This window comes from Pangasianodon hypophthalmus, chromosome 27 (assembly GCF_027358585.1).
Source record: "Pangasianodon hypophthalmus isolate fPanHyp1 chromosome 27, fPanHyp1.pri, whole genome shotgun sequence".
In the NCBI taxonomy this organism is placed as follows: Eukaryota; Metazoa; Chordata; class Actinopteri; order Siluriformes; family Pangasiidae; genus Pangasianodon; species Pangasianodon hypophthalmus.
The window spans coordinates 4682304-4748096 of NC_069736.1; the positions used below are offsets into that span (position 1 = coordinate 4682304).

The 65793-nt window shown below is 38.8% G+C and overlaps 1 protein-coding gene across 4 annotated transcripts; it reads right to left on the bottom strand.

Annotated features, from left to right (window-relative positions):
- Nucleotides 1–15107: 15107 nt before the first annotated feature.
- pik3r1 (phosphoinositide-3-kinase, regulatory subunit 1 (alpha)) lies at nt 15108–39745 on the bottom strand. Of its 4 annotated transcripts, none has more exons than XM_026922473.3 (15): nt 39436–39745; nt 37121–37748; nt 26077–26172; nt 25668–25742; nt 25448–25579; nt 23788–23989; nt 23348–23430; nt 19218–19320; nt 19007–19105; nt 18720–18900; nt 18332–18600; nt 18063–18239; nt 17897–17971; nt 17631–17801; nt 15108–17081 (listed from the first exon to the last, which is right to left on the bottom strand). In XM_026922473.3, exons 2-15 carry the CDS (start codon nt 37452–37454, stop codon nt 16892–16894), a joined length of 2187 nt encoding a protein of 728 aa, XP_026778274.1. In that variant the 5' UTR covers nt 37455–37748; nt 39436–39745; the 3' UTR covers nt 15108–16891. The 4 variants fall into 4 exon arrangements, with proteins under 4 accessions (XP_026778274.1, XP_026778275.1, XP_026778276.2 ...); XM_026922474.3 differs by lacking the exon at nt 39436–39745 and adding an exon at nt 37876–39373; XM_026922475.3 differs by lacking the exons at nt 23348–23430; nt 23788–23989; nt 25448–25579; ... (2 more) ...; nt 37121–37748; nt 39436–39745 and adding an exon at nt 21580–22209.
- Between the last annotated feature and the right edge of the window lie 26048 nt (nt 39746–65793).

Genomic DNA, 65793 nt, shown 5'->3' on the forward strand with positions numbered 1-65793 from the left:
CCTCAGCTACATCACTCCACAGTCATCACATACATCACTCCTAATGTTCTCAAATAGAGATGAGACTGTTTTGTTTTGTTTTTTTAAATCCTGCTTGCACAGTTATTTTTGCTTGCACAGTTATTTTTGCTTCTACCGGCCTGCAATATTTTTTCCCCCAATTTGGCCACCCGCCAATTCCCACCCCTCAGCCAGCGCTCTTCTATTGTATGACAGCTACCAGCCGGGGAGGGTGAAAGCTAACATGCTTTCTCCAAAGACAACATGTGAAGCCAACCAACTGCATCATATTGCATCAGTGGGCAGCGCAACACACTCAGAGGAAAGTGCCCTCTACCCTCTTCCGCATACATGAGCTCAGAGATGCCCACAATTGGCTTGCCTCGCTGTGATTGACAGGGAAGAGAGGGTATGCCATAGATACAATGGATAGCTGCTACATGGTTGGGATTTGACTCGACGATAGGTCAGGTTATTCTGTTCCTAAAATATAAATAATATACATGAACAAATAGAAACAAACTAATAGCCTAATTTAAACTAGGAATAAATGAATGAAGACCTTACATCCCACAGGATCACAAAATGAATAGTACACCTCCTACTCATAGCACTATTTCTATCTGTTTAGTGCATATTATCTGTTCATCCCTACTCTTGAATAAAGGTACCAAACTCTTTTCTTTTGTTGCAAAAATTAGTTTAGGCCCAAGCTAAACTTTGCTGCCTCAGAGCTCTGCATCATTCTTCATCACTCCATTTCACTCTACTTGTGCTGATAACCTCCACTCCTCCCTGCATTTCCTTTTTTTAATTTCTCTTTTTTATTTATCTAGAGTTGTAGGTCAGCACTTATGTTTTATTCTTTCCTCACACTGACTTCTGCATTTAATTTACTTTGCATCCAACAGCCAGCATGTCTACAAGAGGGACTAACAAACTGCACTGCTGCTCCTCTCGTCTGTCTCTACAGTAACCTAGCGTCTATCTCTCTAAAAACCTACCATCTATCTCTCCACTCCTCTCTCATTTTCCTGCAAATCTGTTCCATCAGCCCTGATTATTATCGATTTCCTCACCAACAACTTCCTTTTATGCAACTTTATTATTTAACAATCTAGTTAATATTTGTCTTTTTCTTACATTTGTGGAAGGTTGTAAAACTTCAGCAGAACTCTAACCAACTTAATCAATCATCTCCAAAACTGAAAAAAGAGAGAGAGAACAGGTTGCACCAGCAAGGTCTGATTACACCTTCTCTGCAGTAATCAGACCGGTTTGCTTACAGCAGATGCAGTTTGATAAGATGAATATCTTCCTTACACTACTGCATGCACAAATGAACAACCTGAACAACGCTGTAGTGGTATCACTTTACCTTGGGACATTATTTAATGCATTAGTTAACATGAACAAACTATGAACTTCAGCATTAGTACACTATGAGTAATATTAACAAAGAATAACACTTGTATTAATTGACTTTAAAAAAATAATAAAACAAATAAGCTGAATAATCAGTACCTGCATTAACCAGTGATTATCCCATCAATAACTAAAATTAAATCCACAAAGAACATAAAACTTAATGAACAAACTTCAGAACTGATACTGAAAGGAATGTTACAATATTTACACCTTCAGGAAGTTCAACATTTAGCAACATGCTAAATTAATTTTTGCTAATATTTATGAACTTATTTTTAGGCATGGATTTAGTAAGGAACAAAACACTTTGGCGTGTGCTGTTCTAGGAAAATAATCAATGATGCAGTAGTGTGATGCAGCCAGACAGGAAGGATAGTTACTTTTACTACCCTGAAGTTGAATATTTTCCTATCACAGCATGTGTTTTATTCCTCTTATACCACAGGCATTGCCAATGATAACAATGTTTTATTCATTAATAAACAGCACATCGTACATTTCAGCCATTTATAGTTACTGTGCTGTTGTAGAACAGCTGCGAAACAAATTATTTCCTGTTATCGCTTGTGTTATAACAGCTATAAACAGTCATTCCCTCTCCTTTTTTCCTTTCTCTTGAAGTTAACAATACCAATAATAGTTATTTTACTGAAAAAAATGAGCAGATTGGAGAATTCTGCAGTGCTGTGGTATAAATAAACGTTAGTATATTACTAATAAACATCTCTAACTTATGTATTACATTATTAATGCTAAGGTTCATAGTTTGTTCATGTTCACTAATACAGTAAATTATGCTCGTTAAATAGAACCTTAATGTGCTAACCTTTAAATTGATAACATTAAAGTGTTATTAATTTATTCAGGTAATGTGGGTTTGTGGGTACAATTTGCATGTTTAAAAAAAGGTTAACACAAGACTATGGTTTCCACAAGCTGTTTGTAGATAAAGAGTTAATGATATGAATCACAGAGGAGGCGAGCCCCTCGAGGGCTCTATTTGTAGTGAGGAACTTTCCATATCTGAGACTGTTAGTGAAAAAGGAAGATACAGTGAGATTACAATATACAGCTAGAATTCTAATATAGTTTCCATTATTCGGTGAGCGACACCTTTCACATCTGCTTCGTGTTATGAATCACTAAAGGCCAAGTGATAAATTTGCTAATTGGCGATGATGCATTAATACAAATGTGGGATCAAAGAGAAGTCATTTGGTGTGAGACAGCTCCTAATACACTTAAGACGATGTTCACTTTTAGGGAAAGTTTCTTTTTTTTTTTCAGCGCACAATGTCGCTTCACAATATTTGGTCGGTGTTTATTTCCTCAGAGAGTGTGTCCAGTCTTAACAATGTATAATACTGAACTTTTAGGATATATGAGGGGTAAAAAAAGCCTCTTACCTTTAACAAAGCCAAACTAACAGTTAACATGATGCATTGCTTGTTCTAGGGCGATAGAGATACACTTGAGTGCAAAAGTTTGCACGCCCCATGGTGTTTCAATGGAAACAAAGGCACATTAAAATATGCCTGTATTTTACAATTTATCTGGAAATATAAAAAGATCTAACGTTATAAAAGCAAAAATAATAAATAAAGTAAGACAACAATCTAAAACTGTTTCAAAATATTCTAAAATTACGTGCTGTTACATTTTACAGAATATTACATCTAAGAATTCGTTTTCAGAAAGTGTGAAAAAGGTTGTAGGCATTTATAAAGGCAACATTATTAGAGAAAGATGGTTTTGAACTGATATCATTTGTTTTTTGTTTTTTTCCACTATGTACCTCTGTTTTATGATTTACCTAAAAAAATGCAACATACAAAATGGTTTAAAAAAAAAAGACACCAACCCATTATCTTGGAACAATGATATCATGGACACAAAAGGTTGGAGGAAGTTCTAAAGGCAAAGCGTGGGTATGCAAGTTATTAAAGGATATTTATAATTCATCCATAAAGAGAGTCATTAAGCAATCTCTTTTCACTATGTCTAGTTTAACATACTCTCTATGACCATTTTTGTTACCTTTAATGAAGCAACATCTGTGAGATGACACAATAACACACTAACAAACCTTATTATAAATTACATTTATTTATCTTTTTTCCTCTGTTTCACCCTTAAAGGTGTGCAAACATTTGCAATCGAGTATAAAGCATATAACCTGTAGGTCAAATCATATTTCATGAGAGCAGATAGTCACATAATAGGCAATACTGGTTTGATTTATTAATGTTAGGCTCAGATTTAAGTAGAAAGACTAAACTGCTTCACATCCTGTCCCCTCAACAAAAGTTGGTAACCCTGATGACCTGTTTATTAACCTGGATTTGAACGAATCAAGGTTTTTGAGGTAAAACCCGCCTCTGAGTTTGCTGTAAGGACCATGTGATGTTTGACTTGGCTGTCCTTTCAGGATCCCTCACACACACAGACATGCTGTCAGTTGCATAAAGTATGGCAGGTGACTATTAACACTGGTTTGCAATATGATTCTGCTGTTAGAAGTTGGCACATTTTGATTAATTTCTGCTGCTGGTGGGTAGCTATGTTTAGCAGAGAGAGAAGTTTGCGTGGTGAATGATTCTGGTTAATGAAACAGTGCAGGGAAGAGATAGGCAAGAGCCTGTCATAGCTGTTGGTACTGATTTTATCTTAGTGTTCTGGCATTTTGAGTCAGAGCTGCCATGCATATTTGCACAGGACCATTTTTGATTTATGGTTATGCACAGATGCATTTAACTTCTCTAAAGGGCAAAGCTGGCATGTAGGTCAAAAGTTAAAACCAGGGTATCTTTATTTTAATCAGTTGCCCAGGGTCAGCAGGCTTATACTGACAGACAAGACTCATGAACACTGTTCCATTGTTCTGATGATGCTGCCATGCAGGAAGAAATAAAATCTTAAAAAAAAAAAAAAAAAAAAAAAAAGTCCATAATAATCTGCTTTAAGGCATTTGCTAACAGTCTGTTGTGGATGCCAACAATGAAACCTTATACTGGTGTCTTTTTATCTCTGAAAGTCAGTGAGTGCGTATAAAGTTGAGTTTCAGTGATGTTTGTTATCTGTGAGCTCTTACATTCATGCATGGTCTTAAGCCATTATTAGCCAGACACTTTAGACAGACAATTTACCTTTCAAATAGCTCATGGATTCAGTTGAGAATTATGTCTCTGCTCATTTAGTTAATTGGACAGTGTTGGTAAAATTTATGGATCAGACCTTTAATGCATCACAAAAGCAAGCAGTTAAAGCACTTGATGCCTACAAAAAGCAAGAACGCTGAGTGATGTTTAAATCACTATGACATTATGAAGGCACACATGTATATAGAAGGTCTTTTGTTCCCTTTGTTCTCACAGTAATTTGATTTTCTTCCACCAAGCCTTCTATGCAAATGAGGTTGGCAGGCATGTGGTGTCATGTAACTGTGCCTCATTCTGTCTCATATTCTATATAGTATATCATTTTTATAATAAGTTTAAAGCACCTGTTCACTAATATGATATACATTATGGCATGCTATTACAACAATGCAACTGGGAAACATATATAGTCAAGTCCAAAATGATGGGCTATTTAGCATTCTTAACAGAAAAAAATTACAAAAGAACTTGTGTTCTTTCAAAAACATATGTGGCAACTCCTCTCAGTGCCCACAAATTATATTGCTGCCTTTAAGCAATTATGAGGCACACATAAAATATCTTCATCCATTAACCAAACAGACAGATAGTTGTTGACCTACGCAAGTCATGTAATGTATATAGCAAACATTTAAAATATTATTAAGCACTATCAGTGTCATAGAAAGATCAAAAGTATGAAATTTTAATAATACACTTTAGTGGACTCTTGAGAAGATTTCAAAATCAAATTTCAAAATCAACTAGATGAAGTAAGCGTTGCATAATAGAAGCCTTTCAAAAGAGTAGCCCACAAAATACATCTTATGCGTCATTGGCACTACAATCAAACTTGCAATCGTACGCTGTGATCAGATGAGACCTGGTTGGCCATGACATGTTTCAGTTCTATATACAAGATTAAAAAAAAACAAACACAATGTAAATATGGTGTTCAATTGATGTCGATGATGATTTGGGGCGGTTTTGTGGCTGGTGTTGGTGCTGTCCAGGGCTCTTGTGAAGATTAATGGCTTCATGAATTCTGCTGGTCAGGACAGAAGTGTCAGGACATTTCAGCCCAAAATATGGTTACCTTTGCCTGGAGATTAGGGCAGGAGTGTAAGATGTAGCTGGAGAAGGATACATTAAAATCAACATAGAAATGGTTGGGGAATTAGGCCTCCAAGTGGTGCAAAGGAGAAGCATTCATCCAGTCATTGGAAGATCACGAGTTTGAATCCATATGATGCCACAGCCATCAGTGGTTGTGTTGTCTGGGTGAGAGGGATGGCATACTCTCTTTCCCCTGTCAATCACAGAAACAGCCAATCATGGATGTCTGTGAGCTCATGTATGTGGAAGAGGGCTGATAGTGCTTTTCTCTGAATGTTTTCAGTATTGAATTCAGTACCACCTACAGTCTTGGAGGAAGTATGTTTAGCCTTCACCCTTTCCGGCCAATAGCTGTTGAGAGCTAGCTGGTGGGAATTGGCAAATGATCAAATTGGGGAGAAAATGGAGAAAATTGTTGTTGTTGTTGTATTTTTGCAATGACCATCTCAGTCTCTGAATTTGAATCCTATTAAAAACATGTGGTCTGAATTGAAGAGGCATTCATATGTACACAGAGAATACAGTATTTCTGTGATATTATAGAGAAGGATTCTATCTAAGACTTCATTCAAGGAAAAAACACTTTCAAACAAGTATCAGAGTGTATCTTTAAATGTTTCCACGTGTCTTTGGAGCTCTAGGGGCTGCGTGCTCTTCCGGTGTTCTGGGATCTCAGTTTGGATGATGTAACAGCTCAGCAGCGTGGGCCACTCAGAGAGATTAAAGCTCATTCAGAACAACAGGGTTTATTTTAGATCTGAAAGGGATTAATGGGAAAACAAATCCCTCACTGTATATTCCTGCCTTGCATCCAGTGTTCCCAGCTTCCACGTGGGCCCACGAGGTACAGAGGATTAATGAATGAATGAATGAATGATCAGAGAGTCCATAAACAATATCATATGCTGAATGTCACACTCTACATCATAGACTGTGTGACTGTCTCTGTAACTGTATCATTTATGAAGCTCAATGATCTTGTTGCAAATATCCATCCTGCCATATGGAGTCATTTCCCTGGTTAAATGAATTAAAAGCACTAAAAGCTCATCTTCTGGGATATGAAGCTCTTAATCTCTAGATAGCATGAGATTAGATTTACATCTTTTTTTTTGTCTTAGCTTTGCAAAAGCATGCTAGCTCATGTATCATAGTTTCCTGTAATAACCACGGATTGATCTTGGATTAAACATAAGAAAGATTTGACCTAGGTAGCAACACGTTTGCACCACATTATCATGATACTATATGGCGTTGGAGATATATACAGATCTAATCACCTCGGTGCTACAAAATCAAGTACTTCTCTTTACTGCGTTAAATAACTTGACAAGACGAATTGATTCTGAATATTTTTAGCGTCCCCGTGCTGTAATGGACAGAGCTTGTACAAAAATATAACGGTATGAGCGCAGTTTCAGAATTGGTGAGAAACCATAGGCTATTCAAGAGAGTGAGCTTACATTACATCTTCACATATGTGAAATAGGCTAAGACAGAAGCAAGCGTCCACCCCCACGCACACACATTTAGTAACTCACTGTGTGATAAGATTGTGCAGAGAAAGTCCCTAGCACTCCTTGCCTTGGCTCTAAGCACTGGGGAGTTGCTCTGCGTTTGCATCAGCCTCTGAATTCAAATTAGGGAGTGCCTAAACCTGCAGGTTAGCAGATTAGCTTAGTTCCTCCAGAGGAATGCAGGGACAGATGGGACAAATCTGTTTTCCTACAAGATGACCAGTACAAGAGATCATTATCTGTGAGGGCATGAAAGGAGGATTACGTGGTAGAAGAAATATGACAGAGCGCTGATAAGAAGGCTAAGCGGCCATTAGCAAAGCGCTACCTTGCAGATGCTAGGTGTCTTTACCAAAAAAAAGGGTGGAATTATTGTGAATGGGTAATTTTTTTTTTTTTTTTGTAAGTAACTAACAAACATGTGCCAAGTATAGGAATTACTGTGTATTGGATACCACAAAAAGTACTGTTTACCCAAAAAGTCAAACAGTTACAAGCATGTTGTGTGTTTGATTCTTGACTTTTTTATTATTATTTTGTCTCACTGACAAAAATGATTCCATGAGAGATTAGTCCAGAATAAAAACTGTCCAAGGATCAACCTCTCCAAGAGATAATTGCAAATGATTGGCTCAAATGATTCGTCAAACTCATTCTATAGCGCGTGTTCCGACATTTCTACAGTTCCCCGATCACTACTTTAGTTCCTACTTTTAGCTCCCATTTACTGTTTAATACACAAAAATGGAAAAAGAAAAACCTTATAACCATGGTTTCATCTTATCCTGTCATGTAATACTTCTCATTAAATTTGTACAGAAACATTATGAAGAGAAATAAAGCTTGGAAGGTACGTCGCAAGTACATTTAAAGTGTTGTGCGTATGTAGAGTACACTTAGCTTGCTTTGCTAATCTGCCAGTGAAGCTAGTATGAAGGAATGCATTTAACAAACAACCAGTTCTCACACTGATTAGTGCCTTATTTAATTTGTGTTTAACTAATTAGCTTCAGAAGCTATATATACAGTAGCGACTACTCTTTCTCGTTGGAAAAAAAAAAACACTGGACAGTTCATGACTACAAGTGACAAATACATCAGTCGCTACACAAACACTTGCTAGCGTGAGCCTGTGGTAAGATTTCTACAAGTATGCCTGTTTTAGCAGTTGGACTTGGATTCAGTTCAGATGTCTCTCCTCTCATTCAGGGTTCTTTATCAGTTCTGCTAAATGGTGGGGAATCCATGCTGGGTGTCCACTGTGGCTGATTCACACGGTGACATTGTGCCAGTGTCTGGAGGTGTGAATTGGCTTGGAGTTTGACACAGATGCTATATATAAGCTTCATTTCCTGGCAGAGCTTTTCCTGATCAGGTTTGCAGTGGTTCCTGGTCTTACTTAGCTAACGTTAATGATTAGCTAAGCAGTTACGGTAACGTTATCTATTATTAGTTTTAGCTGCAGAACATTAATGTTGAAAATATGACAATACAAATCGAGATGATGGCACTGAAAGAGAAATGAACTAGCTGGCTAACTATTAGGAGGAGGATATGGGGATGTTTTCAAATTGCATATTCGGGTGAATTCAATTTTCTGATCCTGGCATTTTTAGTTCAGTTAACAGATTTTCATAGAGGTGATTTTGAGTTTTTCTTGGACACTGTGCAAGAATTGGCAAGTCTGATTGGTTAGAAGGTGTTGATTACTTTTTATATAGCAGTAGCTCTTAATGCGGTCGATCAAATATGTTATCGTTTCTATAGTAACAGCTCATTCACAGAGATTTGTATGATGGACGCTATACACAATTTAAGACTAATACAGATTAAAAAACAGATTAAAAAACATGTTTAACTAATAAAAACGTTTAATCATTGGCATGCTGAAGTTTCCTGGGAGGAGATGTTTATTTAGCATTTATGGAAGGAGTCTCCAGTGCTAGTGCTTTAAATTTAACTTTAAATTGTAACTATACATTTTGTCATATCTCAGTTTCTCAGTAAACATGTCCAGCTGCATTTTTTTTATTATTAACGTCAAGAAAGTAAATCTAACTATAAAGGGACAAAAATGACCATGGCTAGCACTGGCAGATTCCTGAGGTATATGAGGAGTAAAACACTTATAAAACACAACGTGCTGTTATAGTAACAGTAACTCCATTTCATTACACCACTTCACTGTTGATTATTTTCCTTTAACAGCATGCCCCATCATATATTATTCCTTACTTGTTAGTCTATGTATATAGGTTTTAATGGTTTAAACGACTTGTTTAGGGGTAATTCAAGGAAAATTATTACTAAGAACACCCTCCTGGACTGATGTCTCTATTTCAAAGCCTAGATTTCCTAGAGTCTTGTGTGTGTCACTGGATCGGTCCACGTGGCAAAGGCTATTGATAGACCACACTGATATACTGAGAACCCTGTATATGGTTCACAGCCTATTCACCAATAGCCTATATTTCTTAACATAAATGAGGTCCACAATGACTTGGCATTTTCCCATAACGTAAGAGCTGATGGAAACTGCTAGCATCATGGCCTGCAATAAAATGATTTTGTCATTTGACATGGAAGCATTGAGTTTGCTTTCAGTATCAGAGAGAAGTCGAAATCTTCTAGTCAGGTTCTAGGAGTTGTGCTGCAATCTGATAGACGTGATCTGGTAAACCATTAACAGACCATTGTGTAATCACTCACTAACCGTCTGCACTGTATCAGGTGTGCGCTTTGAACTTTTATCTTATCTGGTACACTCATTGCATGTGCCAGAACGCCCCGGTGCTTCAACACACTAGATATTGACTGTGTTCAATGATCACTGGTCATAGTTATTATCACTTCTCATGTTCTCAAGTTATTCAAAATTAATTTTATGAGAATCGTAGTAGTACCATAGTACTGTATGTCAACTAGATCAGACTAGATTATACTTAAATAAACAGGTTGCACAAAATAGATTCACAAAATATTTCTATTAAAAAAAATTATCCTGCAAGAAATGAGTAAGTCAGTAAGTTAGTCAGTTCTTCAATTTCTTCTATTATTAACACCATTTATATATTTGCATGAAGTCCTTTAAGCACTGCACATTTTACACATGTGGCATGATGTACGTAACCAGAACTGTAACCTCCCCCTCATTTCAAGGACGATGGCCCTCATTACCACAACTACATGTGAAAGATTAGCTATCAAGACAGGATAATGAATTGCTAGTAAAAATCCTTTAAAAAATAAAGAATAATATACAGTGAAGTCCAAAAGTCTGAGCCCACACTGAAAATCTGTTTTTTTTCCCATTTAATATTGGGAAAAAAAACAGGTTTTAGAATTTTTAAATGTTTCAAACAAAGAAAGTAAAAAGATCAATATTTAATGCACTATTTCCAGGTCTCTATTTGAATGTAAGCAAATGTGTGATATTGACCATGTTAAGTGCTTTGTACAAAAGGTCGGATTTTTCTCAGGCCTAATCTCTTCTACTGAAGCATGTGTTCAGACAACACTCTGATGGATTTGATCTAAAATGCACAAAAAGGTTTTGCACAAACTTGTGGAGTCCGTGCTCGAGTGCACACTGTCACTAAAGCAAAAAGTGGCACGTACCAGATAATAAGAAATTCATGTACATTTTTCAAAGATTCTACTTTTCTCTCAAGTTGTTGTCAGTAATCTAATTTGTAATGAAAAGTGTTGTATTAAATTAGAAAAGAATGCAACATTTTCACTAGTGCTCTCAGACATTTGGATCCCACTGTATGCGCAAAGACAATGCTCTGCTTGCAGATTTTGGTAATGCTTTACTTAAGGGTAGGGTTCATGAAGCTACGTAACATTTACATAAGTACACCCTAAATGACAGCTGCAATAAATCTACAGAAACCTGCAAGTTGCAACAGATATCAACTGAGATAAGGAGTACTTTTGTCAATTTTTGTCAAGTTTACACAACACCTAAGTGGCAGATGTTACAAAAGCATAAGGCAGGGTTATTACATTTTCTCGCTCCGCTTGCATGACAAATTTTGTCTTGTGGTCAGTATGTCAGAGTCACATGATGATGTCAGATGTCACTGCAGTATCATGGCAATGTTATAGGATTTCATAAGAATCTTATATTAAATTGAACGGAATTTATGTAAGGGCCAGGAAAAAAAATACAATCATTAAAGGGTCATGGCAGTGCCATATGTGTTCCTAAAAATCTCATAAGAAAAGATATTACAGTGACATTGTTGTAACCTTCACTATGTCAGTGATATAATGCAGGTATTCATGTCAAGGTTTCCAGATGACACTGCAAAGCGTCTTTTGAAAGTTTCACCTTTGTTCGTATTTCTTAACCTCACTTGTCAGGCTGTCACATGACCATTTTGTGACTCCAGTGTGATATACCAGAAGTGCTCTGAGGTCCAAAGTCATTTGTCATATCAGTGTAAAATATGTTGGATCTCAAAATGTTATAACAGCCTTATGCCAATTACTTTGTCCCACTGTATGACATCTCAGTAAATCTTGCCCAAATTCTATAAGAGACTGCGATAACGTGTTCTCCTTTTCAAATTATATGATGAAAATCCTCTAACGATAGACCTGTGATTTATTTATTTTTTTTAAATAACAACGCTCTGTGCACGTCACCAGTCAGCGCAATCCGGGTTCGTGCACCAAATGTGCTCACGTATACACAAACATTTTTAAAAGTGAGCTTTCAGTACTAAGGATTTTTTTCCTGCTTATTAGCATGTTTTGTTTTTGTTTCGCCATTGCTGCTACAGTATTTGTAGCTATCTGTGAGTTTCTCATAATCTTACGTTGTCCTCCTATTGGTGGCTTTTAGATGAGCGTCGTACCAGCACTGAACTTTTTATTAAAACATTTAGGTTGCCATTGTCTGTCTTGTCTATGGTCGCAATAGCACTAAATTGGTCGGCAGGAAGCATGTCTTATTATGCGCCACAAGACCATCGATCTCAACTCACCACCAAAGAACTACAAGGTGAGAAAACTGTACAGTGTACAGTGTTAACTGGCTTAGCTGTATAAGTCGTTATAAATGTTTATGTAGGTTTACTGGTTAGCTGACATGTAGCAGTTATGTAGCCATATGAACACTACATTTAAGTCGTGTGTTAGCAGGTTTTAAATACACAAGCTCATTTTGTATATAAAGTAGATCTTCCATTGGCATCCTCACCAGAGGACACGGAGACAAACTGATTTATTTGTGGACAACTGTTTAGTTTGTGCACATATAATAATGTCTTGACATAAATACAGGTCATATTTCGGGTTCAAATCCTTAAAAAAAAAATAATGCGAGAAGCTAGCTGCATTACTTAAGTGCCTAATGAGACTAGCAAAATGACAGCAAGTGTGACAATTAAAAACAGAGAGTCAATACCTCATCAACAGCAGGGGTAATGACTTCATTTTCCTGCGCAAACTTGCCATCCAGATGGAGAGGCCAAAGTGTGTGTAAGAAAATTGTGGTTCAATTATAATCACTGATGTAATTATGAGCTCAGTTTGATTTATCACATCACTGCATAATTATATTATTACACTAAATGACTAGGAGTGGATGTACTTGTAAACTATTAATGTGATCATTTGTATTCTAATAACAAATGATTAAAAAAAAACATACTATATAAGGCACAAGTGACTGTTAGGTGTGTAAGTCAATGGCACTATCTTTCATTATATCTGTATCTGGTTAGTGCTCCTAATATTTGTGTGCATCTGTATTTGGATTTAAACCCAAAGTGGATGTGGCCTAAACTAGAAGTTTTCTTTTCTTCTTTTGGAATAGAGATGTGCATGGGATTTAAAAAAAAAAAATTTCTTGCCTTATTTATTTGGTTCTCTTTCCCCAAAATATAAACAAACTAGTAGCCTAATTTAATCCATGTGACTCAGACCAGGCAGATACTAAGGATGAATGAATGCTGTAAATGTTTGTTCATGTTAACGAACATTGTCCTTTGTTGACCCATGAGCTTTATATCTGACCGCTTGCCCACATGGAAGTAAACTCTTCCTGCTTGCTTGACTTTTTTGTTGCAACCAGATGCCCTGTGTACCGTTGTCACGCTTTCTAAAACAACAAAAACCCAAACAAAAACCTGAATAGTCCCCATTTATTCATATCTGTATTAGAACATATCTCTTAACTCTGATTAATGTATTTCTATTCATCCCTAGTGTCTGTGGTGCAACAAGTAGCTTTCTTTTTTTTGTGTATCGTCATTATTTTATATTTGCATCTGAGCCGATGTACGGTCAACATTGCGAGTATCAGTATCAGTACAATCAGTTACTCTCTAAATAGCTTTGGTACATGCCATTCCTGACATTCACACCATGTTACACAGACCATAGCCGAGACGCATAACGGTGCGTAAACGCCGAGTGTGTGCATGTAGAATGAAGATTTGGATCTTCTGTGTTCTTGAGAAAAAGCAGAAGTGCACAAGTGAGTGTCTGTGGCTTACCATTTCCGTACCTCGCTGTCATACTAAAGTACACAGTGGCTAAGCCTTCTAGAGGAACTGCACGTTCAACCAAAACCATCAAACATAATGGAAAAAATGAAGCCACTAATTTAATGTGTACTTGTTACAGTTCTGGGCCAATGTTTGGACACGCGGCAATGTGGCAACTTCAGACGTCATAAATCATCTCTCTAGCGTTTGCCCTGAGAGGTTGAAAAGAGGAAAAACTTGTTTTTTTTTTGTTTTTTTTTCCCACCGATCTAACATTAAGTGAATGAAGTTAAATAGTGAGTGTTAAAGTTTCCTACAAATCATTTGTTTTTTTATTCGTACTCATTTTCATTGAGTCACCCTGCTGGACTTGATGCAAATCCATGTGCAAAAGCTTATCTTAAAATAACATTAAGTTTTAAAAAAAAGCCTCACATCTAGCGACGTGCCAAAATGGAGAAGGACTGCACTCAAGCTAGAGAACAAAAAGTACTCTAACCTTGTGTCCCTGATGGGGACTAGTGACATCAATGGCGTGCCATCATACCACACCGCTCAATTTGCATAACCTCAGACTTTTCTCCATCAGTACAGAGTTCAGCAGGCTGCCAAGTAAAACGCAGCAGCACAGCAACAAACGTTTTTCTTTTTTTTAAAGCAAAGCCATTACAAACTCAAGGGTTAACCTTAATGCTGGTACTGTAGCTGCACATGGCTATAAAATGTCAAAATATTTCAAAGAGGAAATGTCAAAGAAGATTCTTAACACTGTTACGGAAGCTGCAGATCTGCAGGGTTTGAACAGAATTTTCCTGAATATTTTTTGAGAAAATGAAATGCTTTAATGTTGAATCAGGGGACAATTTTCAAAAATTACGGGGAGTTCAAGATGAAGGTTGTGAACATGGAGTTCCCCTAAAAATACCAGAGCAAAAAGAGGACTGCTGGACGATCTAACAAGTCTCATTTAGAACTTCCTGTGTAATGCTAAAGCAGCACAATGCTTTAAGGCACATGTCTCTCAGTAGTATTTATCCTGAACTTCAGGGTGTTTTTTTTTTTCTTCTTTTTTTTAAGATGCAAAGAGTTGACTTTTTGAATGAGTTTTTGAATTAATGAGGTTTTTCCTCAAATATATGCAGTGATATATCCACATTTATTTATAAAATACCTGTTTTGACTATGAAAATGAGTGTATGAGTGCACCAAACCTGCAAAAGGCAAAAAGCATTTTATTGCACTTTACTTTTAAGAAATGTTATATGCAGGAAGTGATTGAGTCACCTAGATAACATGAGGAATTAAAAGCATTTATAAGGTGAGATAATGAGATAAACTGAAGTGTCTCTGAAATGTAACCTTGTGGGGTAAACTGAAAACTTATGCTCATTAACGAGTTTTCAAGCTGATTATTGGTTCACAATGTTTTATTTATGCAAAATATCATCGGATGCATAACTGCAATATAGACACGAGTCGAGCTGGAGGCAAACCTCTATGCCGAAGACTTCACCAGTCATAAAGCTTAGAATACTGTAATCTCTGATGAGGAATTATAAGACAGCAAATGACAAAATGTAGCCATTCAGCTGGCAGTTATAAAGAAAAAAAAAAAAGATGCCGAGTTGATTTTTCTGTAAATGGAAGAACTACCGTTTATCAGCTTTAACTGAAAAGCAGATTAGTATACAAGGGGTGTGAGTCAAAAAACAAAAAAAAGAAAAGATTCTGACTCAGTCATGTAAACACCAGTGAGTTTTTCTGATACAGAAAAACGATATGAAGAAGGAATACAGAGCTGTTCTTCATTCATTGAAAATAAATGGGAATTCAATTTGCCTCACTCTAGATTGGCTGGAAATTCATCTCAAAATAAACAAAAACTATGAGCTTTAGATTTCACGACATGAACTCATTTTCACGATTGAAAAGCTTCAAAATATCTAGAAGTCTGCGCAGTGAGAAAATGAAAATGATCCAATTTATGATTTATGGTACTATTGACTAGAAGCAGCACTATAGTCCTCCAGGCTCTGCCTAGGAAAAAAAAAATTAAGCTCAAAGTGAAAAAGACTAATAAAATACTCATCTGTTTAATCTAATCAGCTGCTGATAAAGAAATTTGTAATAAAGTACTTTTTAATTTATCTGTTGTAAAACTGAAGCCATCTCTCTTGGCGGTTTTGACACTTAAAATATTCTCTTATATACTACCATTAAAAAACGACTTCAAGCTGTAAAAACAAAAAGAAGGAAAATTATATTATGGGTAGCAACATGTAAAATAAAAATCACAACTCTGCGGAGAAGAAAGGGAGAAACAGAATTTGCATAGCACATTTGAATACAACTGAGAAGGAACTGAGCGCTGTATTTGGTACAACATGGTTTCAATCACGTTTTTTTTCATTTTCTTAAAGTCCATATGTACAAAATGAAACTATTTTAGGTTCTTTTGCATGCCTTGTTAGTCCTTAAAAGGCAGAAGCAGTCACTGTAATGCTCGCAGAGTAAAATGCCACACATCCTGTCTCAGTCCTCTGTTTTCGCTCATTTAAAATGAGATGTTCAAATCTTTCGCTTGTTCACAGTCCTTTATGTGGAAAAAAAACAAAAACAAAAAAAAAAACACAAAATATACTGTTTTGAAAGTGCCATCTTGCTACATTGATCAGCTGATTCCATGGTCTGTTCACATCGTCACCTTGAACACGCCAATGACGAATAGCTTTTAGATACTGTGAGTTTTGGTCACATCACGTCCACACACACGCACACACGCATCCACACATGTCCATACACACAGACAGGTATAACTCTCTGAAGGAACTGGCATTTAAAAATAAAAGTTGCACTCCAGAGGTCATCGTCATAAGCGTTCCACATTCCAGCAGTGGGTAAAGCTTTGAAATGAACAAGCACCATTTTGAGAAAGGCCTCCATCGTCCTCCATTTTGGGAGATAGAGAGATCAAAGTTCAGCAGTTTCCGCTTGACCGCGAGGAAAACGATATGACTCCTCAAGGTCTTGGCTGAAATGTCTGCTTTTGCGGTTTAGCAGCGCAAACCAGCCCTCCGTCCTGAATCCAAAGTGGAGGCATCGCTGCAGGAGCTGAGGCCTTTTTTTCTTGTCCTCCTCCTTCTAAGCTCCAATCGTGCATCACAAAGTCCAGACAAAGTGTGTGTTCGAGTCCTCATCGCCGCGGGTGTGCGTAAACCGGGTATGCTAATGTGACATTCAGAGAGTCATTGTGCTGAACGAGAGACGTGTGCTGGTAGTGCAAGACCAGTTCCTTCAGCGAGCCGTACAGGTTGTAAGGTTCGGCGAAACCGAAGCCTGTGGGAGTTTTGTTGATGACGCAGTGCTTGACCTCGCCGTCCACACTGCAAGAAAAACAGATACTATTAATCTACTGAGAAACTTTGACAATTTGCTTACTAAAAATGGCTCAGGAGCATCTCTTCTCCTTTTTCCCCTCATTATAAATAGCAGAATATATGAATATTCATAAAAATGCAAATTGGAAACATCCATGTCTTCATTCTCCTTAATACATAGCTGGCTTGTTAATCTCTAGCAAACTAGCTTATGTTATAATAGTCATATCGTTCAGTAGAGAAACCTGCGAAAATCCAATGTTACCATAACAACCACAATCTGGTCTTCAGTAACATAAGCTAAGTCGATAAACTAGCTAATAGTGTGCAGGTTCAGTGGCTGAAATCTTAACACCTCAAATCATATTTGTACAGAATATCTGAGAAAGCTTTTGTTTAGAATGAAAATGTAACTTTTGGGCTGTCTAAAAATGTTCCACTCAAACACCAATCCACGTAATCATAAGTCATCAAAGAGGAGTAAACTTTTTCACTATTTAGGATACTACAAAGATAGCGATGTTTTTTTTTTTAAAGCGGTTAAAATCTACGTACACAACACTGCAGGCGTAGCAGCCCGGTTTGCTGCTGTCTCGGACCAGGAATGTTCCGTCTCTCTTGCCACGTAGCAGAGCTTCCGCTTGGAGGCGGTTAATGTTACCGAGCTTCCAGGAACGCTCGTCATGGTGCGGCAGGTCCTCGTCGTCGTCCACCATTGAGTATTGACTGGTGTAACGAGACCATCAGGAGGCATTAGAGACAGGCTTTCATACAGAATCTGAATACGTCATCATATCATACATGCTTTAATGGATACTCACTCTTCCTGGTTCTCGTTTTTGATTCCCAGCCACTCGTTGAGCTTCTTTTGCCTGACGCCCTTCTGTGTCAACCACCTGAGGTTCAGAATAAGGCAACGTGTGAAATCTACATCGCAAACATTTGAAACAACTCTACAGAGGCTATGAGAGGGGATGAGGCACTTACATGAGGTACTGATCCCTGGTCTTCCTGAGCTGGATGAGATCAGGCTTGATGCTGTTCATCCTCTTGTCGATCTCCCTGTAGTCGGCTGCCTGCTTCTTCAGGTCTTCCTCCAAACGACGCTTGCTGTCCACTATCTCACTGATGCGAGACTTCAGCTTCTCATAGTTCACCATTATCCTGGAAAAAGCACATATATATAATTAGAACTGCATGAAGACTGCTAATTCACTTCATTTCATCTAATCAGGGTTTCGACGTTTAAGCCTCACCTCTGGATCTCCTTCTCGTTGCCTTCTCTCTTAAACTTCTCGATGTACTCTTTGCTGTAGCGCTCTTGCGTCTGGCACTGCTCCTCAAAGATCTTGATGGTCTCATTGAAAGCTTCAATAGCAGTTCTTTTCATTTGGATCTCCTGTGACGTTCTGGTGTACTCCTCATACAGTCGGTCGTACTCCCTGTTTTTCTCTTGGTACTGCAGGTGGTATTCATGCAACTTCTTGCCTACAGCTTCAATGTTGTCCTCTTTTACCACTTGATCCTGTATTAAAAATAATAATAATAAAAAAGGACAGTTGGTTGGAGCATGATTTAAAATAAACACCACAAACCGAGTTCCTTTCCATGTGTCTTTACGTTCATGTAAGTGACAACAATTACCTGTTGGTGCTTAGACACAGGATACAGAAGTTTCACATCTAGTTTGGGGTTGTATTGGGCGAGGGATTCGTGCCGATAGTGATTGATCAGCTCAACCACAGAGTTGAAAGTCAGAGGATCTGAGAAACCATACTTCCCATCGCGATGGAAAATTTTGATCAGCTTGTTGTTACCTCCTTTCCTGTAAACCAAATTAACAACAAATTATAGTGATGCACATTTATATAATAAGATATGGGTTAAATAAAGCTGGCATGCAGAGAAAACAAATGGTGTGTAAAAATTACCTCAGAGTGAGGGTGTAGTCTCCGTGCATTTTGGTGGAGGCGTCACGAACCAAAAATGTTCCATCAGCTGTGTCTCTCAGCTTCTCGTTGACCTCCTCCCTATAAGAAAAAAAAACCTCCAAGTTTAAGATGCAGAAAGGAAATGTATCATTATTTTCACTTCCTGTGCACAGAATGTAAAAGTAGGACAAATAACTGAAAAAGCGCTTGCCTTGAAATGTCCCCCCAGTACCATTCGGCGTCCTGTAGAGCCATGTTGTTGTTCATACCGTTGTTAGTGACAGGGGATGGTTTGGGTGGTTTCGGAGGTAGTGCTGTGGAGAGAAGAGAAGTGAAGGTTTATATAGGCGGCATTGATTTACATGCAAATGACCGAGCTCCATTCAAGGTCATTTACATACGAAATGCACTCGGACAAGTCTCAGCCTACAAGCCTGGACATGTCCAGGACAAAGTGAATAGATCTTGGATCCTATAACGTCAGAGAGAAAACGGTTTACTGCCTCCATACATAAACAGAGGATGAAAGCCTTCGAGCACAGTACAAGGAGGCTTGTCATGACCGAGGGTGAGTAAGGGGGAATATGAAATAAAGAACGCAGCAATAAATCAGAGCAAAAGCAGATATGCAGCTTATCAGCTACCTGATTAAACCTTACTTTTTAATGCAAGGCGACGATTTCTACTCCATACAAAGAAACATGCCGCTGACATCACAGTCATCAGCAAAAACGATACAAATATGCTGCATATAGAGACTGCAGCGTGCATGGTCTGCTGAGACGCTGCTCTCTTTCACCAGCCATTGAGAACATGTTACATCATTGGTAACAGGAAAAGGCTGCAGCTGATTGGCTGCTGGGCTGAGTGTGTGAGAGCTGTGGGGGCTGTGTGGTCTCTGTGGAGCATGAGGCAGAGCTCCTGCGAAGGGCTATTTTTATCCCCCCCATCATCTACCCACTCTCTCCTTTGTTCACTTGAGCTTTAAGTTGCCCAGCCAGCGCTAGACTTGACACATCAGGAGCACCTACACAGCAAAAAATTGTGTTTACAAGATCTCAAAACCCCTACAAAGTATATAAGCGCCAGAGATTCTTCTCGCCGAAACAGAAAATTAACTGGCCCTCAACTATATTTAAGAAGCAGAAGTACAGTATTAGCTGTCAGTGACAAGGGTACATGTTCCAACATGTACCATCAAGTACCCAGTGGAACTATTTTTATGTATAATGCCAATATCCTGTCCAACAGTATGGATATGACCTTAACACACACACAATGCCACATTAACATCCATGTGGACACAATTTCGACACTGTCAAAGTCAGAATTATTTCCTCACAGCTATATTTTTTCCAATAGCCTGTATGAGCGGGCTCAATCTAAGCCATTACATCACTTACCCTAGCCAATGGCGATGCAAGACTGTTGATAGCCACTCCTGCATCATCGTCTGCAATGATACTGCTAATTCCCTTAACAAAATGATGCCTTTGAGGATGTGCACTTTGTTTCCATTATGAAGAAAAAAAAGATCCTCGTTGTGTCAGTAATATCCACTTAGATATAGTCCGGTAGGCTAGTTTCTCCACGCTGCTGATATTGAACCAGGTAAACAGCATTCAGAAGTGAAGTGCACAGTAGCGCAGCATCGCTCGAATGAAAAGAGGATGTGATACATCGTTCTCTTCATTTACTCCCCTCCCTCCCTCCCTCTGCCTGTTACAGGTCTCCTTAGCTCCTCCTCTCAGCGAATGGGGTGGCTGAGACCAGCTCCTGTGGTGGCAGGCAGACAAAGGCTGTGCGCTTCGGATTGCTGCTGCAGAAGCACGTAGGCAGCTGCTACGTCAAGCACATGGCCAGGTCACAGGCAGGCAAGAGCTCGCAAATGCCGCTCGTAATCCCCAGACACGTACTGCACAGTGGGGAAAATCCAGCTGGCTGGAGTGTGGGGAGGCACCTCAAATAGCCACACTTCTTAGAAGGGCTAAAAGAAGCCACAGGAACGTGGCCTATTGTCCACATTACGCTCTCTAATGGGTCAAGGGAAGCCGTGAACACCCGAGAGCTCAAATAAGAACGTTTCGGTGGAATTTTGTATATTTACTCTTCAATCTATAAGATTTAAACACTTCTACGAATTAATCAGCATGCAACTCAATATTGGTTATTAATGTTGAAAAGAAACTGCTGAGTTGGTGAATAAAGTGTCATGTTCTCCACATACGCTCAAGACGTGTCAAGGCAAGGCCAGGACAAATCAAACTGGTTAACCCACTTTTTTTTTTTTTTTTTTTTTTTACACATACTCTGAACTTTGTGCCCTGTACTTATCAAATATCTGTGAAAAAGACACTTAAAGGCACAAAATGGTGATTTATTCTCTGCTGGATGAGGAATGGGGCGTCCGAAAAAAGAACCTGCTCTGGCTGCCATGCCAAAACCAGTATAACTCCTTTGACACCAAGCTGTAATTTACACCTTTTTGTCAAGCCAGCAATTTACGCCTTTACTGCCATGACCAAACACTTTACATTAAACATGTCATCAAAGTCTTTAAATGAAACACTTACTTTGTAAATTGTGCATGTTCCTGAGATGTTCACAAAAATACACGTGTCCTGATTGATCAGCAGAGTTCAAGTGCTGTAAATCCAAACCCAAACCCAAACCCAAAGTACTTGTATCAAGTCTCATTCCCTGGATTTACCAACCGGAATACTTCACGTAGCACTTTAACGAGGCGACTGCGGCGGTTCAAGAAAAAATCCAGGCAAATCCTGAGAGGCAAGGTGCAACAGTGCTCGAGCTCTAGTGCTAACGACAGCGCAAAAAAAGAGAAGGCTGATTAATGAAGGCTGGCCTGAGGTGGATGGTTAATGATTGCTAGAACGACCGGCCCTGGCCCTCTCAGAAAGCCTTCTCTCACCACTGTGCTGGCTTGCAGGCTCCAGTCTTATGATTAACTCGCTCAGGATCAAATATTTGCTGAGCTGGGCACTTTGTGTTTTGGAAGGGCCGTTCAGCTCAGGAAGGAGGGGTGTCGGAGGGTGGACTGAAGCCCTAGAAAGCATGTGTATTTCTGAGACAGTATGTACGTGTAGGAAAAGAGTCACTCCTTGAAAGTTAAGGAGTGTATCACAGAGCAGACAGTGCTTTCAGCCAACCAAATCTAAGTGGGACTGTGGCCACCAGCTTAAAATAGCCTGCCTGTAACTGGGAGCAGACAGACACGCACTCAAGCACACAGGACCAGACGAACACGCATACAAAAACGCGTGCACCCTCATGCCCGCTAACATACATAACTATAGTCACCACAACTGCTTGTGCAGAAAACAAGTACAGGCAAGTAAATGGAGACAACGAAAACATGAGGCCCAGACAGACACACAGGAAAGAACTTGGCTGAAGAAACAGGAGTCAAAGAAGTGTTAGCCCTTTTCCATTAAGGCATCAGTACAGGTTCCTGCTCAGGACACTCACTCAGAGTTGCAAAATTTAATAAAAATTTTCCCACAAGAATATACAAAATGTCCTACAATGTTCATACCGATTTTAAAAGTTATTTTCATTACCTCTATTGTCATAGTGATAAAATTACACTGATTCTTGGTTCCAAATCAGAAGCATTTCGTTAGATGAGACCAGGATCTTTGTGGAAAATTGCAGAACGGTTCCAGATTCCGACTGGCAGCGTTCTAAAAGTTCTAACTGGAGTGGCTCAGTCCAGGATCCAGCATGTGCAAATTACCCACAGCTGAGAAGTGGAGAATGTATAAATAGACCCTAACAGGTAGTAAAACCGTTAAACATTCAGGGCACAAAGTAGTACACACACCCCTCGGAGGCCTCTCTATGGACTCTACTGTTTCATACGCAGGGTGAAAAGAAAAAAAAAAAAAAAGAAAAAAGTTTGCTTGCAGTAGCAGAATCACAAGCTAGACCCTTTATAATGTGGCTAAAGGAGGCGTGAAAATAAAGATGACACATCAGGATGTGGACTTGCTCTGAGCGCAGGAGATGCTCATGAATCATCAGTCTGTAAGAGCAAGAGAACTAAAGGAAGTCTGTATGTCAAAGCTGTGTGTGTTGTGCTGCGGAGGCTCCTGCTGCTATATGGCCTTTACATTCAACCCAGCAGACATGCTAATAATAGCAATCTGTAGCCTCTGGTCTTTTGCTCCCATCCACAGTCTCCATACTGCTCCGTTAATGACAGGCTGCTCCCTCGCTCTCTTCCACTCACGCCTTCATTTAACGTGGTATTTAACCCACTGCAGTCAGCAGCCATTACATTTAATATGGTTTCTATACATCCAGACAGAAAAAACACTTTACCTGGAGCTGCCTGGCTGCTGCTCCATTCACTGGTCACCAGGACTTCAATGATCCTAATGTGTGACTCAGGACTGGGTTCACAGCTGAGGAGAGAGACGAGAGAAGGTTAGTGAAAGTCCACATCACATTTACCCTGGAGTGACAACCTATAGTACAACTGCTTTGGCTTCACTGATCTGATCTGATTCACTGATCTGATCTGAACACTCACTCATGCTGAATATCCAAAATGGAGGGAGCAGAAATTTTACCAGCATGCAGGCACAAAATTTTATACATGGTGGCATGACGTGGAGTCAGTAGTGAAGCTGGAGGTGGTACCCAATTTGTGTGTGTACAACACACAAAGGACTTTTTTTTCAGCCCTATTTTTCACACGTAAGACCATGTAAACTCCAGATTTATGGTGTGACTGCAGGTGTGTGTGTGTGTGTGTGTACCTGGATGCCTGCTGCCGGAATAGTGCAGGGCTGAAGATCTCAGAAAGGGCGCGGGCGTTCAGCAGGTTGGCGGCCGAGGCCTGGCACACGCGGGCAAAGTGTCTCAGCAGGCACTGCAGCGTTAGCCAGTACTGAGGTGGCAAAACAGAGGAACCAGCAACCCTCCGCAAGTGCTCTGCGCATTCCTCCATGCCCTGAACCTCTGCAAAGTTAAACACGAGTTAAACTTTCAGGTGACTTCCAAAAGCTCTTTAGTCCTTGCTTCAGCTACATGGAACTAGGGATGAAAAAAATAAACAGGGACTTAATAACCAAATTGGTTTTCTCTGATACTAAGCTCAATTGTAAATTTTTTTTCAGAGAGGAGTGTTCCATACAGTAAGACCAAATCCAAATCCTAAACTGTCTGGTACAGCAGAATGGTGCTGTAGACCCTAAGTAGCCAAAGAAAAGGAGTGACAAGTTAAATATGACTGACACTTTTTATATAGTTAAATGGAAAATTAAAATAAAAAAAAATGTAGAAAATGATTTTATTCAATGTCAGAATTATTCAGCCAAAAAGTAAGACTTACACTGTGTAAGTTGAAAAGCAGAAGATGGGATTTAAATGGGATTTTCTTCACCTTTCTATATGTAAATATTATGAAAACTCACATTGCACTTGTAGAGTGAAATTCACTGACAACCTTAATGGAAATTACAACTAGTTCTTTTCATGTTGGATGAAAAATAGTTGAAAAGCAAGAAATAAAAAATGGGCTTCTAACAGAAATCCAAAGCTGAGGTGCACAAAAAGCTGCATCACTGTAACTGAATTGTAATCAAATTATGAAAAATTCTCACACTGAAATGTGAGCTATGCGTACAAAAATAGAAAACTGAGGGGATGATATTAAAGAGGGAAAAGAAAAAAAGAAAAAAAACTTTCATCAGTCAGGTGGAAAGTTTTGCTCAGGCAGCTACAAAACCACACAGTGATAATGTGTGACAATGACAGAGCAGAGAAATGTACAGGGCCTGCTGATTGGCTGTTGAGACTGATGCTGCAGATAAGCTGCCAGCCTTCTTTTAGGCCTGATTAACCACAGATATCCTGTTCTGTGCAAAGTGTCTGCATAATAACTGGCTGTAATCAGCGAGCGGAGCACAAGGAGTAAAAAAGGTGGCGCACGCTGCTTTCCTTTATAGCAAACACTCGTCTGCTTAGCTTCACTAGCTTCCCAAAGTGACTTGCTGTTTAATAATAGAGAAGAAGCAGATACGAGCACAGCCATTTTTGGTCAATTTTAAACCAGAAAAAAAGTGTTTAAATCAGATATTTACATAGATACTGAGCACTTGTAAGCATAACAGGATACATGGCATGTCTTTTGGCTTGGAGAGGGCTGTGCTACGGGGCTGTGTAAAAACACTCCTCACAGGGCTGTGCAAAAACACTCCTCACAGCAAAAGCAGCGTTGGCGCAACAAGACAACAATTGTGGTCACAATAAGATGGATTCAGAACAATAGCACCACCGTGTGGTACCATCATTACATCATCAGTGGTGTGGCAGACCATTTCATTCAAAAGATGAATTCCCTTTTGGTTATACAGCAAGCAAAACACTGGTGGTGATCTGTTATACATTCATTCATTTTAACATTCTCATTCTCACCTTGAGCAATGTGTACCATCTCAGTGTAGACTGCAGAGTGAATCACCGGCTGGGGCAAATCCAGCAGGTATCGTCTCAGACCATCACACAGCATCTGCAGGTCGAGCTGCTCCAAGTCCACGGACGGGCCGTCTAATCCAAACACACAAAAACACAATCATGGATTTGCTACAGAAGCAAGACACAGAGTGCGACAACAACAGAGCAAAAGGTAACTCACCAGCGTCGAAACACTGCCGTACATCCAGGCCACCTCCAGCAGTGAAGTTCCTGTACAGGGTAGGGTTGTCCAGGCCTGCCAAGAGAAGAGCTTTCAGTTACGGGAATGAGATCCATGTAGTTACATGCTACAGCAAAATTATTTAATTTAGGATGGCTCTAATAAATGGAATCTCAAACAGCATTCCCTGATATTTTGTGTTATGTAAAATATATAACCGCATAATAGTACACCTTATGCAGTAAATGAAGTGTGGTCAAGTTCCTGTTGCAAAAATAATTTAAAAGCCAAAAAGTTTTTTCAAGCATATATACTTATATATACACAAGGATATACTGTACATGCCTGTACCTATATCACACACACTTTCTACTGAGTAATTATTTACGTTTTTTAACAAACTGCTCACCTTTCCTCTCTATGGCCTCCAGCAGTTTGAGCAGCATGGGCGGGGCCATGTCTGGAAGTGCAAACTGCTCGGTCAGATCTGGCAATGTGCTGGGACCTGTAGAAAAAGAGCACAGGATTAAACACTATTAAAAACAGACCAGTATGTTTATTAAAAAAAAAAAAAAAAAGCCAACGTGGTCTTTTCACTACCAACTTTTTATTAAATACCAAAGTCAGCTCAGAAACATTTTGTACCAACCACCTTTATGGGGTTTAAAAAAATAGCGGGGTGCAGATTTTTTTTGTATAGCACACGTGAGCATGACTGTGACGTGGCTACAAAAGCGTCTGATGTGAAAGTGAGCGAGCGGAAGGGTGTGATTAAGTGAAGAGTGGAGGTGGCTGGGGAGGCTAAACAAACCTGCTAACAGGCAGACTGGTGGAGGGACGAGAGCCTCAGATCCTGCAGCACAGGTGCACACTTAAAAGGGCTGTGGGGCCAGTGGGCTGCTTTATTTGGCTTTGCAGGCCACTGTTTCAGAAGGCCAGCATTTCTAAAAGGCTCGACTGTTTGCTGTGTTAAAGGCGGTGTAGTAAAATGCAGGTGCTTATGAATGGACCCCCTTTACAGTTCATTCCATATTTGGACCTTTTTTTCTTTTTCAGGGAGTGGGCAGTAACTCATCCTTCTTGTGTAACCACCTATTACTAAAACACGACTTGGAATCTGCACATTGGACATATGCCTGAGTTTTTGTGTTAAATTTTTATGTTAAAATGAGTGCTGCACTTCTGCTTGTCTAACTCTTAGGGCTCCTACTGAGCACGAAACACAGCAGGTTTGTTGTTCTGCAGTAATCACACCCAAACACACCCGTGGGTGCCAATACTTTAATCATAGTGATACAGAAAGAGCACTGAATGTAAGCTTCGTCAGACTGATTTAAGATGTGTGCTACACAGGCTTTACAAAGCCTGCAGGTTGTACCTTATGTACCTTACCTTAACATATATAATTTATATGTTATATAATATATACAACTTATACATAGTTTATTGCATCACTGATATTTTCTTAAGAAAGCAAAAGTTCCATGGGTTATCAGATATGAATGCATAGTGCAGCACTAACGTTAATGTTCACCCTGTCTGTCTCTAAACGCTGTATGTGCGTGTGGATTTATTTTATTATTATACTGCTTGCAGTAGGATACACTTCATTTGGTTACACAATTCATTAACCCAACATCCTATTTTTTTCCAGTTGGCCTAAAAACCAACAAAAAAAACTGTCTCATCAAATTTGTGCTGTTAAGAAAAACAAATATTACGCCACTCCATCCCTCTCCGAGCCACTGGTTCAGATCAATTCCAGCTCAACACCGGGAGTACAGGTTGTTCGTTTTCTAAGAAGTGCAGCAGTGATGTTTCTGCACTCCATCTGAGGTGTAACCTTTAGTCCAGGTGACACTTTATCCACCGTTACAGAGCAGCCAGCTGGTTCTCAGAAGTCGGATTCACACAAACCCAGGCTAATTTTACCCCTCTGCTCAGCTGAAAATGCCCCATCTGTGTGTTAATCTTTACAAAACCACACTTTTCACTACCATGGAGTGCCTTGGGAAAAAAAAATGGACACAAAGTCCAAACACAAGTGTGCCTTATGTACTGTTTATAAGCCAATGTTTATACTGGAGATATATTTCAGTTATACTATACACCGAAACATGGCCTGTGTGAGGCGTGGCTTTAAAAGACCAAGCGAAGGATGGGAGTTGGATTGTGTTGCTTCCTAGAAACTAGAGGTGACCCGATAGCGCAGTCCCTCATGCCGCTCAGATTAAATGACACCTATAAAAATCGGTGAAATGTTTCTCCGAAGTGCTACTTCCTAGACCAGCGATCATCACGACTAAGATGATGGATCAAAGTGAAAGATATGACTGGAACCGCTACAGATTCACATGTACAATCCTCGCCTGCTACATATGTGGCTTTCTAGATCTAATTACTTTATTCCCTCTTGCCTTCGGGCGAGCCGATGTGAGCATACGTTGGTGTCTTAATAATTCTGTGGAGCTGCCTTCAAAGCTCAAATCATTTTACAGGAACCTTATGCAGCCTTCTAACACACTGCTTTGTCATTTTTGTTTTTCCCCCCTAATGGTCCGTTCAAAGACCACAACTCTACCAACCAGTCACATGCAATCATCCATAAACAGGGTCGACCATGCCTTTGTCTGAGCAGAACAATTCTCATAATTCCTTAGTACAACTTCCTGTCAGCAGTTTTGTAAACAGGATTTAACAAGACCAACTTTTAATGCCACTCCTAACGATAACGTATATTTTCTGCCACCTGGTTTTAAAAATTCTCCCTGCAGGAAAAAAAAAAAAAGAGTGCTTGTCTTCTTAAAGAAAAAAAAAAGTGCTCAGGCAACCAACACGTGAGCTCCGTTTCACCCCACCAATAAGAGTAGCTGCTCCGATTTTGGTTACCAGGGTAACAGGGAGGCGGAATAAGTGGGCCTCAAGAGCGAGTTGACACAAGCCTGAGGCAGCTCTCTCGTTTCAGTCCCACAAGGCTCAAGGAGAGGAGGGCTGCGTTTTGGGAAGTCGCGGCTTTAAACTGCCACAGCGTGTCGTCTGTATCAGACCGTCTGGCTGGACTAAAGATAGACGGCTGAGAAGTAAAATTAGGGGCTCTAATCATGTTACAGGCTTTGCCATAAAGACAAATATAAATGAGTTATAAAGCTTGGTGTTACTGTAACAGTTTTATCACCTTATGAAAAAAGCTCACACACTGCTTGAGCTGAGTCATGCTTGAATCAAACGTAGAGGACGATAAGATGTGATAAATGAGTCAATTCTGAGTAATCTAAATTCAGCTGCATTAAAAGCCACTGGAGCCATTTACAAATGACACTGTGTTTTATGGAATGTGACAGATTTCAAATACACAGAGGAGGAACAGGAGGCACACTATTTATTTACTTTTTTTTTGAAGAAGAAGAAAGCTTGCCCGAAAGGGTCACAGGGCATCTGGTTTAGACTAAAGGTGTGCATCAGGACAGGGATTCTGTAGAACCTAACAAGAAGACACTAACAAGATTTTTATTTTCCTGCCCATGTGAGTGAGTGCTCAGATATGGAGCTTATGAGACCAAGATGACGCTGCATGATGCATTTATTTATGAGATGATGACAGTGCTGGAATTTCTACCTCTGGGGTTTTTTTTTCTCCAGAGTTTCTGAGGCCGGAGTGTCATGCGTCATAGTTCATTTAAAAAAAATTTTTAAAAAGAAAAGGTTTAGGCCACACCCACTTTGGGTTTAAATCTGAACACAGATAAGAATATTTGGAACAATAAACATATAGAGATAGTGCCATTGTGTTACACCCCTATTTTATATATATATATACACATACATACACACACACACACGTACAAGCTTGCACATATACTGAAGGCTTTTACACTGCATCAAACTCCTTGCCAAGTGGGGAAAACTTTGCTAGCTTTGTGCAGTTCTTCTTTTACCTGTGTCTCTCTCTATCTCTTCCCTCTTTGCAATGTGTTGCTAATCTGTCCATCAGACATGCTCAGCCTCAGTAAGAAGATTTGCCAATTCAGCCCTGCATCTCTGGAGGCGGTTGGTAATGAAAGGCACATGTGTGCGCTCTCACGCACATGACCACTTAAACACAAGCGTTTTACTGCAGCTCCCAAAACCACGGCTGTTACGAAATAAAAAAAAATAATAAAAATAAAAAAAAAAAAACCCTGAAAACCTGCCATCACACTCTTTTTGTTTTACTGCTGTTTGTTACTGAATTAGTTAGAGCTGAAAAATGATGAAGTGTTACAGAGTGATACTGAATTCAATCAGTAGAAATTGTTGGCATGTTTGAAAAAAACATGCAGAATTTTTTTTTTTTTTTTGCTAAACTTCGACAAATAAATAAATAAATAATATGACCCAATGCTACATGAAACTTCAAACTTATCTTAGACGGAAAGAGGTTTTGTAGCCTAGAACAGACAGCTCAATTTCTTCATCATCACACAAGTGCAACTGTACTAGTTAGCACAATGCTAAATCTGTCTCCCGGGGCACAAGCTGTGTAGTCTCGCCAACATCATTACCACCACAACTGCTGCTCCAACCACCAGCGCTTATAACAGGGAGAGGGCCGTCTTCTTGGACAGCCTGAGCATGTGTCAGGTTTTTTTTTTTTCTTCTCTTCAGGGTGGAGGCTGTATTGAATGTTGTTAAATGTGTAGATCTATTTTGCCATGCTCTGGGAAAGCGGGAGGAACGTAGAACCCCCAGCTGCTCACTCCTGGGCTCAGGGGAAAGTGCACATTCTTTGTGAAGCCCAGTAACAATTCTCCCTCAGTGAGCGGTTACACACAGCAGATGTTCAGCCCAGTGCTAAAGAGGCCCCTGAAAAGGAGAGCGCTACATTATCTCAAACTCCAGCTATGCAACATGTACTCTGCTGTTCTTTCGCTTGCTCACTAGCTCTTGTCCCTCTTCCTCTTTTTTTTTTTTTTAAAATGTAACGACCAATCCTCATTTCAGCCATGACTATGGAAGAGTTGCAGTTTGTCCAATGGCAGGCATACATTTTTTTTTCTCCCTTCTTCCCTTCCTCTTTACATGATTTCAGTGCATGAAATACAGTTCCCATGAACTGAATTACGAGAGCAACTGCACACACACACACACACACGGCTTTTAACTCAAAAATAAAAGAAGCATTGATGAAGATTAAGCTAAGGAAAGAAACTTGGATCAAGCACCTTCATGTATTCTGCCTCGAGGCAACCAATCTGCGATCTACTTAAAGCTGGAAGATAAAAGCTCTGCACAGAGACATGCTGGTTACTATTTTAAGAGGACACAGAAAAAAAGTGCTTAATTTCCCTGTGTGATATGGAGCACGTAGAGCCTGCATGGACTTGCTGCTCCAGCACAGCAGAAGTTTCATTGCTTTTTTTTTTTTGTTTTTAGAGGCAGCACAGGGACAGCTACAACTTCCATCATCTTGTTTATTGCTTAGTCATTCTTTTTTTAAATGTAGGGCATTTCAGAAATGACTTCGTAGAAATTTTGCTTGAGGCTTTAAGACAAAACGAGAAATGTTTCTAAAACCTACAGAATGGGAAGTAGATTGCAGCCCTTATTTGCCTTCCAGTTAAATGCACATTCAGCCCCCAACTTCAAAATCCCGTAAAGTCACAAGCATCAGATTATATTTCACAACTCAACTTTTTCCCCCTACTTGTCCTTAAGTTCAGCTCAACCGTGTCCAACTGGACGTGATTAGTCATCACTTTTCTTCATGCAAAATGACGTAAAAGAGGCTTTAAAGGACTCATCATGCAGGTTGTATTTAATCTCTCGAAGTATTTGACAAAAAGACATTTGTTGGTTGGCGGTGTACTTTTGTTATCCCTGTGAGAAGTCAGCGGTTGTGTGCCTCACTGATGTCACGGGGACATTGTTATTGTTAGCGCCTTTAAAATGAAGTTTAAAAAGAACAAGTGATAGTGGTCATGTTTCACTGTCTGCTCCTTAAAACAAGAGTCAGAGCTACTTAAACTAATTCAACTAATTAAACATCATATTAATGAGAAATCCAGCACAGAAGTAATGGACACTGTTGCAAACACTGGACTCATAGTCCTAGAATGCAATGCAGCTTATACGACACAGAATTACAGCATGAAAGCTGAAGCTCTGCACACTGATCTGTCTGAGCAGGGTGGACAGATGAGGAGGTGAGAAAGCAGGACAGACAAAATGACTAAAGTGCCACCACATCGTTCTCTTTAGGGGGAGATGAAGTGAAGACTAAAAGGCTAAAAATGGTGCCGTTATCAGTACAGCATTGTGCATCATGTCGGAAACCGTTAAGCAAAGTGAAAATAGACCAACGTATCCATGAAAGACATTTAAACCGAAAAAATAAAAAGATCACAAAATTAACAGGCGAGTCATCTGGTTGGAAATCACCATCTTTAAGCATGGACAAGGATGGACTCAATTAACCAACAGCATCATTTTTTAAAAAATTTCCAAGCACTTCATGGGAAAGTCATCACTTCCTCACAGTCTGTGAGCAGGAGCTTAGCCTAGTCACTAGGTAGTTTAGATTATTGCTGCATCTGTGTCGAGAGTGTGAGCCGAGAGATTCAGAAAGTAGGTCAGCAAAGGAGCTTAGCATGTGTCCATTAATACAGAAATGTAATATACTGAAGTGCTTCCATGGGAGGAGTGTAGGGGTCCAATCAGATTTGGTGTCGACGGAGCAAAAAAGGAGATCACAGACGATTTAGTGTCACTGTCAGTGTTAACTCATGTCTGAATTAGCTCGCTGCTTTACACCCCGTTTGATGTTACAGGTTTTCTTCGTGGTTGGTCACTTATCACAGCTTTTTTTTTCCCCCCACAATCCTGTGGCTGCTTTGGTTCCGACTGATTTCATAAGGGTTATGGTGACAGGTTTTTGTGTGGTGTGGTTAAAAGATGTGGCGTTTTAGTTTTGTAACGCGTCGTTCGTGTTAAAACAATAGAATGTATTTAAGACTTAGACCTGGACCACTAAATTTCTTCTCTTATAGACCCTGAATGAGAAGCTGTAGAAAACAGTTATGTGACATTAAGGCAACAGCGCAAATATCCACTTACCACTGTGAAATAAAGTTGCATTGGAACAAAAACACTTTTACGTTGTTTATTTTGTTTTTTTTTTTTTTTTTTTTTTAAAAAGAAAATGTAACCGTTTGTCCATCAAATGTAAGTCGTACACTCTTGTATTGTTCTTTCACGCAGCCACGTTACTATTTTAAAGGTGCAATAGACAATTTTCCATTTCTTACTAGTACAAATAATGTGGAAAAGTATGTAGAAATGATTAAATAAAATAGTTTAAGTCACTGTCTCAGAACAAGTATAGTACGTAGCTGGAAAAAGAAAACAGTCTGGAAACCTGCCTTCCGGTCCAGAAATATTTGTTTGTATTTGGATTGGCCTCTTGTCAGTCATTTTATAGACACGCCCCCAATGCCCCTTCACGTCCGCATAAATCATTACGAGGAGAACTTGCATGTTCACAGAATTGTAACTCGGCTTTCAAGCAGTTGAATGTCCGAGTGCGCTTGAAAGTGATGTCATGGCAGTCCTTGCAACCAGTAACTCTAGTTAGCATGCTAAGTCTAGTTGGACCACAATAAGTTTTTACAGGAGGAGCTTTGTGGACATGGATGGAAATGGGGATGGGCTCAATGAGTTATTAAAAAAAAAAAAAAAAAATCATTCAAATCTTATTCAACTCCACCCATTTAATCATTTTTCACAAACATTACCTAATGCCCTTTTAAGACCAGGATCAAGTGAGACCTTTATGTTAAAAGCAGGCATTATTTTCCTGAAAGACATGGGAAAGGGCAACACAATGGCACTGCTTTATGAATTTCTATTTCACATTTTTCAATATACTATTGGGAGTTGACTATATTATTCAGTTATTAGGTGTCGTCTCTTTATGTAAAATGAAGTTTTAAAACTGTTAAGCCTTGAGAACTGTTGTTGGTATGAAGGCATTAAAAGAATTGAAAAGATAAAAATCACTAAAATGGTGGCTGCAGATTGCATTTAAGAAAAGTAAAACGAGAAGAGGAGCTGTTGTAAAAAAGCAGCTAATCCAGTGTGAGGCAGGGCGAACACTGATCCTCTCACTCCAGAGGCCACAAAAAGGAGCACATTTGTGTTTTTAAAAGCTCGGGAGCCGGAACGGACTGGAATTCCACATCTGCTGCTCTCTGAAGTAAGCCCATGTGGCTTGGAGGGAGTGAGAGAGGGAGGAGGGTAAGAGCAAGAACCCACTAATGCAGCAAAGCTCCCGCTTTCAACCCTTCCCCTCTTCCCCTACTCAAACTTTTCCCTCGCTCCCTCCCCCACCTGGGCCGAGTCCCAGCTACATGATCAGAGCGTTAAAAGGAGGGAAGGGAGAAAGAGGAGAGGAGGAAAAAAAGGGAGGGGACAAAAAGGGAAAGAGAGCCAAAAGGATCTGCCAGATCCTTCAGTGTCAGGTAATAAATCACAAGTGCTGTGAAGCAACAAGAATCCAGACCCCGGGCCCCAGAGCCTGTGCTCGGCCCACTCTCCCCGCCTCCTGCCCTGGCGGACACAGAGACTTTTCTTTTCCCGGTGCCACAATCACCCTTGCGCCAAGCTCTGAGGCTGTCACTCAACACTGCCGGGATTCATACAGACAACCCTGGCAGACCTCGCAAGAATTTCACAATCACATCCCAAGGAGACTTTGAGACCCCTGAAGAACCTGCAGCTGTGTGGAGGGCCAGGTTTACTCAGCTCCACATACACACATCCTAAACCTTACAGTTCAAAACTGCACTCATGTTACCAACTTCCTTTCAAGTATTTAGTGCAAGTAACACAAAGAATTGAGAACATTAAAAGATATACACCCTTTCTGGGCACTTGAACATATGTAGGACATGAACAATAGTTTAATATTGATTAGGTAACAATATTTAAAACAATTGTCTTGTCATATTGAACATAAGACAATATATCAGGATTTATGAGATATAAAAGACAGAATCTGTGTCCTGTGATTGTTTTTTGATCCCATGTGTAGTGCAGTTCAACTTTCAAACCACCTAAGAGTGAGCTAAAGGAAAAATGTATTTAAAAAAAAAAAAAAAAAAAAAAAAAAAATTATGATGTTTCTCCCTTTACCCTAAATCAGTATACATCTATCAGTGACATTAAGACTCGAAATCTAATAAAGATTTCATATTTAAATAAACGGACTTGTAAAACAGCAGCAATAGTCTACATTCAAAGTAAACCTAGTTCATAAATATTTTATGAAACTACAGTCCACAAAATGGTAATCATCATCCGCATATCTTTACGCTAATGAACTTCCTTCAAATATTAGGAAGCGGGGCCTAAGGGGTGGGGAAAAAGGGCCATAATGTACTAAAATGTAGTTCAGTCGTCCAAGACGGCAGCTACGGCGAAGTTTTGTTCGTGTATATACATTACACTTTATATAGAAGTCTTCTAAACCACACACTGCACAAGACTGCATGACATTACTCAACTGCATATGATCTGAGGAGCATATGACAGAAAAAAATTTTGGGTGAGAGAAACTTCCATTACTTGGTATTCGCCTTGAAGGTATGGAGCAAGAACGGGGAAAAAAAAAAAAAAAAAGAGAAGCAATTACCACTCGATAAACATGTCTTGTTTGATTGACTATTTATGGAATTACCATGTAAATTTCATTTTTCATAGAACCAGTCTGTTAAAGTTGACAGCTTGAGCAAAAAATCCCACTTCTTTCCAAATGGAGGTTGTGGTACTGCGTATGACTGATGAAGCCTCAAAACAGCACATTTAAACCAAACATTTCCACCAACAAAATAGACCACACAACATCAGGAAGTACATGAGGACTTGAGGCATACCAGTTTTACCACTCGTGATTACTGCAGCAATATTTCACATATAATCTAATGTTCTGCGCGCTAATCCGAGCACATCCAGTCACTTCGGCACCATGGCAACAATGTTTGTCTCTAATCAGAACCTAATGCATCGAACGGAGGAAGAAAATCAGTGACGCACCATGCACAGCGCATGCCCGGCACAACATGTAGACTTTAATTTGTTCAATCTGTCCAAGTGGATAGCTGCAGTGGTCCCTGAGAACACTTTTAGAAACAGTAACCACTGCTTCGAGTGCTAATACACGCTCCCTTGTTAATCAGTGATCAGCCTTGAGGAACTAAATCTCTGCCAACATAACCACCGAGGAAGGGTACAAGGGCACTATTCCACTTCACACGGAACTAAAACTTGTCTATCAGTCAGTGATCTCATAGCAAAGGATCCAGGGGCCAAGAAGAATTGAAGGTATTTAGGGGGTGGGGCTAGCAGTATTGCTCGTTGCTGACTGGTTACATTGTACAATTTGCGACGCCGCACACACAAGCCGGTTTACTGCAACCTGTAAAAGCTTATCATACGAAGTGGCAGCATTTTTGGAGGCTTTTTAAAAGTTGATCATTTTATTTTCATCTCGTCATGCTCTATAAACAGTGTTTATAAAATGTGGATATTCTTTATCCCAGTGTGGATATTCTGTCTTGTTGACAAACCAGCAAAGTTAATCTAAGCACTTCTTGCGCTGGTGCACGCCACTGATTTTACGGTTGTCAAGGTGACTGTTCTGGTTGTCTCTCAAGTTGATTAAAAAACTGAAGGCCTCCCCCTCAAGTTCCTTTAGCACACATTTGGGCCGTCATTTGTTCTTGAATGTGCAGCCAGTGTTGTGCTGCTGGAGGGGGAGGTGTGAATACAGCTCTAAATAGACAGATCAGCAAGCACTGCGCGCGACCACCTACAACTTCAGAAATAAATTGTACGAGCACACAGCACATAATGCATACAGACCTTCATTTGAATCTGGGCTCTGTGCAAAACAAGCATTCTGAAATAAACACAGAATACGTGAATGCACCACGTATAAACTCATGATTAAAAACTGCTAGAGTGGAATAGCACGAAACAAGCTGTTTTGTCTAATTTGGACACGAATGGATTATGCAAATGTTGCACTTCTGAAGCCGACTCGTCTGACTCCGGAACAGCGGTTCATAACAATTAAGTAAGGAATAAAACACTTGGGGACATGCTGTTATAAATAATCAGTGATGTGGTGGTGTGACGCAGCCTGACACAAAGCAAAGTTACTGTTACCGCCCTGAAGTCGATTTTCTTTCCCATAGGAGCTTGTTATTCCTCTTATACCACAACAATTTTTAGCAGCTATAAACAGTCGTTCCCTCACCAGCCTGTTTTTTGTCTATCTTGAAGTTAATAAGACAAAAAACAAACACAGTTTGTCTTGTTACCAACACTGGCGCTGACACTGGAGACTCCTTCGATACATGATAATAACGGTATTAATAAAACTTCACCCTGTCAGACACCCGATCAGGGTCACTCACCTCCTTGCTCAGAGTCCGAGTCGTTCCTGGCCGGTCCAGGTGCCACAGGAAGAGGCCTGGGAGGCCGCGGCTTCGGGGTCGGAGGAGAAATCTTCTTCTTCCCAATGAACTCCACATAGGTACCAGGGAAGTCCCCCTTTTCCTGAGTCATCTCATTATACCCGGGCAGCCAGCCTATTTCCTCCGGCCTCTCGGCCAGCCCTTCACCGTAGCCGAGTGCTAACAGGGCGCCTTTACTCACTATGAGTATGTCCCCGACGTGCAGGTCAATGTCCTCCTCTCTCTCCTTCTTATAGTCATATAGTGCTCTGTACTGATATCCTTCTGCGCTCATCTTGTTATCTTAGCAAACAAAAATCCTCAAACTAGCTAGTTTTACACCTCCACCCTACAATTACTTTTTCTTTTACAAACCTCTTGTAGTAGCACCAAGATATTTATCTGTGGTGCAAACTATTTCTCTGAATCCTTTCGTTTCAGTAAGATACCATTCTGCAGTCTTCCTCCTGCAATAGTCCGATCTTTTATGTGAAACTGATTCTCCAGTGATCTAGAGGAGCCTCATGGTGCTTTAGACATACTGTTTCCATCAGGTCTGCTCCAGGACTTTGGCCAATGCAAACACCACCTGCAACACACATGAGGTATTTTCTTAATACTGCATATTACGCATGATATCTGACACACACATGGGTGACAATTTAAAGGAAAAAACCAGCACAGTGACATGGGCCACCAGAACAGCTGATACATACTGGCATTAATTCTTCACGTCTCTGGAACTGTTCTTTGAAAAGATATTCTCTCAGTTTGTGTTTTGATGATGGTGGTATTCAATTAGATTGAGTTGTGTTGAGTGGGAAGCAAAGGCCATAGCATAAGATTTATATCTCTTCATGCTCATCAAACCATTTAGTTAATGAGCCCTCGTGCCCTTTGGACGGGGGCAAGATCATCCTTGAAGAGACCACACCCATCAGGATGAACAGGACGTCATTACGGGATAAAGGTGATCAGTCAGAAGAACTCTGTATTGATTTGCAGTGATACTTCCCTCTAAGGGGATGAGTGGACACAAACCACACCAAGGAAAATAAATGTAACAGTGCAACTGGTTTTTCCTTTAGTTTCGTCACCATCTGTAAACAGAACCTCTATCTGTACATATAATCTGCAATACACCTGTGAAACCATTTTATAGAAGATCACGAAATATGAGAAGATAATGAAATGTCAGGGTAAGAGGGTAAGTTGCATGGAAAGGCCAGTTATTAGAGAATAATGTTACATTTTGATATCTTTTTTATGATAATTTAACATGCACCATTGGATCATTTTTGTTGCATCTTATATCTAATGAAACATCTGCAGCTAACCAAAGAAATTTTTTTTTTATTTTGTCCAGAGGGCATGCAAACTTTTGCACAAAGTTCAGAAAAGCTTTTTATCTATCTATCTATCTATCTATCTATCTATCTATGAAAGCATCAATCTATCTTTCTGTCATTTCCCCTTGTATACATAAATCCCATTATGTGTAATACAGTGCTTATTTGTATTATTATTATTCTTTACTATTGCTTTCAGTTGCATAAATCTAATCTCTTAATTAACCTCATCATTAACTCATTTTTGCACCTTTAGCACTTTTCCAGCAGAAGTAGAAACTTTGAGCAGTAATTTAATGGAGCAGGATCCGAAATGGCTCCCTACTCTCCATACAGTGCACTAGATGTGGTTTGAAAGCTTTAGATAGAGAGTTATATAAGCATGCGTTGCATCCCAAACCAATTCCTGTGCTGGGCATTTATGCAGGACAGTTCCCAACATATAGTGTTTCAGAGTAAATGGGAGAAACTGTCAGAGATGAATAATGATGGGGAATAAAGTTACTCCACTGCCGACACTGTGATGCAGGGAGCTAGCTAGTCGCACGCGCGCTCACACTACTCGCAACTCGACACCATTAGTGTGTGAATAGACTTTATTAACGCTAACTAGCTGTGTGTGTTGGCTGCCTGTGCATGGTGAGAGTTTTGACAGATTAGCAACGTTACACACAAGTAAAAATAACACTCCAAACGTCTCGGAAAGTATCGCAAAGTTAGCCATTCACAGCCGCGCTAACGTGCACGAGCCTCTCCTGAGCAACGGAACAAACTGTTCCCGGACCATTCCAACAAACCTGCCTAGTTATTTCAATTAAAATCACTCCAAATGATAAAATAACGACGTTCAAATGGTAAAGTACACCCGACAATAGATATCCGACCGCACAAATATGTGCTAAATCTAACTAAAAGTCGAAAACTTACTTTGGCAACTTGTATGGAGTCCCGTCTAAGCTGGGCCGAGAAAATCCTTCCTTCGCGTAAAAAGCGCAGCTAACGACAGCTAGCCGCGTTAGCTCGGCAAGATAGCGCTCTCAAAACGTAACCGAGGCTCGAGTTTAACAAAAAATCCACTCCAAACGACGCTCCTGGTCGAAATAATGGGCAACAGTCGAAGAAATCCCACTCCAAAATCCCCTTTTACACTAATATTTCTAACTCAAAGACGTGGCTCGTGCACTCTATAATCACGACGACTCCGCCCGAGTGGCTTTAGCACGAAAGCGAACCGATTCCCAGGCACGTCGAAACTCAGCCACGTCAATCAAATGACGTTTTGCTCGAAACCCCGCCCCCAAAGCGATATCCCCCGCCCCTTTTGTCTTTGCACGCAACCGATTCATGGAGCTCCCAGAACTGCGCACGCGCATTTCGACTGACCGGGCAGCCATGGCCCTGCTTGGTCTCTATCGCGCATGCGCTAAGTGTGTGTGTGTGTGTGTGTGTGTGTGTGTGTGTGTGTGTGTGTGTGTGTGTGTGTGTGTTAGCTGTTTATAATGTGAACAAATACAGCGTTGTTTGGAAATCTAATCCAATCCTGTATTGATTCAATGTACCCACAGTCCTACAGGATGCATTTTCAATTGATCCTAATTTCTGTAAAGGATCTGTAACTGTGTTAGTGTGAATGCAGAGTTTTTTCAAGGCAATAATAAACTTTAAATGGCTCAACAAAGATGATCTATTGCTGTCATCTCATTTGTTTACTTAGACAAGTAGATAAGAGTAGCAGGTCAAACTGCAGATACACAACAGCAGTCAGATGCACACTTGTCCCAGACATGCATGAAATTTACAAACACAAAAGGTTTAGAATGGCTTTTTTTTTTTTTTTATAAGTTTTTTAAGTGAAGTCATTCAAAGTTCTTAGTTCTGAGTTCTATTACACAGGAAGTGTGATAGAACTCAATTATTTGTAGTCAGCTAGAAAGCTCACAGGAAGAAACCTGCCCTCCCTCAAAAACCTGTTCTTTTGAGCCAGGAAGCGAGCAGAAAAATAATCGCCGACCCCTCACCTCCTGGCCACCACATATTTCAACTCCTTCCCTCCAGCAGGCACTTCAGATATGTGCGTCAAAAGCACCAGAAATGCTTCAGAAAAGCTTCTTTCCACATGCAGTCAGGCTTATGTACACTTCATGACAGCGTCACTGACAGCATCATGTTTTGTGTTCAAGTTGCACTAGCTTTCCTGTGCAATATTTGTATGTGCAACATTCTCTTGTGTGCTATAGTTGCATATAGTATCCACTTCTGTTCTTAGCAAAGGTGTGTTACATTACCAGTGTTGCCTACGTCCTTGTCTTTGTTATTTTGTTGTATTGTGTAATGTCTTTAAGCACAACAAGAGCAAACAACAGAGTTAGCTCTGTCCACTCTAGTGTACTTGGCTTAATACTAATAAGACGTGATTCTGATTCTGATGATTACTTTGCACTTTTTTATGCCTTCTCCAGAAGTATTATAAAATGTGTTATACCACAGCACTGTTGAATTCTCAAATCTAATTCGTCAGAAGGTGTTGATTAAGTTTCTATAACAGCAGCTTTGATAGCAAAAAGACTTATATTAATGCACTCGTACTAATATTTTCTATAATAACAACTAATTCACAGGTATTTCTATAGTGGACGATCTACACAATCTAATAAATAAGTTAAAAAATAGTGTTGTATTTAACAAAGAAAAACATATACTTGTTGATACCGTAAAATTTTCTATAAAGAGATGTTTATTTGACATTAATGGAAGGAGTCTCCAGTGTCAGGGCTTAATTGTTACTAAGGGATGGGCTTCAGGTCTTCAGCTTTTCAGGATTATACGCTTTTTGGTTTGACAAGCTGCAATTTTTTTATTGTAATAAGGTGAAGAGAGACAAAAAGAGAAAGGCTGGTGAGAGAATAACTGTTTATTGCCTGAACAAACTAGTCTCGTGGACATTCCACAAAATGAAATGTAACTATAAATGGTTAAAAGGCATGACGTGTCATTCATTAATAAGTTAAAAATTGTAAATGTTGGCAAATCACTCTGGTATAAGAGGTATAACACACTTCAGGACATGCTGTTATAGGAAAATAATCCACTTTGGGGTCATTTCGCATCGGGTTATATCACACCACCCCTGTCGGGGATTATTTCCCCATAACAGCACGCCATGTCATGGTTTATTCTTTACATAAGAAACAGCGTATGGTAAATTCAATTCAGTTTTCTTTTCCTTTAATGAATATTTATGAATATGAGTTGCAATTTGTTTATTTGAATTGTGAATGAGAATGAAAAGCATTTTGCAACTTATTTTGTTGTGTTTAGTATATTTTTTTATTAGGGCTAGTTAATGAAACGACTTACACTATGATAAATGGATGTGTGTTGCTGAATATATTGAGTAGTAGTTTTAAATTGCGTTATTAGCACTACTGAAATGGACTTGCATCCCATCCAGGATGTATCCCTGCCTCGCACCCAGTGTTCCCGGGATACACTCCGGATTCACCACAACCACGACCAGGATAAACCACTTACTGAAGATGAAGGAAAGAAAGAATTATTACTGCCCATATAACTTCCTATATCAGCATTACGTATGTGTCATAAAATCTCTGGATCACATGTTCTGTGACATTTCTAGCTTCAAATATACTTTAAATTTCCCCATAAAAAATGTAACAAGCCTGTTCATGCAACATGGGCCGCATTGTAATGACCTCTGGAGTCTTCCACACACCCCCAGCGTTTGCTCCTATTAGATGAAGTTGAATGAGTTTAGTGACTCCTTCGCAGAAGTGCAACACTGAGCCTTCTCAGAAAAGAACGTGACGTCACGGTCATTTCACTGCAAGCAGCCTTAAAGAAGTCTACTAACCAAAAGACAAGCGTTTGAAAGACGGAATGGGAAGACTTTTAGTATGAATATGAGAATGGTTGTTGATTTGATTCAGGTCCAGTTTTCTCTGTATGGCACAGCTTTTTGAGCTTTACAGAACTAATATTACAGGAAATGATTGAGGAAAGTATAATATGAAGGAATATAAGTTATAATTATACACTATAAATTTGTTCTCTACGAAAGCAAACTTTCTGATGTAGTGCATTTCTTGATACAAGAATAAACAAGACAAAAAAAATTGCTTAGGTGAATAAATGAAATTTACTAGTAAAATAATCGAAGCAACGAATACGACACTTAGCCAATTAGCACAACAGTGTACGAAAAGTGTTCGGGAAACTGAACTACACTTGTTTAGTTTAACCCTGAGATATTGCTTAATGAAAAAAAAACAAAATGAACAAAAAGTCTTCTGCGATTATGTTCAGAAAGAAGGACCTGTGCTTTATTTACAGTCAGTCCCACTTCACCATGGCGTGAACAGCGCATTTCAAATACAATCCCAGACTCTGTAAATGTGTGTGGCCTAATTATGTCTCCGCTTAGCTGTTTAAAATCCCCCAACACAGCTCGTGTACAGGAAACACAGCTCTCCGAACACGAGAAAAACAAGTGCTATAAGAACACTCACTGTGACATGAGAAGGGGAATTACTCCTCACCTGCGAGAGCTGGAGGTTAGACTGGGGGGTCTGGGAGTGTTTTGGGTGGTGCTGCTGTGGAAAAGCAAAACTTTGCACGTAGCTGTTGTTCTAATCTACTCTGATAATGTATCAGTACACCTGAGTACATTGTCCTGGAAATACAAACATGAGATCAATAATGAATACTGAATACAAATTCAACCTTATAGATATGTATTTAAAAAGTCATTCTTCAGCAATGTTGAAATGGTGGCTGAAAATTGAGCAGTTAAAAGCACTTAAGCACTTAAAACAGTGCCACAGCGGTAATGGAGAGGCATCAGATCATAAAATCATTCAGTTCTAATGAAAAAGAGCAGCAAAATATCAAAAATCCACAAACATCTGCATTCAGCTAGCCAAAATTTAAAAGTAGTGATGCACCAAAATTGCATCCAAAAACTGAAACTGACATTTTCGGCCATTTCTGAAACAAAACTTTCACTGGCTGAATTTTTACTTCATCCTAAAATAAAAATGCTAAATATTTTGACTGACTTTACAGTGCAAGTTTGCTTGCAGGACCACCACATATTATAGTTTTATTATAGTTTTATTATGTGATTAGCTTTATTTAATGTCAGCTCAGTTTACTGTGGATGCAATTGAATGGACATGAGACAATGGACATTAATTAGTAAGGAATAAAACATTTGGGGGCCGTGTTGTTACAGGAAATTAATCAACGACAGAGTGGTGCGATATCGGCTGACACAAAGCGGAGTTACTGTTATCACTCTGAAGAGGTGTTTTATTCCCCCGATTACAATTTTTTAAAATTAAATAACGACACCTCGTGCTGTTTATCTGTTTGTAGTTACATTTAATGCTGTGTAACTTCTGAAAACGAGCTAGTTCCTCTTGTCACTTATGTTTTAACAGCAATAAACAGTGGTTGCCTCAACAGCCTCCCTTTTTTTTCTCTCATTTGCAGCTAACAAAGCAAAAAACAAAAACTTTTTTGTTGCCAAAAAGAAGTTACAGCTTTATCTCTGACTCTTACAAAGAACTGACACTGAAGACTCCTACCATAAATGCTAGATAAATATGTTCTCGCAGAAAATGTCACCATGTCAGCAATTATACTTTTTTTCTTTGTTAATAATGATATATTTTTATCCGTTTATTAGATTATATGGAATCTAATGGAATGAATGAGCTGTTACTATAGAAACAATAACGTATTAGAACAAGCACATTAATATAAACCTATCGTTTGAATTACAGCTACTGCTGTTAGAGCTGCTGTTATAGAAATCTGGCCAATCAGACTCAAGAATTCAACAGCACTGTGGTATAAAGACTTTTATTTAATGCTTTTCAATTCTCAAAGGCATAACAAGCCAAATAAATTGATATAATATATTCATTCCAGGTTGTGGTAAATTTTGTTCAAGAATTTAAACTTTGGTGCATCAGAAATGTATTTATATCTGTTGCATATTTAAATTGTATGTCAGTGAAAATCCTCCTGAGTCGACGGCAAGTTCAGTATTTTTCTGACTGATCACGTCAGCACGTGTGTACTCAATCCGTTGAAATGTTTTTTTTATGCCTGCGTTATAACCTTTAAACCTTCAAATCAAATAAACTGGACAGAAGGACAAACATGTTATTAAAATAATTCTCTGGAAATATGTTCCCGACTTTATCTTTGATCTCCCCATGCTACTCCATCCTGATCGCCTGCCATCCTCTGGACTCAGACTCCCCCAAACACAGCGAGAGACTGAAAGACCTCCACACATATCCCATGGCTAGAAAATTAGCCAATTTGTTGTGCACTATGAATATTCTGAAAAGGCAGACAAAGGCAGCCTGCTTCTCCCACTTTCTGCAAAGTTGACCCTGGCCGTTGTCCAAAGCAACAGCTGCAGAGAATCAATCTACCGTTGCATAACAGATCAGCTCAGATCAACTGAATCATATTAACTGGTGATGGTTTATTATAGTTTATTACACGGATTTAAAACTTGTGTCACTATTTGTCCTGTGTCAGTTGTGTTTTCAACTACTCCAGCCATGCTGATTAAGTTACACAATGACAGCAAGTGACACGTTCACTGTAGTTCATAGACCTTGTTGACAGAACGTGCTGTACAATGTAAGTGTACACTCAGCTTGAGTGGAGCAAACTGCAGACACGCCCGCAGGTAAAACAGTGAAAGGTGATTATTTCTCTACCATTTCATTTGCAGTGTATGTAACCTGATTACATTTTTTTTTCACAGGTTTGCAAAAGGAGTTGCATCTGTTCTACAGTATGTTCCTTCTTCACCAATGAAAAACAGTCTAGCTTGCGTTTAAGGCACGTAATACATGTTTATTTTTGCATTTTATCCTGGTTGCACGAACAAAACCAGAAGCAACCATTTTCTCCTGTCATGTAGGCTACTTTTGTACAAAAACAGATAGCTTTAGCTGAGTCAGGTTTTCCTAGAACAAAAAAACAAAGAGAGAATTTAATCTGGAGTCTATTTTTCGTTTTTTTCGAACCCTTAAATTTCAGCGGGTCTGGAATGAGCAATTAAATCCGAATTTAAAAAGTGCAAGTGTGAATTTTTAAGCCTTTATTTGAATTTGTAAGTGAAGTTTTATCATTGGATCAAATTATACTCCATATTATATTTCATGGCTTGAATTTTTGTGCAAAAATTTTTCAAATAAATTTTCATAATAATCAGGTGCAGAAAATTCCAATTAACTTTTTGGTGGCATAATTCATTTCAAATTTCACATGAAATGTCAAATTTTCAAAACACTACATCCAGGCACTTTGGAAAAGCAAAGGAACAGAGACACGATCTCCATCACTTCAGCCAATAAGCCAATGACATAGTGTTTTACACTTCATTTCTACACTTCATTGTTATAAAATTGAATGTGAAACCTTGCATACAAATTCAAGCCATGGAATACAATTTCAATTTGACCTACTTCATCTACAAATTCACTTACAAATTTAAACAAAAGTATAAAAATTCAGATTTAGAAACTTTAAATTCCGACTGTAGTGGCACATTTCTCATTCTTGTGCGTATTTGAGCTATTTTATATGTGCACAATAATTCAGTGAATGTTATTGTACTGCAATTAATTAGAATTTCAGCTTCATTTTACAGATTTATAAATTATTTTCTCCTTTTTAATGCTATAGTTTATATTTGTATTAGTGTAATTATTATTTCCATTACATATCATTCTCTTTTTTAGTAATTACATCTTTGAAGTGAAATGAAATGTTATTCAAGTACAACAAGTACTACATTCTATATGTCTTTATGTAATAACCCATTAGGTTATTATTAACACCTAAAATATGAATCAGTTTGTGATACTGTATAATTCAATCAGCATGAGTTGTGATTCTCTAGTGGATCTGTGGTCAAAGCAATGAGTTTGATGTAAATAACTAAAGAATTCAACAGCTTGAAAGCAAGACGAAGCACAGAAAAGACAACCTCACCTAGTGGAAACTAGATCCGAGAAATTCTGGAAATTTCTCTCTTTTTTTCTACATGCAGAGACCGTCCTCTAGCAGTGGGAGTAGACCTGACCTTGACGAAGGCTGAGAAATGAAACAAAAGAACAGTATGTGTGATTGCAGTCCTGCTTGGTTTACACAAAAGAATATAAATGTGATTCAGATACATTTGAGAACAGTTAAGGCCCTGAGTTACTGAAGGTTTACATGTGTAAAAATGTGATAAACACAAAAATGTGTCAATGTATGTATCAGGGTCTACGGAGGATTGCGTGTAGAATTGCCAACTTAGTGACTTTATCACTAGTCTTGGTAACTTTTTAGACTTTTTATCAAAAAAAAAAAATTGCTTAGCAACAAATCTGGCCACATTTTGAGCGGCCATTAGCAACTGTCTGATTGTTTCCCAATGACCAATCACTGATCGCCCTTGTGTCCAAACGACCAATCACTGATCGCCCTTGTGTCCAAACGACCAATCACTGATCGCCCTTGTGTCCAAACGACCAATCACTGATCGCCCTTGTGTCCAAACGACCAATCACTGATCACCACTGTTCCCATGAACCAATCACTAATCACCCTTGCGTCCAAACGACCAATCACTGATCGCCATTATTCCCATGAACTAATCACTGATTACCCTTGTGTCCAAACGACCAATCACTGATCACCACTGTTCCCATGAACCAATCACTAATCACCCTTGTGTCCAAACGACCCATCACTGTTCGCCATTGTTCCCAACAACCAATCAGTTATCACTATAAAGACACCTACTGTACGACCTCATCTGGAGACTTCTAGAGACTTTTTGAACATGCATTAGTTAATATCCCCTGAAAAAAGTTAGCAACAGTGATTGGGTCTTTTGTATCAGCAAAATAACTCATCTTGGGCAACTGTACGTAACTGCTGAGGTGACATGGTGGTTATTTCTTAATAAGGTATGCCCACAAATTAATGTATTGAGACCATGAGTTAATATTTTCAGGCCACAAACTAAGTATTGTGGGAAAGTCATATTTAATACATGGCCTCTTTTTGGGCAGGAATGAGAATTCGCTTAAGGTGCCATGGGCTAATGGTATATCCACATCGCAAAACTAGTGACTCCAGTATGTCTTAATTCATCATTCCAAGATTGAAATAAAGTTTAATATTATCAATCATCTCCACGCTTAGCTTCCTGTGACCACAATGGACCAATTCAACTCTCTGTGTTACTCATTTTAAATTACAATAGTAATTAGCTGCAAATTAATTAGTCTAATTTTCTGGCAAGAAAATACCTTTAGATCTTGAGCTTGACTCATGGTCACACTTATTAAAAAAATAACAACCATGCCACCTCAGTGGCTCTGTGCCTGTTTGCTTTAATGAATATACAATTTCAAGCGTTTCTACCTAAGTACAAATAAGCCGAAATTAATTTAGCACCCGCAGTGTGATTTACTAAGCCTGAAAGTCACTTCAAATTAGTAAAGTTTTTTTAAAAACTTATAAATTATAACTTAATTATGCTTAATATTGCTGTGGTAAAGTTGGTTTTATGTTAGATATTTGCAGGGCATAACAAAGGTCCACACTTTTTTATTTTTCTTTATATCATATCATGCTGCATATCATATATATTTGTGCATTACTATTTCATTATGATTACATTAGATCATTGTTATTTTTGTCTGAATTCTAAACAAGTATTCTTATGTGTTGGCTCTTTGGCTCTTAAACTTAGGTATCAAACGGGCAAAAGTAGGCGTAGACCCCTGAGGGTGAAAGCATAATTTGGAATTTTCTACCTACAGACACTGTACAAGTGGAAATTTTTGAACTGTAATGTGTGTGTGGGTCTGAAGACCACATTTTCATGTCTGCGTTTATGAGTTGGTCCTCTGTTCTTGTTAAACACTTGACCCAGTTTAGTCATGCAGACATTGTACATGTGTCTGACCAAGGAATATGACTAAAGCCCTTCAAATCAAACCCCACTGCAGACATGATTTCTATCATGGTAATCAAATATGGTAATCAAAACATTCAGTTCCTTGCAAAACCACCAACTGCCACTTACAGATTACCATCAAATCTGCATAACTGAATACACTCCATATAACACCTTTGTGTCTTTAAATCTAACGTTTACTCCATGCTTCTCTCCCTGTTTCTGCCCCGAGTCCATAACATATCATTACTGTAATAAATTCACACATTCGTGCCTGGCAGCATGTCCTGTCACAACTCTCGTTCCAACATGTTCAAAACTTTCTAGTAACTTTCCACAAAAAAAAAAAAAAAAACGTCACCGATCCAGAACATCTAATCCTTTGATAATCACAGTAGGACATAGTGTCCTTTTTTAGTATAAATCATTAAGCAGTTACATTCTGTATAAATCTTAAAGAATGGGTCAAAATGTCTGTTATAGAACGCTTTAGGAAAACATTCCTGTGAGTAAGTTAATAATAACACTATGCGGATTATATTGCAACACTGTGTACACAAAAGATTCGGTCTCATGTGAATGTGATGGAAACGTCAATTTCATATTAACTTCAACTGTAAAAAAATATGTCTCATTCATTTTCAGGAATCGTTTTATCTAGGTCAGTGTTGTGGTGGATCCTAGGAGCACTAGGCATGACGTTGGAAATACACATTTACACACACTCCCACTTAGGGGCTATTTTCGTTAGGGCCAATCCACCTACTAGCATATTTTTGGGAGGTGAGATAAAACCAGAGAACCCAGAGGAAACCCTCAGGATGTGGACTGTGGATCCTGGAGCTGTGAGGCGGCCATGCTGCCTGCTGCAACCCAATATATTGTTTACAAGTTAAAATAATTCTAATGTAATTCACAAAGTTAAAATAAAGATGCTAACAAGCGCCATTTCCTTAATGTTAATTTAGGTTGGAGGTGTGACTTTTCAGCTGACTAAAAAGGTTGGGAACCCTGTATTATAGTCTCAGCCTCAAATGCTCAGCCCACTGCTTGCAGAGCGTCTGGTGTTTATAGACTTTTCTGGCAAGATTCAGAATCTTGAGGGCTGCAATCTGATTGGCTCTCCATACTTCCACATAGTACATACATACAAATTTGGTAACATCGTGACTCATCCTGAGATTTTCGGAGCAAGATACAATCACTGGATTGAAACATGGTCACAGCATCACTTCTTAAAATTTATTTCTGAGTTTTGCATAAAGCAGTTAGTGACTAGTAAATATGAAACTTCTACGAGTTTGCTGACTGGCTGCAAGAAAAGTCTGTGGTCTGTCGGTTGCAGTATAAATCAAATGGCATCTTTCTGTCAAAGGAACTGAATTGAATTTAAGCTTAACAATAAATTAATTTTAAAAAGTGTTGCTAGTTGTTGCAATGAAAAATGAAAAAAAGTGTTGCAATGAAAAATGTATAAACATTGCTCTGGTGTATCTGTAAAGAGACGCTTATTTAATATTTCTAAAAGGCAGCTCCTGTCAGTGTCAACGCTTAGGGGGGGAACTGTAATTTAAGTTTTCTGCCATGGGGCAAATCTTCAGGACAGAGAGCTTTGTGCTTTGTGGTTTCTCAGTTATGTGAAAATCTGTATTTTTTTTGGTCTTATTAACTTCAAGAGAAAAAAATAAGGCTGTCGAGGAAAAAAACTGTTTATAGCTGTTATAACGTCAGTTAGATAAGTTACAACAGGAACTAACTTGTCTCATAAGACATTCCATAACATTAAATATTACTTTAAATGGATGAAAAGTACAGAGTGTCATTCTTTCATTAATAATTGTTATGTAGTGTTGGCGAATTGCTGTGGTATAAAGGGAAAAAAAACACTTTAGGACGTGCTGTTATAGGAATGGTCATTTATTATTTTCCTGTCTTGGTTTATTCCTTACTTAGAAATGATGAGAAGTCTCTAATTGTTTCTAATGTTTTTTTTTTTCAGAGGACTGAGGTGGAAAACAGCCCTGACAGATCCTCAAAACTGCTTTCATTCTCCTTCCGAATCATTGTGGATTAAACGTACTTCTATCCCAGCATTCCACATTTCGGACTGTACTATAATTATATTTGTTTTGAAAAATTGCTTACAGCATTAAACATCATGGCCGCCTCCTTTCAACACCCTTGTGCTGCTTTTCACCGTATTTGGCTTGTTTAACTGTTTATCCTCTATTTCTAACATAGTATTTACAGATATTAAAATACAGCTTCTAAATGCAATATGAACAAGCACAATTTTGGGGCGTGTTTTTTTTAATGCTACAAATATTCTACTGTCAGCCCCAGTGGTCACTACTAATTTTTAGCATATTTAATACATTATATATTTAATATAACGTGTGTTATAGTATGATATTTCCTATAGCTTATGATGTCAGTTGTATGTAAGTATGTAAGTAAATTATTTACATTAGAGAGTGTCACTGAAAAAGAGAGAGTTCATACAGACAAGGATGAGCATGAGCGTTTTTAGGAACACTGGTATTCCGAACATTTCAGTTTTGCAATGTTTTCTCAAAAGAAATCTGCATAAAAAGATATTTTTTATAATCAGAGGCATCCTAACAGCAGTCTGAAAAGGTAAAAAAAAAAAGATTCATACTCTCATTTCTGTGAGTTATATTTGATTTGCATACTCGGTGGATTAAGTACCAGACAGCCATTTGATTCAAATAAGAATTAACCAACTGATACTTTTTCCAACACTGAACACAACAGAAGATTTGACTAAACGTTTTCGCCTGAAGCTTTTGTACAATAAGGCTGCTTTGAAAACTGGCACATGTATTCATTCATTTTCCATAACCGCTTTGTCCTGGTCAGGGTCATGGTGCCACACAATATGGCAGAGTTTAAAGAAATTGTGCCATAAATGTGCAATTTTTACAGTGAGCTGTTTTTGAGAATTCAGTATTTTGTTAGTGAATTGATTTATAGCTGCAATGTTGTAACTCATGACTCAACTAGCATGACTTTTCAGGGATCTATTAAAAGCCACAAATAAAAAAATCAACAAAAGTACTGAGCTAAAATAACTTCCAGCTTTGTATGTTTCTAGCTTTCTTCCTAGAAAAAATAAAACCAGAAAAGGTTCTTTGGTTGTCTCTTAAAAGTTCTATGTATCCGAGTGTTTTTAGGAGATAATGAACCCTTAAAGAACACTTTTTTAAGAAGCCATTTTTAAGAATGTTTGTATCTAAATCAATATTTAATTTATATCATAGTGTACACTCCTAGCAACAAATGTTCTACATAGGACCAGAAACAACTGTGGAAGCCATTGTTGTTGATACATTAAACCACTTTAAAAGGTTCTTTAAAGAACAATATACAACAGGTTCTCTACATAACCTTGATGGTGCTATAAATAACAATGACCTCTTAATTTTATTGGTCCAAATGGATTTTTAGTTGATAACGTCATAACTGTTTAAAGCTCCATTTATATGTGGTTCTATGAATAACCATAACTTTTCCTAAATGACTCTTGGTTAAGTAAGGAATAAAACACTTTGGGGTTGTGTGTTATTGGAAAATGATTAAAGATTGCATGTATAATGCATCCTGATACAAAGTTGAGTTATTGTTACCATGCCGAAATTGAATATTTTCCTATAACAGCATGTCCTGAAATGTTTTTTCCTCTTATACCACAGCAAATTGCCAATGATTAAATATTGTTTTAATTAAAGGAAACACCGTGTCCTGTTACGTCTGCAAAACAATTTCCTTCCTGTTATCACTTACATTATAGCAATCATTCCCTCACCAGCCATTTCTTATTAAACTTTCTTATTATGTGGACCATCTGTTGTAAAATTCCCTGTGAATTAGCTCTTACTATAGAAACGATACCATATTCGAACAGACGCATTAATGTAAACCTACTATCAGAGCTGCTGTTATAGAAGATTCAGCTACACCTCCTGACCAATCAGAATCAAGAGTTCAATAGTGATATGGTATAAGAGTTATAAGAGTCTAGCTATTATAGAAAGAGATTTGCAATATTAGTCACCTACTATTTATTTGCTCAGAGATTTGGAGCTGTAAATACATCAATTCTATAGTTAAGCTATAAAATAAAAACACATTGATAAAGAATAGTATCCTTGTAAACACCAGATGCAGATGCATGTCTCTGTCTAACTCTAATACCTCAAGCTGAACATCTTACCTGTGAAAAGGTGCTAAAAATGGAACTGTTACTTTCCCGTTTATCCAAGTGAATCATACAGACAAATATGTCATAATGTAAAAGTAACACTGTTGTTATGCAGCATTTGAGAAATAAAGGCTTCTTGTAACGCACCACCAATTAACTGGCTCTGACCTCAGGTTGACTGCAGACTGTGCTCTCCTTTCACCCCGAATTTAGACGGGAGACGGGTTAAATAGGAGACAAATGAACCACGGCCACAGAGAAAAAGAGTGATGGATGGTAGTATTGGAAGACTGTGTCAGGCAGACTAAGAACAAAGGACAAGAGGAGAGGTCAAAGCTGCCTGGGTCCTCAGAGGATGCGGCTTTTGTGGCTGCTCGGCAAGGAGACAAGGGCTGACCTAGTTTTTTGCACAGGCACGTCTATCACTGATGCACAGACCAGTGATTTCTCCAGCAAACATCACAACCTCGCTCCAGGCCTCCCTTTCAGATTGCCATGGTTTCATGAAGAGGCACCTGAGACAACACAATGCTCCAATCTGTATAGGAAGATTGCAGCCAATCAGTGGCCCCGGATCCTGCTGCCTCTCCACTGCAGGCCAATTTACTGTGTCATTGTTGTAATGTGTACTCTCCATAAAGAGACAAAGCAAACTGCATGTTGCTGCAAGGACACACCAAGGTAGTTTTTGGAGTAGTTGCATTTAAAATAAGATGTGTAAGAGCTCCCAGGATGATCATGTCCATGTGACTCGCATTTCTAGGGTTACTTGTACGTATCCCACATATGAGACAAGTAAAATCTGTGTTAAGATAAAGAATGACTAAAAAATGCAAAAATGCAACAAAAAAAAAACTGATTCAACTGCACAGTTCCCTCTAAGGTTAAAGTGTTGAGCTAGGCACTGACAGCATGACACATTTCCACATTTCCTTTTCTGTACACTCAGAGGACCGAACAGAACAAAGTCTTTCATAAATGAATACTCATATATGTATATCAACCATAGCACTCCAGACATTCCACAGAGCTGGCCTTTATGGATGACACCCGAGCCATATGGACCCCTGTTTGGAGATTGCCAAAAGCATGTTGGAGACTCAGCAAGCATGTGGAAAATGATTCTCTGGACTGTTGAGACCAAAATGTGAGACCAACAATCGAGACCAAATGACTAAAACTTTTTGGCCTTGGCACAAAGCACTCCATTTGGCAGAAACCCAAAACTGCTCATTGCCCTGAGAACACCTTCCCCACAGTGAAACATGGTGGTGGTAGTATCATGTTGAGCGTTACCCTTTGCCTCTTGGTTGTAACACTACAAAGTGCTGAGAGTATAAACAAAGTGTTCAATCCATGGTCATTGTTAGCAAATGGTGTGTGTCATGCATGGTCTCTGAACCAGAGTTAATCTGTCTTTTCATCGCAGAACATCTTGCAGTGGCATTCAATTCCAGAGATAGTGAGTCGACTGAACCAGACAGTTTCTGCCCCAGGCCTAATGCTGCATCAGAGGCCAAGCGAGTATTGCAACATTTCTGACCTCTGAGTAGAAAAATCCATTTGAACAGCTCTCCATCTTGCAAATCCCATTTCAAAATGGTGGCACAAAATAAGAATATGTGATTACCACATACAGAGGAGAGCGGAATAATTCAAAAGGCTAATGCACTGTAGATATTTGATCATGATTTATTTAATGCTATTAACACTGAGGTATCATAGCCTACAACTTACATCCACTTTTCAAATGAATGAAGCACTATCTAAACAACTGCCCTGGTGGCTTTTAAAAGCAAATTGAAAGCTGTTTTTAAAATATATATAGTCAAGCAAGTGCTATCATACTGTGAGCATCCATTTAGTCAACTTAAATAGCTGAAGTTGCACAAACACTCTGAGATGAAAAGTAGTTCCGAGTCAGAAATAAAGAGACATGAACATGGGATAATATTCACTGACCAAGGTAACAACATAGAGCTAAGTGCAGTAAGGTTAGCTGACTAACATTTGCTAATATAGCTAGTGGTCTAGTATTGTACAAACATTCATGTCTGGGACTGGCCTAAAGCTAATATACTCTTTATCTGACCAGCTATTTTTAAAAAAATTTTTTTTTTCTCTTTGTACTGAAAAGTGAATGCTAGCTAAGGTTACTACTAAGTCCTATATTGCTAGCATGAACAGAGTATATACTGTATATATATATATGAATAGGCAACATAAACCTTAACAGATTTTTCAGCTTCATTCACAAGCCTAACCGCTGGCCATGCTGAAGTTCTCCGTCACATCCTTTTCATACTCAACCTCCGTATTTATTTGTCATTAAATAAAAAACGATTCTAAAATTACAGTCTGTAACGGACTTTTTTCCATGTTCTTTTCTTGAGGGACTCCACACACATGTGATATATAACTGCTGATTCTAGGACAGATTGTTGCCAGAATGTTGGGATGATCTAACCAGCCCTTTGATTAAAGCCTAGAAGATAAATCATTTTGTAATTACAGGCAACTCCTGGTCTGCTCTCCGTGTTCATTATGTAACCAAGGCAACCACGAATCAAACATGTCTTAGACATGGAGTAAATGGTAAATGTAGCTCCTGCTGTTTAGCGAAAGACTCCATCTGTGTCTATGTGTGTGTGTGTGTTTATCATGACCAATATCCCCCAGAGAGCAAAGGACCACCTTCACAGGATTTGCATTGATCAGTAGAAACAAACTCACATATTGTTCTCAGATCTGTCAAGTTAATGATGTGTCATGTTCATTCAAATATACTACAGTAAGTAAACTACTAAGTTTACTACAACCATACTAATGTATATCTGGAGAGATGAACAGTTTACTTTTCATATATATCATGTTGTTGTCGCTCTTCCTCTTCTGGCTGCTTCCGTTAGGGGTCGCCACAGCGGATCATTGGGCCACATGTTTGATTTGGCATAGTTTTTTTTTTTATCTCAGATACCCTTTCTGACGCAACCCTCCCATTTTATCCGGGCTTGGCTGGATTGGTTCCCTGCTCGGGAATCAAACCCGGGCCACGGCAGCGAGAGCGTAGGATCCTTAGCCGCTAGACCACCAGGGACCCACTCGCCACATATATCATGTCTAAGTATATTTAAGAATATTTTGAAAAGAAGTATATGAGTGTTCTTTTGATATCCTGGTTTAAGTACTTGGAAAATATACTTTTTATCTGCTAGCCTTTGTAAGTATACTTAAAGAGAAGTACACTATGTGCCAAGTATTCTATATTTCAAGTATTATTTTAGTAGAAGATGTAGTACTATGGTTATAAGTAGAATTTGAGTTAGTTATGTATCCAGATCTACACATTTATTGCACAGTTGAAAATTTGTTCACATCCTTTTCAGTACAAATACAAGATACAGAGATTTTATCTTTTTCAGGACAAAATACAGGATATAGAGATAGCGAGTGTTTTCACATATAGTTCTTTTTAAATGAACCACAGTCAGTCCTTCTAAAGCGGACCCGAAAGGGAACTAGCTGCAAATGACCTCAGTGCTTTTGCTGTTGTTCACACTACAGCTCCTTTACCACAGTGTAATAGCTGTGTAGCACAGAATTATGGATAGTGTCATTCAAAGTGGTTGCTTTACATAATGCTATCATTTGGCTGTGGATGAAAAATAGAGCTTTTTAAAAATAGAAGCAATGAACAGTTTTGTTCTTGAGCAATCCAAACCATGCTTCATGCCATAGAACTCATGACTCTTTAGCACATGTGAGTGGTTAGTGTAGAAAAAAAAGCATACATACATGCTGTATGTTAATAATAATATACAGTAACTACTGTTTCTGCCATTGACACATTAATAAAATCACTGCTGCGAAACTACTTAAGCTCTACAGCATCATTTTTTTCAGTTAGGTGACAGAAAGCTGTATGTACTTACAGCAACCTATGGGTTCTTTATCCATAAAGTGAGCAAAATGTGACCAACTACTTTGTCTTCACAATGCACAAATCAAGTGGACCACAAAATGAAGCACAAAGGGGAAAAAATGCTGAGTCATCGATCCGAGACCACTTGGAGCAGCGAAGTGTGAAAACACCTGGAGATAGAGAAATGTGCTGTACATTTTCACAAAACAAAAATGGTCAAAGATATTAATAGTGGAAAAATCAAAACAAGATGAATGAAGTTCCCCTTCTGAAGGTGATATAAATAACTCTAGACCTGTCAACTTTCCTTATATTTTCCTTTTTCCAATTAATAAATGGGGGCACAAACTTTTGCACTGGTTTTTTTAACAGCCATTTTAGGATTCATAAATCCTGATCTGCTTGTCACTTTTGATGTATGCACACAGATCAGCCACATACCCTGAGTCTGCTGGGTCACATATCAGACACTCCACTGCTTCTCATGCCAGTGAGAGACTTTCCTTTTCCAAGTCAAAAAGAATGATTTAGAGTTTAGCAAATTTACTACCTGTAGAGTATAATTAACCTTTCCATTGGCTGAGCCAAGAGAAAGATCTAAAAATGATTTGACCTCTCCCCGCTGGTAAAGCCAGCCAATGACCCAGTTCAAGGCCAGGCTCTGCTTATGATATGGCTTGTCCTTATCTTGCTTGACCTGGATAGTTGCTAAGTGGTTTCTTAAAGCAGCCTCATCAACCAACAGAGACAGAAAAAGTCAACATACTACATTGATTTACTAAACCAAAGGTAGGGTAGATTAAACATGCTAAACGTTTCCCACCCCAGCCCAAGCTGTCATGAACGTGATTATTCCAGCCCTGTACTGTCTGTTAACGTAATTATTTCAACTGAGTTACATAAAGAAAAGGTTTGTGTTTGCCTTGTGGTCAAATTCAAGAACCAGACATACAGACAAGGGTTGTTATCCCAAGTTCTTCTAAAGCCTTTTAATTAATTGCTGCAAAATATTTAATTAAAACAAAATCTCAATTGAAATTGTTTATCATAATTTATTGTCTGATTTCCTTGCAGAAATCCAGTTCTTGTTACGCAAGAGTCATTTGTTCATATCGTGAATTTCCAGCTTAGTAGCTAAGGGCTGTATTCAGAATTGCTGACTAAAATTGCAAATGTATGAAAAATACATATATAAATATACATAAAGTATATTTATGTGTGGAAAGTTACACATCACATCACATTCAGAGTCGATTTACGCACATGCTTAGGTCAATTTTCTGGGTGTGGCATTGAGATTATGCAAATTATCAGTGTGTACTTTCATACCAATGAGACTGACACATGGACAACGATTTACACTAATCACGACAATGATTATTATTATTAGAGTATCAATGTGTATCTATTCATAGAATATTACATTTCTGTCTGCTCAAGCAGAAACATTTGGGAAGGGAAATATAATTATGGGGAATAGATATACTGTGATGCAATGAAAATTTTGATAGTTGCTAGTTATATACATATATATTATTATACACACACACACACACACACATATATATATATATATATATATATATATATATATATATATATATATATATATATATATGTGTGTGTGTGTGTGTGTGTGTGTGTGTGAATATATGTATGTATATATATATATATATGTGTGTGTGTGTGTGTATATAAACAGAGAAAAAAAATGACAAGCTCAGTTCAGTTAAAAGCCCCAGGGCATGTGTGTGTGTGAGGTTCACTAACTACTCTATTGGGTGTGTGATAGAGTGATAGAGACCAAAAAAACAAACCTGATAGAAACTCTATGCATAGACAGTGTGTGAAATGGAGACACGTGACCCACCGAGAGACCCAGGTGAGTTAGAAGAACCACATTGTACAGAATAAGCTGCTTACAGACGCAGTTTGCTCATGCCCCTGGGGCCCACCAGTGTTTCCTGCTGGTGGAATTACAGCAATGCTAGGCCAAGCCTGTGCACCAGTTCACTTTCATCTCATCCCAACTCCCTGCAATGCCACACAGGTCAACTTATTTTAGTTACAGCCACACAGATAGATGAATGTTTGTTTCCTTTGCGAGGCATGGTCCTGGGCACGCTGCTCACCAGGGCAACCTGAGAAAGGGAGCCACAGGCATGGCACAACACGGAGATGAAAGCAACAAGGAACTTGCTGTATTGAAACTGGAACCTCTCTTTACACACACCAGCTCTATCGCTTAGCCCCCTTGTTCTTGGGATTTGCGAACATGATAACATAGGGGGGTTTATGAGCCAGTGGATTCATCATCTGTCCTGTCCATCATTCATTTTAATTAATCATTAGACATTAGACATGGAAATGGAAATGAAATTCCCAAACATGCACCATCCTACCATTCCTAGACTCGCTCTAACGAACTCACAAGTTCAACACTCAGGTTCCCATGAATTATAATACTGAATCCCCTCTTGCAATGACTTGATCATTTTTTTTTTATGATGCAAGAACATTGCCTTTTGGCGATACGTGGAATTTCAGTTCCGAGGATCAGCAGTTTAAGGCTGTCACATTGTGTCTAAAAGCGGACAGCTAAAGACACGCCACGCTGGAATGCTGAAAGCGAGGAGGGGACACGATACTTGGAAATGTCTTGGGTTCGGAGAAAAGAAGGAATGAGAGAGAAAAAAAAGGGACGCGCAGATTCTTTCGCAAGCTTTTGTGGGCTCCTGCAGAAATGTTACTTAATATGTTTGACACAGGTGAAAGGACATTGGGGAAAAAAAACCCCATAAAAACGTCCACAGCAGCTGAGAACATAAAAAAGCATCGGATTTCTAGAGTGTGGAGCTGCAGTATCTCTTCCCTTTGTGATTCTTATGAAAGAGAGTGGAAAGGGTTTATACAGTAAAGAAACAACTGTACCAGCACAACAGGATTGTTAAGTTTTACTAGTTTAATATTTTACAACGTATGTGGCTGCAGTGCAAAAAAAACAAAACACTACTGTAAGGATTCTTAATTAGAGCTTGAACATTGCAAACTGCAATTTCAGCATAAGCATTTTTGTTGAGCAAACAGGAACAGTAAGAATATACGCATTAGCTGTTCAAAAACATTAATTAAGTTGCCACTCATAGCCAGTTTGTCCACCCACTGTCTATGCACGACACAAACCCTGTGCTTTAGCTTTAAATGCTCTGTTGCTCTGTTATTCTGCATGCGCTCTGGGGAGTCGAGGTGTTTGGTGAAAGTCTGTTGGTAAGTCATGTGACTTCTTAAGACCAATGTAATCCATGTAATCTAACCAGGCCTAAATGAAGCATGCCACCCTCAGAGGAATGATTGGCCCACAACACCAGGAAGTGCCAGGGGAATAGTTTCATAAGGCTCAAGTTCCACCAGGAACAATGCTGACGGAGTGTTTGGGACACAATGAACGAGAAAGCATGGCTCAGAAAACTCAACGGTGATTCTGCAATGACAACGAAAGATCCCAATGCTTTGTGAATAATTCTATTTCAATTACAAATATTCTCAAAGCCTTGATTTTCTTATAGTGAGCATAGTGATTTCTCTCAGTTGGATGACGGGAACGCTGGGATTTATCCAAATTACGCACAGAAACACTCATCTAGAACACCCAGATCGCAATATTTCCAACAGATTCTCACTTAAAATTTTTAATGAACATTTCTAAATCAGTGGCGAATTGGCACCCGTCAAATATGTAAGGAATAATATACTTTGGGACGAGCTGTTATAGGAAAATAATCAACAACAGTCACATTACTGTTTACCACCCTGAAGTTGATTATTTTCCAAAAACAGCATGTGCCAATTTGTTTTATAACTCTTATACCACATTAATTTGCAAGTGATTACATTTAAAGAATGACACTTTAACCATTTAATCCATTTATAGTGACACATAATGTTGTGGAGCATCCATGAAACAAGTTAGTTCCTGTTATCACTTATGTTATAGCAGCTATGAAGTCATTCCCTCACCAGCCTCTGTATTTTTCTCTTTCTCTCTTAAAGCTACTAAAAAAACCCACAATGTACTGAAGGCCTTCCCTTGACAGAAAACGTAAAGGTACAGCTTTACCTCAGAGTGCTGACACTGGAGACTCCTTCCATAAATGCTAAAAAAAACCCATCTCCTGAGAGAAAACTCACTAAACACCATATCAACAATTACACTTGGTTTTTTACTCTGTTTATGTGGAGCTTCCGCCACACAAATCCCTCTGTAAGTTGTTATGATAAAGTATTAAAACAAGCTAGTTCCACAGTCGGAACTACTTTCATGGAAGAATACACACATTCTCCAATCAGATTCGAGATTCAGATATCAGATTCAGCAGTGCTGTGGTATAAAATATTCGAATGGGAGTTCATAATACATTATTATTATTATCTCACAATCCAATTGGACTTATGTCATTTTATACAGTTCAGGTTTTAATAGGTAATCATGTGCATTTATACATTTGCACAGATTTATTTTCTAGTTTGCAAACTCACAAATCTTCATTTGAGGCCCTCTATAAAACTGATCCCAAACTCAGCCCCTTGTTTTTTGTGCTGGGTTTGAAGTTCAGCTTCTCATATAGGCACATGCCTCTCACTTCCTCATCTCCTGCTCAGAGGAAGCTGAGCACATGGTTCCCATTTCTGACACTGATCTGAGAACAGATGATCTGGGGAAGTCACTTTTGAAGGCACCAGGAGAAAAGAGGAAGTCATACAAAAAAGAGAATGGAGGTTTGAAACTGGAAGGGAGAAAAAACCCAGAAACACAATCTTCTGGGACCTGTTTGGTCACTTGTGCATTCTCAGTATTCTCACTACTGTGACCCATTTAAAGTGGCATTTGGCTGGTTAAGTTTTATACACTTCCTGTGCAGGAGTAGTGGCTTGCAACCACATCTGAAACCTGTGGGCCCTCCTTTGGCTTGAAATACTTTGAGAGGAAAGCTAAACACTAAACCTGACCAGAGAACAGCTTTCAGAGCAAAGACACACTGGCTAATTTAGAGTTTGTAATGACTGAGCGGCTGTGCTTCCCGAACACGTGTAAAGACAACCATCTGGCCTCATAGAACAAAAAAAACGCAGCATAAACACTATGGACTACAGCGTGTAGTAGCTAATGTAGTGGAGTGAGTGAGCAAAATGGCTTCACAAAGAGTGAGACATTTTCTACTTAAAAAAAAATATTCACACACCAGTAATTCTATTTCTTAAAAAAATTAAACAGTGTCTATTTTGACCTGGGTGAAAATAGCATTGACTACACAGTAGAGCTATTTGTACCATTTTACACAAAAACCACAAGAGCTTGTGTGTAACAGATTTGGTCCGTCCTTATTTAGCTAATTTAGCAACACAGCACTCTGCTAAAATTGCCAGCTAAGTTGTTACTTAGTGTGTGACTTTAGTACCTAGCCATTTTCCTAACAAGCTAGCTAATATTAGGTGAAGTATTACTGTATATCCCGATGTTAATTACTAGCTAACTTTAAGTTAACTATTATATTGTGTAAACAAGTAGCTATGTAGCTATGTATCACGAGCAAGCGAGCTAACATTAGGCTAATGCTGCGTTCAAGGTGATGTTGCAGCTTTTGATTTCTTGACTACACCCAAGAAAAACCTTCAAAAACGCCCCTCAATTTGAAATTATAACTCATTAACTTGGGGTAGTCTTCTCAACTTCCGCTTCCTTCCCTGTTTACGGACCGACATCAAAACAACATGGCCGTGTACTCTGTGATCAGTGTAAAGTCCCCCTTTTCTACCTTTAAATGAGTTTATAGCAGTATTGGCTCTAGATCAGTTAATAAACAGACGCCGTACTTGGTTAAATCATCAACATTAGAGTTATCACTAACGTTAGCCAGCTAGCTTGTTGCTAATGCTGTTGTCTGCTGTTGTTGTTGTTGTACTGCAATTTCAGTGCACGAATGTTTGAAGTTTACTATAGTAGAAAAGAACCAATAGAAACTCAGGCTTGTAACTAGAAGAGTGCGGGTAAAGTAACTTTTTATGAGCTTTGCTCTGACAGAGTAAACAAAAGGCACGCCTTCGATGTTCATTTTTTCACTTCGCACATTGAACATGCTGAGCTGGGAAATGACTTTATAACTTGTAATTTATCACTTCCAAGGCACCATGACCGCAGCATAACTGTTGCATAATATAACCCAGTAGGATTCATTACACTGTGAATCCAATGGAAAACTAAATATCTTACTAAATTACTAATCTTTCAACCCAGAATCGCCACATGCTTATTTAGCAACAATAACTGTACTAGCCAGCTATATAAACACAGCACTGCACACAAGTTGCAAGCTAATGTCCTAAATACTTTGCAGGAACTGCTTCTGAGCAGAACTGCAAGAAACTTTGGAAATCCCCGCACTACTTAATCTTTAAGGAACAGTAGGATGATTGCACTTAACACCTAGCTACATTTAAAAAATAGGTTGCCCTTTCAGGTTTAAATCATAATATGGGACTTTGAGATGAGTCATATTTAGCTTTAATAGAGCTCTGAGAAACCTTCCCTGAAATGATGCTTTAAAATAAACAATTTCCATTAGACAAAGTAATTATGCAGCTCTTCCTAAGATGAGGCTTTAGCAAAAATGGCAAGATCCTGATCTCTTTCGAAACTCACTCTCTTGTTGGATGGACATCTAAGATCCGCATACTGTTCTCAAAGCGTGTGAACGCTCAGGACTTTTTTGCAGAAGCAGTTCTGAGGAAGCAGAATGCTGAGGTTACCTCTGTAGCGTTAGCTATGATTTTAGTACCTAGCCAAGTTTGCTGGCAAGCTAGCAATTGTTAGGCTAAGTATTATATTCCAATGTTGGTTACTAGATTAACTTTGACATTGTGTAAATCAGAAGCCAAGCTCGCTAGCAAGCTACCTAACATTAGGCTAACTGCTATGTAATTAAAACTGTATGCTATGTAATTAAAGCTATTAGCTAAGCAGGAATCGTCGATGATCGAATGGAGGAAAATAGCTTTTGCTACAAATGTACCTCCCACACCCAGTCTTAATCTTAATCTTCCAGGACATGTCTGCTGATTCAGACATTCCTCACACACTCCTTTTCCCATTAACTCAACAGCAGCTACTGAATAATGCGCTTTAAGATGAATAACTGAATAATACGATCATCCTATTCCGTGTTGACATTCACGCAGCATTGATGATTAATGCATCAAACTTTTCACAAATGCAGGAAAGACGAAAAACTGGTCTAGTTTCACATCTCTGTTGCACAGTGCCCTGGAGGGAACCATCGCTGATGAGTAATTAACCCACGTGAATACGATGGCACTAGATGACTCATTTCAAAGAAGAAAAGCCATCTAGAGTAATCATTATATCTAAAACTGCATGATGAGTATCAGGAGAATAATTTAAAAAAACCCATAATAATACGACAGTCAAGAAAATGACATTACTGCAAAATTCCTGCTTAAATGACAGCTCTGATGAATTCTCAAATCTGATTGGTTGGAAGATATTATTAATTTACATTAACAAAGTTTACATTAATGTAAACTCTTTCTACTTGTTATTTATTCTACAGCAACAACTTAACCTTGCAAGGAACTTGTACGATCGGCACTCCACCTAAACAGATAACAAAAATGGCTGATGTTTTCTGTGAGGGATTTTGGAAGGAGTCTCCAGTGTCAGTGCTTTGTAACAGTAACAGTCTTCAGGGTAGAGGATGGATTTCTCACTAACATGACAAGCTACTTCTTTTGTCATTGAGAGAAAGTTTAAATGGATAAGAAGTATGACACGTTGTTCTTTAAACAATATAAGAATGTAATCATTAGCACGTTACTGTTGTATAAGGGAACTAAAACACTAATGTGATTGTTATGGGAAAATAATGAACTGTCCTGTAACATCATGGCCCCAACATTTTTTATGCTTACATAACTGACACAAATGTACGTGAGCCGTTGAACTACAGCCAGTTAGTTTCATACATTGATTAATTCTGCTACAATACATGCTAAAATACATTCCTGGCTCCGCCATTTGATCTAGACACAAAGCATTGTTATTCCTCTCTAGTAGACACTGACTGTTAGGATCAGATATTCATTTGAATAATAACTATTCCGCTTGACAGACAAGTTTACTCTCATTATAGGTGAACCAATCTTTGAGAGAAGCACACATACCTCAGGGCATCCACCGTTACACACCACCTCACCATGGAATGACTGATACACACACACACACACACACACACACACACACACACACACACACACATAGATATCAAGTGAATACACTAGCACCTTCAGAACCAGGCAGTGCTTTCTTGGCTTGTCATGGATCTAAGAAATGCTTCATATATTAATTGGATGAGCTCCTGCAAACTTCAAACACTCAGAATTATGATTCATGGCCATGTTCGTGGGAGAACTGTTATGGTCAGGTCAGGAAAGCAAAAAATCATAAACCATGGCTTCTGTACTCTCGCTATCATCAGTATCATCAATGTAATAAAAAAACAAGCACAGGCTGACACTACCCCGGTGACCCCGGTCATCTCGGCTATAGAAGATAAATCATTCTGCAGCTGTGGAAAGAAGGAGCAGCGCAAGTTACACATTCACTTCATAAAGATGTCATGTCAGATAGTCAGATATTTTGCTGTGGTGGAGATGTACGTTAACAGCCCCTCGGGGATGGTGGTGTTTTCGAGCGGATTAATTCGCGCTGAGGAACGTTTGGATTGGCTGAGGGAGACACACCTCTGAGGCACTTTCACAAACCACACTCACACACATAGACACACACACACATTTCTCATACTACCCTTGTGAGGACCTTCCATTGACACAGTTATCAATGCAGCTAATTATTGCTATGCTGCATCTAAATCTAAACCTAACCTCAACCACAGTAAACAAAATGAAACACTTTTGCTATTTTTTTTTTTTTAATAAAAGCTGCAGTTTTGTAAGAAAAAAAACATTTATTCAGGTGGGGGTCAGACAAATGTCCCCACAAGGTCAAAACTGTCAGATATTCCTATCCTTACTGGGACGTGTAGTCCCCACCAAGGCACACAC

What these genes read in the sequence shown, in the direction of transcription:
- pik3r1 (XM_026922473.3), bottom strand. Translation starts at nt 37,454, where the DNA reads ATGAGCGCAGAAGGATATCAGTACAGAGCACTATATGACTATAAGAAG. An exon ending in CAGCAGCCAGGCAGCTCCAG is followed by an intron (nt 19,321 to 23,347) that starts GTAAAGTGTTTT and finishes TTCTCTCCACAG; the next exon opens with CACTACCTCCGAAACCACCC. An exon ending in GACTACACCCTCACTCTGAG is followed by an intron (nt 18,901 to 19,006) that starts GTAATTTTTACA and finishes TTTGGTTTACAG; the next exon opens with GAAAGGAGGTAACAACAAGC.